Below are 72,089 nucleotides of genomic sequence, written 5' to 3' on the forward strand. Positions count from 1 at the left end.
ATACAGACCAAATACAGGGGGAAGAGTTAAGTCCTACCTCATGGACAGAGCACTATCAAAGAATTTGTGGACATATATTAAAGCCATCAGAGTAATTAATAAATTGGGGGAGGTGAGTGATACATTCAGAGTATGCAACAATCCTGTTATTCCTTAAAATTTCACCTACTAATGTTAATATTTATTAGTGGTTCTCTCCTGCAGCAGTTATTACTATGATATACTAATGGTGATTTTAAAATTTCCTTACTCCTTCTGCATTTATTAACTGTATTGCTTCTGTAAAAAAGAGTTGACCCTCCACATATGTTTATTTATTAATTAATTCATTCATTTATTCATTCACTTATCTATAACAGTATGGACTCGTGGGTATTTTTTTTTCTCTCTGTACTGCATTACTATATATTTTGTTTCCATTGTTCTAGCTTTGGTCAGAAGGAGCTTTTCCAAGTTAGCTTGCATGTCATTTGACATATGCCATCTGTGTGTGTGTGTAAAAGATGGGGGGAGAGAGAGAGCAAGAGAGAGATAGAAGGCATTTTTTTTTTTACTTTATGGCATTATAAAATATTCTAGACTAATGACAGATTGAAATTATAATGGGTTAATATAGCTCAGTGGGCTTCCCAGTTGGCTCAGTGGTAAAGAATCTGCCTGCCAAGGAGGAGATGCAGATTTGATCTCTGGGTCAGAAAGCCCACTACATACCACTCCAGTATTCTTGCATGGGAAATCCCATGGATAAGGGAACCTGGCAGGCTACAGTCCATGAGGTTGCAAAGAACTGGACATGACTTAATGACTGTACTACAGCTGAAATACAGCTCAGACACACAAAAAAAACAGAGTTAGGTGGCCACTGAGTGTCTGGTCTTAGGTGGATCTTGAAGACCAGATACTCACCACTGAAAACCTGAACTTTTCTTTGAACTCTATCAGATGCAAGGACACCACCAGCCCAGCCACATTCAGAACAACACCTGCCAGCTGCACCTTTATTGTCTCAAGTTCTCCCTTTGTAACTATACACTCACTTCAGACCTCAATCAATCCTAAATTAGCAAGCACCCTTACTACTGGCCAGCTCTAACTATAGTTCCTCTAATTAACTGCATCCTTAGAGCTTGCCTTTATAAGCCTCTTTCATTTTGTAGTCCAGCAGAACATAATTCAAATGCTTCTTGAATCTATGTGTCCCAGACATCAGTCCTAACAAATCCCAGATACACATCTTTCTATTTCAATCAGATTTCTGTCTCTGCAATTTTGGTTGATAATCTCATTTTCTTTTTTTGTTTGTTTGTTTGTTTTTCCTGTCCCAACCCTAGAATCAGACATTTCTTTCAGGATCTCTAGCTCCATTTAATAGAGAATTGTATTCAAGAACAAAATTTGTAATGAACATAATTTTAATTTGAAGTAGCTATTTCTTATTAATGTTTACCATATTAGACAGCATGGTACGAGATCATTCATTCTTTTCACAGTTTTTCTTAGTCAAAAACTATCATTCCCATATCTTATCATTACCAGTAATTGCAACCCTCCATATATCAATATTATGCCATAATCTGACCATCATCTTTTTTTGCCCAGGTCACTCTCTCCAGTACCACAACTCCAACTATTCTTCATCACCTTGAATCTATTAATTCTAATACTTTTCACTGCATCCATCTTAAATTTCATGATTACTTATCATAACTACTCCCTTGAGTTATTTGTTCCTCTCTCCATCATACTCTGAACTCTGCCTTCTTAGCACTTCTGTGAAATTGAATGTAGAAAGGAAAAAGATAGCCATCCCAATGACCAGTCTCATTTTGAACACGTGATTACAAACTGCAACGCTCCAGTGAAACATCACACATACTGCTAATCTACTTTATCATTCTTTGAAATGACTATGTACAACTTCTTTTCCCCAATAATTCCTCTCTCATTTTTAATAATTCCTACATCAATTCTACCAGGATCATTCCTCAGAGAACTTTGAAATGGCTATATAACTTCAGAGAGAAATTTCTTGGTAGTGGCTATACCAAGTCTCCAAATTCCTCAAGAATTTTCATTATCCAAGATTAGCATAGACATTGTGATATTTTTTTCTTAGAGAAATAGAAAAAATGCATCTCAGAAACAACTATTAAGAACTGAAAATTAATGATTTTTTTTCTGGTCAATTTGTATGGAAGTCTTTTTGCTTCTCATATAACTCTAGGTGGAAGGAAGGACCACCACAAATAAAAGTTTTGTATTCTTACCATTCAAACAGGTGGAATTTCACAGAAAGATTTAATTTGATTTAGAAAAAATCAATTTGACATTTCTTGAACTAAGATGTAGTGATGGAAAATTTATACCTGGCCCAAAACCCCACTGACGGCAGCCCACCAGGCTCCCCAGTCCCTGGGATTCTCCAGGCAAGAACACTGGAGTGGGTTGCCATTTCCTTCTCCAATGCATGAAAGTGAAAAATGAAAGTAAAGTCACTCAGTTGTGTCCGACTCCTCATGACCCCATGGACTGCAGCCTACCAGGCTCCTCCGTCCATGGGATTATCCAGGCAAGAGTACTGGAGTGGGGTGCCATTGCCTTCTGCGCAATATGGAATGATACTTAGGTCTAAAAATTTTCATTCGCCACATAATGACATCACAGACAGAATAAAACTCTAGCATGGGGGCTAACTAAAGTAAAGCAACAGCCATTACCTGAGAGAGATCCACTGTGTAAAGGTGAATGGTGCTCTCAAAACTCACTAATGATTTGGTGAATAAAAGAAGACTTTAATGAGTTTGAGTCTGTAAAAATACATCAAAATGCTTAAAAACCCTTCAGAAAATACAAGATGACATGGGAAATTATTTTTTCAACATGACAGTATGAATGCTTCCTTTTCAGAACTTTTTTTCACAATATTAATTTCTGTGTAATTCCCTGTTTTCTCAGTTCACTCAGTGGTGTCTGGCCCTTCGTGACCCCATGGACTGTAGCCCACCAGGCTCTTCTATCCACAAAATTTCCCAGGCAAGAATACTGGAGTCGGGTGCCATTTCCTTCTTCAGGATATCTTCCCAACCCAGAGATCAAACCCATGTCTCCTGCAGCTCCTGCATAGGCAAGGCAGATTCTTTACCACTGAGCCACTAAGGAAGCCTGTAGCCAAAATAGAGATGTACAACATAACTTAGTCTTAGCACATTCTAGTGAAAAATAATAATAAAAAAAAAAAGTGTTTGTTTTCCTAATTCTGAACTTAAACTAAGTTTTGGATAGGTGGTAGAGAAAATTGTTCTATCTATTTTAAAAAGTGACAAATTTCCCCCGAATCAGGATGTGTTTTAGGAATGAAATGGCTACCATGGGAGAAGAGTAAGTTCAACATTAAATGGGGCACATAATGGCATTGCTGCAGCAATGGTAACTCTCCAGAGCTAAGCAATGGTGACTCTCCAGGACTAAGCAATGGTGACAACTGATGGAATGTCTAATTTTCCCAGACTTTGTAGCCATTCATAGTCACAGAGCTAACAATAGTTCACCGACTCTAGCTGAACAGCTGAGTATATTAGAATAGGCTCCTGGAGTTAGTAAAATCTACATCACTTAAACTTCAGATCAAATATTTGATCCAATGGTGTTGCCCTGGAGAACTTCATACTATGGAAGTATGTACCTCTGGTATGTTAAGACCAATAGGTGGGAAGACAATATAAGTAGCGTTCTCTGCTTCTAGCTGAGTCACACTGCACCCCACCATGCTCCCAAATTCTCTCAGCTACTAAAACTGCTGGGACCAGATGGGGGGAAGATGGAGGTGGAGAGAAAGGAGAAGAAAGATGAGAGAAAAAAGTTGATTGATTGCCTCCACAATGAGGCCAATCACACACAGATAACTTCAGTGGAATCAGCCTAAGCCTTGTCACCTGAAGACTTCTAACAGCAGAAAGTCTTAACTAAATAGTTAAGCTTTTGAGAGGTTAGGTGACAGCAGCTTTCTATCTACCTCTTAAAAGTTTGCTACTCATGGTGTTGCCCATTGATCAGCAACATGAGTGTCACTGGGAGATTGCTAGAAATTCAGAATCTCTAAGAGGTCCCAGAGGTATTAATATTAAATTAGAATCTGAATCTTAACAAGATCCTTAGTTATTTCATATACACATTAAAGTTGGAGAAGGAATGCTTTAAAATTTGCATTCCAGAACAAGAGAACCTGCATATGATCCTAAGTATTAAAGGCTCTTGATCATCTATGTATTTGGTTGCCTAGTGCCTAAGCGACTTGGAGAAAGAGAATAGACTATGCAGTAACACGGCCCAAAAGCAAACAAGTGTCAACATTTTTCAGAGTAGCACTAGTTTATGTCATGGCAATATACAAACAGAAATTTCAGTGACTTTATACCATAGTAATTGGGGATTTTTGTCTTTTTTATACATGTTGCAACTCAGCATAGGAATAGTGATCTTCTGCTTTATAGGGTGGCCATTTGGAACAGTGGTCACCAAAGTCACTGCGGCAGGAAAAGATGAAAGTGGCTCACTAGCTCTTTATTATCTTAGCCTAAAAATGACAAACATCAGTCCTGTTTATGAGCCACTGGGCAAAACTGGTTAAATAGTGAAGTTCATGAATATTTAGTGACTGCTGCTGCAATCTCCCCATGTGCTCTCATAATTATCATTTTAAAAATTTGGTTCACATTTTCATGTTTCTTCTATAGCAGCTCAGATTCATTAAAGGCCATCTGTTTTGGTTATTCTGCTTATTTTTCCTCTCACTTACTACTGGATTCCTGTTAGAATATGTGTTTTTGTTTGTTTGTTTGTTTGTTTTTATAGGCTAACTGGGGCTCCAGTCCAGCTTCTGGGATACCTTATGTGGTCTCCAGTGAATTATGACAGTGAAAATGCCTCTGCCCTTGTGAAGCGGCATGTCTAAGGCATCAATATATCAGTCTCCAGTTGTCACCCAGCAGAAAGCTCTCAGTTCCACCCAGACCCCCGGACTCAAGAGAAAAATTGAATTCAGCCCATCTTTGCAATTTCTTTTAGTTCTTCATGTACCATAAGGACACAAACACATTAAATTCTACCTCCCATCATCATCTGAGATAATTTGTGATCTCTGTAGACCAAGCTATTTGTAGAATCTTCTATGTACCAATGCTCACTCCTTGGATTCTTGGATGCTATATCCCCAGGCTCCTCTTTCATGAGGACATGAACTCCTGAGCCGGGCTTCCCTGATGTCTCAGATGGTAAAGAATCTGCCCACAATGTGGGAAACCTGGGATTGATACCTTGGTTTGGAAAATCCCCTGGAGAAGGGAATGGCTATATTTTTTCTGGAGAATCCCATGGACAGAGGAGTCCATGGGATCACAAACAGTTGGACTTTGCTGAAGCAACTTAGCATACACACACAAACTCCTGAGCCAGCTCTTCCTACCAGTAACTGGACAGACTGGCCCCATTAGCATTACCTGCCTATTAAGCCTTGCTGCCATTGCTCAGCACCATAAAGATATACAGTAATATGAGGGAACTAGGGTGCACCTAAATTATAATTTACCCAGAATTTTTGCTTTCTCATTTTATAGGAAACAAGGAAACTCAGCTTAAGATATTTTATACTATTTGTACTAAGTCAATTAGGCAATAAAATGCAGAGATTAGAGCCAAGGTTAGTGGCTCCAGCTTCCAAGGTATTTGTATTGAACAGATTCAATTTACTTACATCAGCTTCAGTATCAAGGACAGGTAAATGGGAAACAGTCTATGCTGGAATCACAAAAGCAAGAGGAACACACATGTATCCATGGATATGGTTACTTCAAGGTCATAGATGGGGAAGTGGTGTTTGAGAATCAGGTTTCGACAAGGGGCCTTCTGGCTGGTGTCCTTTGAGCCAATAGAAGAAGACCAAGTTTGCTTCAGAAGTAGTTTTATTTTTCATCATAGAATGGAAAAGAGCACATTGGCAATCAAGAGTACAAGCTCTCCGGGAAAGGGGATGGGCAGGGTCTTGTCAGCCGGGAAGGCGTGGAGTCCTTGTATCTTAAGTGTAGCTATGACACAACGGCTTCATAAGGATCTAGTCAGTGGGGAGGGAGCAGAGTTCTTACAAGTCTGGTACAGCCTCATTGCTCACAGCTCTTATTCCAGATCACAATGTGAGAGGTGCAGCATTTCTGCAGACAGCTCACCACCACATTTTTGTATTGAAGAGTCAGTTGGGTGTGTCCGCTTTGCACTAAGAGCCCTGGTCTGAAGTACCAGGGGGCAAGGTCCCTGCACCCTACAAGCAAGTGAAACTAGATGAGACACAGCAGAAAAGAAAAGGTTAGACTTTATTTTACCACTCAGATTTTATTTTTATTTCCCCGAGTATTGTTAATGGGCTTTGCTGGTTGACAAATCCTTCTTCTGTTGTTTGTCCTGCTCCTCATTCTTGAGAGGTGCTTGGGGTTCGGGTCTGTCTTTTGTAACTACCTCTGCTGACTTGAGGCATCATCATAATCCAGGGAGAGGAGCAGTACTTCTCCCCAGCTGCCTTTAGATGTGTTTGATTGTTCCCAGGCCTTAGCCCTGAGCATTTACCCTGAATAACCACCATTTGTCTAATGTTTTGGACACAAAGGGTTCCAGACAGTTTAAGATGCATGACCCAAATATTAGAACAGAATAATGGTCACATGTCAGGTTTCTCCTGAAAATGAAGGTATTCAGGGTTTTTGTTTGTTTTTTGGTTGTTGTTTTTGTGTTGTTTTTTTTTTTTTTTTTTTTTTGCGGTAGGCAAAAGTATATACCCTGATGCTGAGGCTCACTGCCTTGGCCTAAATTTCCCTGGTCTCACTTTTGTTGTTGTCCAGAACAGAAGCTGTAAGTTAGAGTGGAGTTCACAAGCATAGTCAAGGGGGTCTCTTGCCCCAGGTTGATTCTCCAGGGGTTGGGGCTCTGGGGCCTCTTCACTCAAGTGAGATGTGCCTATGGAGTGATCTCATGTAACTTTAGGCATAGAGGATGGTTAGAACCAACAAGTGAGGTCCATTCCACTTAGCAGTGAGCTGATCTTAAGTGCTACTGGTTTTCCAGGTTTTCAGCTTTACCCATCCTCCTGGCTGGGAGGGGAGGAGTGTCTGATCAGTGGGTGCAAGCAGCACCTGGTTACCATATTCTGTGAGAGGTTTAAAGATTTCTCCTACCTGGAGGGCATACTTAAGTTGTTCCATTTCAAGGGGAGATATGGGGTTGGTTTACCCTTTTCTTGGTTGTGGGGAATGGGTCTACCTTATGGGAATTCAAATGGGCTTAACTTTAACTTACTCCTTGGGGCTAACCACCCATGGAGCAGGGCAATAGAAGCAACCTAATCCAATTTTCTTGAGTGTCCTGGCATAGCTTGGTTAACACTCGTATCAAGGTCTGATTGCATCTCTCTACTTTCTCTGATAACTGGAGTCTCTGCGCTGAGCGGAAGGTCCATTTTATGCCCAGGACACTTGTTACCCCCTTTGTCACTTGTTACCCACTTTTTCACTTGAGACACAAATGCTGGATCATCATTACTTTGCAGGGATCCTGGGAACCAAAACCTGAAGATTATTATTTTTAGTAACACCTTAGCCACTTCAGCTGCTGTTTCTGTTCTAGCAGAGAATGCTTCTGTCCACCTAGAAAATGTGTGTGCGAGGACCAAGGACTACCTGAAATTTCCCAGTAGTCCCAATAGGCAGGGAAACCAATCTTCAAATTTTGGTCAGGATATTGCTATCTGGTTTCAATGGGCCTTATCTGGGGGCCTTTGGGGAGGCTGGTTTGGGGGTTGTTCATTGTGCACATGGTGCAGGTCTCAGCTATCCCATTGATTAAACTTTTCTTGCCAGAAATTGCCATGACCTCAAGTAACCAATTATATAGGGATTCCCACCTGGACTGAGTTCCTTGATGAGCCTCCCAGATGGCTTGACAAGCTGCATTTGGGGAAAGAAGTATTGTCCGTGATCATCAGCTAACCACACATGGCCTCCTAGGCCTCTACTGGAGCCCCATTTTTTTTTTGTCTAATTCTTCCTTTGTACAGGCTAGGGAGTATTAGATAGATCTACCCTTGGAGGTATGAGGGATAGTTGCCAAGTTACTGGTTCTAGGGCTGCCCTTTCAGCATTTGCTTCCACCTCATTATTCCCCTTTATTATCTCAGCGTCCCTCTTTGGTAACCCTACACTGAATCACTGCCACCTTTTTGGAAGTTGTATTGTTCCCAAGAGCTTCAATATGCTTGGAAGCCATGTTCCACCTGTTTATTCTCTGCAGTAAACATACCACTTTCCTTCCAAATAACCCTATGTGCTTGTAGAATGGTGTATGCACATCAGGAATCTGTGCAAATATTTAGTATCTTCCCTGTCCCAAGCTTGAAGGCTCAGGTGAGGGCTATCAGTTCTACCTTTGGGGCAAAAGTCGGTTTTGTGATTTTATGACTTAGATCTGGGAGGTCACTGTGTATCCAGTTGGCTGTGCCTATCTGTCTTATTCATTGGACCCAGGGTAGGGCAAGGCATGAGCAGGGAAACTGGATGAAACTCTCAAGGAGTTGGAGGAACTGCAGTCAAGTCAGGAGAAGGGGATGAGAGAGGACGAGATAGTTGGATGGCATCACCAACTCCATGGACTTGAGTTTGAGCAAGCTCCATGAGTTGGTGATGGACAGGGCAGCCTGGCATGCTACCGTCCATGGGGTCACAAGGAGTCCAACACAACTGGGTGACTGAACTGAACTGAAAAACTGCAGACATGTCTATTCTCTCTTGGCTGGCACAGCACCGGTTCAGCAGATGTGAGTACGACGTGATGTGTGTGCACAGTGCTATAAATGATCTAACCTGTTACGTAACCATGCAGAATCATTGTTTGCAGAACATGGGGCATGACTGAGAGAACATTGGGCAAGAAAGCCTGACCACCACCATCTTGGCTAACTGATATTTCCCTACACTATCTGTGAACAATTCCTCTTCTACATTTGGGAGAGGCTTGTTCCTAGGTTGGGACAAATAACATAGACCGTGTCTATGGTTTCTATATAATCATGCTTCAGAGGCCCCATTTCTGTGGGTGGCAGGATTCCATGTGTGACAGGTTTTTTGTTTTGTTTTGTTTTTAATTTATTTTTTTATTGAAGGATAATTGTTTTACCGAATTTTGTTGTTTTCTATCAAACCTCAACAAGAATCAGCCATAGGTATACCTATGGCTGATTCTTGTTGAGGTTTGACAGAAAACAACAAAATTCGGTATATATATATCTCCTCCCTTTTGAACCTCCCTCCCATCTCCCTCCTCATCTCACCCCTCTAGGTTGATATAGAGCCCTTGTTTGATTTTCCTGAGCCATAGAGCAAAGTCCCACTGGCTATCTATTTTACATATGGTAATGTAAGTTTCCATGGTATGCTTTCCATAAATCTCACCCTCTCCTCCCTCCTCTCTCTCCACTTCCATAACTCCATTCTCCATGTTTCTTTCTCCATTGTTGCCCTATAAATAAATTCTTCAGAACCATTTTTCTATATTTCATATATATGTGTTAGAATGCAATATTTATCTTTCTCTTTCTGACTCACTTTACTGTGTATAATAGGTTCTAGGTTCATCTACCTCACCAGAAGGGAATCAAATGTATTCCTCTTATGGCTGAGTAATATTCCATTGTGTATATTTACCACAACTTCTTTATCCATTTATCTGTCAGTGGGCATCTAGGTTGCTTCCATGTTCTAGCTATTGTAAAGAGTGCTTCCGGGAACAATCGGATATATGTGTCTTTTTCAATTTTGGTTTCCTCAGGGTATATGCCTAGGAGTGGGATTGCTGGGTCATATAGGAAACTCAGCAGTAGCCACAGGACTGGAAAAGATCATTTTCATTCCAATCCCAAAGAAAGGCAATGCCAAAGAATGCTCAAACACAATTGCACTCATCTCACATGCTAGTAAAGTAATGCTCAAAATTCTCCAAGCCAGGCTTCAGCAATACATGAACCATGAATTTCCTGATGTTCAAGCTGGTTTTAGAAAAGGCAGAAGAACCAGAGATCAAATTGCCAACATCCGCTGGATCATTGAAAAAGCAAGAGAGTTCCAGAAAAACATTTATTTCTGCTTTATTGACTATGCCAAAGCCTTTGACTGTGTGGATCACAATAAACTGTGGAAAATTCTGAAAGAAATGGGAATACCAGACCCCCTGACCTACCTCTTGAGAAATCTGTATGCAGGTCAGGAAGCAACAGTTATAGTGGGACATGGAACAACAGACTGGTTCCAAATAGGAAAGGGAGTATGTCAAGGCTGTATATTGTCACCCTGCTTATGTAACTTATATGCAGAGTATATCATGAGAAACGCTGGACTGGAAGAAACACAAGCTGGAATCAAGATTGCCGGGAGAAATATCAATCACCTCAGATATGCAGATGACACCACCCTTATGGCAGAAAGTGAAGAGGAACTCAAAAGCCTCTTGATGAAAGTGAAAGAGGAAAGTGAAAAAGTTGGCTTAAAGCTCAACATTCAGAAAACGAAGATCATGGCATCTGGTCCCATCATTTCATGAGAAATAGATGGGGAAACAGGGGAAACAGTGTCAGACTTTATTTTCTGGGGCTCCAAAATCACTGCAGATGGTGATTGCAGCCATGAAATTAAAAGACGGTTACTCCTTGGAAGAAAATTTATGACCAACCTAGATAGCATATTCAAAAGCAGAGACATTACTTTGCCGACTAAGGTCCTTCTAGTCAAGGTTATGGTTTTGCCAATAGTCATGTATGAATGTGAGAGCTGGACTGTGAAGAAGGCAGAGCACCGAAGAATTGATGCTTTTGAACTGTGGTGTTGGAAAAGACTCTTGAGAGTCCCTTGGTCTGCAAGGAGATCCAACCAGTCCATTCTAAAGGAGATCAGTCCTGGGTGTTCTTTGGAAGGAATGATGCTAAAGCTGAAACTCCAGTACTTTGGCCACCTCATGCGAAGAGTTGACTCATTGGCAAAGACTTTGATGCTGGGAGGGATTGGGGGCAGGAGGAGAAGGGGACTACAGAAGATGAGATGGCTGGATGGCATCACTGACTCGATGGACGTGTGTCTGAGTGAACTCTGGGAGATGGTGATGGACAGGGAGGCCTGGTGTGCTGCGATTCATGGGGTCGCAAAGAGTCAGACACGACTGAGCGACTGAAATGAACTGAACTGAACTGATGGTGGTTTTATTCCTAGTTTTTTAAAGAATCTCCATACTGTCTTCCATAGTGGCTATATCAATTTACCTTCTTACCAAATGTTCAAGAGTTCCCTTTTCTCCACACCCTCTCCAGCATTTGTTTGTAGACTTTTTGATGATAGCCATTCTGACTGATGTGAAGTGATATCTCATTTTGGTTTTACTTTACATTTCTCTAATAATGGGGGATGTTGAGCATCTTTTCATGTGTTTGTTAGCCATCTGTATGTCTTCTTTGGAGAAATGTCTGTTTAGGTCTTTTTCCCACTTTTTGATTGGGTTGTTTGTTTTCCTGGTATTAAGTTGTATGAGCTGCTTATATATTTTGGAAATTAACCCTTTGTCAGTTGTTTCACTTGCTATTATTTTCTCCCATTCTGAGGGCTGTCTTTTCACCTTGTTTATAGCTTCCTTGCTGTGCAAAAGCTTTTAAGTTTAATCAGGTCCCACTTGTTTACTTTTGTTTTTATTTCTGTTAGTCTAGGAGGTGGGTTATAGAGGATCATGCTTTGATTTATGTCATCGAGTGTTCTGCCTATGTTTTCCTCTAAGAGTTTTATAGCTTCTGGTCTTACATTCAGATCTTTAATCCATTTTGAGTTTGTCTTTGTGTATGGTGTTAGGAAGTGTTCTAATTTCATTCTTTTACATGGAGCTTTCCAGTTTTCCCAGCACCATTTATTGAAGAGGCTGTCTTTGCCCCATTGTATATTCTTGCCTCTTTTGTCAAAAATAAGATACCCATAGGTGCATGGGTTTATTTCTGGGCTTTCTATCTTGTTCTGTTGGTCTATATTTCTGTTTTTGTGCCAGTACAATACTGTTTTGATGACTGTAGCTTTGTAGTATAATCTGAAGTCAGGAAGGTTAATTCTTCCAGCTCCATTCTTCTCAAGACTGCTTTGGCTATTCAGGGTCTTTTGTGTTTCCATATGAACTGTGAAATTTTTTGTTCTAGTTCTCTGAAAAATGCAATTGATAATTTGATAGGGATCACATAGAATCTAAAGATTGCATTTGGTAGTATAGTCATTTTCACAATATTTATTCTTCCTACCCAGGAATATGGAATATCTCTCCATGTCTGTTAATGTCATCTTTGATTTCTTTCATCAGTGTCTTATAATTTCTGTTTACAGTTCTCTTGTCTCCTTAGGTAAGTTTATTTCTAGATATTTAACTCTTTTTATTGCAATAGTGATTGGGATTGATTCCTTAATTTCTCTGATTTTCCATTGTTAGTATATAGGAATGCAAGTTTTCTGTGCATTGATTTTCTATCCTGCAACTTTGCTAAATTCACTGATCAGCTCTAGTAATTTTCTGACACTATCTTTAGGGTTTTCTAGGTACAGTGTCATGTCATGTACAAACAATGAGGGCTTTTCTTCTTTTCCAATCTGGATTCCTTTTATTTCTTTTACTTCTCTGATTGCTGTAGCTAGGACTTGCAGAACTATGCTGAATAATAGTTGTAAAAATGAACACCTTTGTCTTGTTCCTGATCTTAGGGGAAATGCTTTCAGTTTCTCATCATTAAGAACAATGTTTGCTGTAGGCTTATCATATATGCCCTTTATTATGTTAAGGTAGGTTCCTCTATGCCCATTTTTTGAAGAGTTTTAATCATAAATGGGTGCTGAATTTTGTCAAAGGCTTTTTCTGCATCCCTTGAGATGATCCTTTGGTTTTTATCCTTAAGTTTGTTAATATGATTTGCATATATAGAAGAATCCTTGCATTCCTGGAATAAACCCAACTTGATCATGGTGTATGAGCTTTTTGATGTGTTGCTGAATTCTGTTTGCTAAAATTTTGTTGAGGATTTTTGCATCTATGTTCGTCAGTGATATTGGCCTGTAGTTTGTGTGTGTGTGGGGGGGGGGGGGGGGGGGGGGGGGGGTTGTCTTTGGTTTTGGTATCAGTGTGCTGGTGGTCTTGTAGAATGAGTTTGGAAGTGTTCCTTCCTCTGTAATTTTTTGAAAGAGTTTTAGAAGGATAGGCATTAGCTCTTCTCTAAATGTTTGATAGAATTCTCCTGTGAAGCCATCTGCTCCTGGGCTTTTGTTTTGGGGGAGATTTCTTTCATCCCAACTTCAGTGTCAGTGCTTGTAATCGGGTTATTCATAATTTCAATTTCTTCCTGGTTCAGTCTTGGAAGACTGAACTTTTCTAAGAATCTGTTCATTTCTTCTGGGTTATACATTTTATTGCAATATAGCTGTTCATAATTGTCTCTTATAATCCTTTCTATTTCTGCATTTTCTGTTGTAACCTCTCCTTTTTAATCTCTAATTTTGTTGATTTGATTCTTCTCTTTTTTTTTCCTTGATGAGTCTGGCTAAAGGTTTGTCACTTTTGTTTATCTTCTCAAAGAACCAGCTTTTAGTTTTATTAATCTTTACTATTGTTTATTTCATTTCTTTTTCATTTATTTCTGCTCGGTTCTTATAATATCTTTCCTTCTACTAATTTTTTTTCCATTCTTCCTTTTCCAATTATTGTATGTGTAAAGTTAGGTTATCTCTTCAATGTTTTTCTTGTTTCTTGAAGTAGGTTTGTATTGCTATAAACTTCACTCTTAGGACTGCTTTTGCTGTATCTGATAGGTTTTGATTAGTTGTATTTTCATTGTCATTTGTTTCTAGAAATTTTTTGATTTCCCTTTTGATTTCTTCAGTAACCTGTTGGTTATTTAGAAACGTGTTATTTTCCATGTGTTTATGTTTCACAGTTTTTTTCTTGTAACTGATATCTAGTCTCATAGCTTGTGGTTGGAGAAGATGCTTGATATAATTTCAGTTTTCTTAAATTTACTGAGGTTTGATTTGTGACCCAATATGTGGTCTATCTTGGAGAATGTTCCATGTGTACTTGAGAAGAAGATGTATTCTTCTGCATTTGGATGGAATGTCCTGAAGATATCAATGAGATCCATCTCATCTAATGTATCATTTAAGACTTGTGTTTCCTTATTAATTTTCTGTTTTGATGATCTGTACATTGGTGTGAGTGGGGTATTAAAGTCTCCTACTATTATTGTTTCCACTGTTTCCCCATCTATTTCCCATGAAGTGATGGGACCAGATGCCATGATCTTCGTTTTCTGAATGTTGAGCTTTAAGCCAACTTTTTCACTCTCCACTTTCACTTTCATCAAGAGGCTGTTTAGTTCCTCTTCACTTTCTGCCATAAGGCTGGTGTCATCTGCATATCTGAGGTGATTGATATTTCTCCCAGCAATCTTGATTCCAGCTTGTGTTTCTTCCAGTCCAGCGTTTCTCATGATGTACCCTGAATATAAGTTAAATAAGCAGGTGACAATATACAGCCTTGACGTACTCCCTTTCCTATTTGGAACCAGTCTGTTGTTCCATGTCCAGTTCTAACTGTTGCTTCCTGACCTGCATACAGATTCCTTAAGAGGTAGGTCAGGTGGTCTGGTATTCCCAACTCTTTCAGAATTTTCCACAGTTTATTGTGATCCACACAGTCAAAGGCTTTGGCATAATTAACAAAACAGTGTCAGACCTTATTTTTTTGGGCTTCAAAATCACTGCAGATGGTGACTGCAGCCATGAAATTAAAAGACGCTTACTCATTGGAAGAAAAATTATGACCAACCTAGATAGTATATTCAAAAGCAGAGACATTACTTTGCCAACTACGGTCCTTCTAGTCAAAGCTCTGGTTTTTCCTGTGGTCATGTATGGATGTGAGAGTTGGACTGTGAAGAAGGCTGAGCACCGAAGAATTGATGCTTTTGAACTGTGGTGTTGGAGAAGACTCTTGAGAGTCCCTTGGACTGAAAGGAGATCCAACCAATCCATTCTGAAGGAGATCAGCCCTGGGATTTCTTTGGAAGGAATGATGCTAAAGCTGAAGCTCCAGTACTTTGGCCACCTCATGCGAAGAGCTGATTCATTGGAAAAGACTCTGATGCTGGGAGGGATTGGGGGCAGGAGGAGAAGGGGATGACAGAGGATGAGATGGCTGGATGGCATTGCTGACTCGATGGACGTGAGTCTGAGTGAACTCCAGGAGTTGGTGATGGACAGGGAGACCTGGCATGCTGCAATTCATGGGGTCACAAAGAGTCAGACATGACTGAGGGACTGAACTTAACTGAACTGACTATTATCATGTTAATCTCAATTTCTCCTTTTATGTGTATTAGTGTTTGTCATATATATTGGGGTGCTCCTATGTTGGGTGCATAGATACTTACAGTTGTTGTCTTTCTCTTAGATTGTCTTCCTCTTCCTCCCTAAATCATTATATAGTGTCCTTCCTTATCTCTTATAATCTTTATTTTAAGGTCTGTTTTGTTTGATATGAGGATTGCTACTCCAACATTTTTTTGCTTCCCATTTACATGGAATATATTTTCCCATCCTCTCACTTTCAGTCTATATGCTTCTTGTAGACAGCATATATATGGGTGTACTTTTTGTATCCATTTGGCTAGTCTGTGTCTTCTGGTTGAAGCACTTAATCCATTTACATTTAAAGTAATTATTGATATATATGTTCCTATTGCCATTTTCTTAATTGTTTGGGGTTGATTTTATATATCTTTTTTCTTCTCTTGTGTTGTTTGACTATGTAAATCAGTTTAACATTTGTTGCAAAGCCAGTTTGGTGGTACTGTAGTCTCTTAGCTTTTGCTTGTCTGAAAAGCTTATTTCTCCATCAATTTTGAATGAGATCCTTGCTGAATACAAGGTACAAGATTACCTTGCTGAGTAATCTTGGTTGTAGATTTTTCCCTTTCATTGCTTTAAATATATCCTGCCATTCCCTTCTGGCCTGCAGAATTTCTGCTGAAAGATCAGCTGTGAAGTGTATGGGGCTTCACTTGTATGTTACTTGTTGCTTTTCCCTCGCTGCTTTTAATATTCTTTCTTTGTGTTTAGTCTTTGTTAGTTTGATTAGTATGTGTCTTGGTGTGTTCCTCCTTGGACTTATTTTGTATGGGACTCTTTGTGCCTCTCAGACTTGATTGACTACTTCTTTTTCCATGTTGGGGAAATTTTCAACTATAATGTCTTCAAATATTTTCTCATACCCTTTCTTTTTCTCTTTTTCTTCTAGGACCCCTATTATTCAAATGTTGGTGTATTTGATATTGTCCCAGTGGTCTCTGAAACTATTCTCAGTTCTTTTCATTCTTTTTACTTTATTCTGCTCTTCAGAAGTTATTTCCACCATTTTATCTTCCAGCTCACTGATTCATTCTTCTGTTTCAGATATTCTGCTATTGATTCCTTCTATAGTATTTTGAATTTCAGTAGTTGTGGTGTTTGTCTCTGCATGTTTATTCTTTAATTCTTCTAGGTCTTTGTTAATTTATTCTTGCATTTTCTCCATTTTGCTTTCATGGTTTTTAATCATCTTTACTATCATTATTCTGAATTCTTTTTCAGGTAGTTTGCCTATTTCCTCTTCATTTATTTGGACTTCTGTGTTTCTAGTGTGTTCCTTCATTTGTGTAGTATTTCTCTGCCTTTCATTATTACTATCATTTTAACTTATTGTGTTTGACATCTCATTTTCCCAGGCTTCAAATTTGAATACTTAATCCCACTTCTGGGCATACACACCGAGGAAACCAGAATTGAAAGAGACACATGTACCCCAATGTTCATCGCAGCACTGTTTATAATAGCCAGGACATGGAAACAACCTAGATGTCCATCAGCAGATGAATGGATAAGAAAGCTGTGGTACATATACACAATGGAGTATTACTCAGCCGTTAAAAAGAATTCATTTGAATCAGTTCTGATGAGATGGATGAAACTGGAGCCGATTATACAGAGTGAAGTAAGCCAGAAAGAAAAACACCAATACAGTATACTAACACATATATATGGAATTTAGGAAGATGGCAATGACGACCCTGTATGCAAGACAGGGAAAGAGACACAGATGTGTATAACGGACTTTTGGACTCAGAGGGAGAGGGAGAGGGTGGGATGATTTGGGAGAATGACATTCTAACATGTATACTATCATGTGAATTGAATCGCCAGTCTATGTCTGACGCAGGATGCAGCATGCTTGGGGCTGGTGCATGGGGATGACCCAGAGAGATGTTATGGGGAGGGAGGTGGGAGGGGGGTTCATGTTTGGGAATGCATGTAAGAATTAAAGATTTTAAAATTTAAAAATAAAAACTAAAAAAAAAAAATTTGAATACTTTCTTCCTTTTGGTTTCTGCCCTCTAAAGTTGGTCCAGTGGTTTGTGAAAGCTTTATATAGGGTGAGATTTGTGCTGAGTTTTTGTTTTCCCGCTGATGGGCAAGGATCAGGAGGTGGCAATCATGTCTGCTGATCATTGGGTTTGTATTTTTGTTTTGTTGTTGTTGTCTTGATGAGGTATCCTGCACAGGATGCTATTGGTGGTTGGGTGATGCCAGGTCCTGCATTACAGTAGTTTCCTTTGTGTGAGTTCCCACTATTTGATAACCCCTAGGATTAGTTCTCTGGTAGTCTAGAGTCTTAGAGTCAGTGCTCCCACTCTAAAGGCTCAAGGCTTGACCTCTGGTCAGGAATAAAGATTCCACAAGTGGTTGGTTATGGCATTAAGTGAGATTAAAACAAATATCCAAAAGTGAGAAATCAAAGCTAAACCCCAGACAAATAGCAGTTACTAAATCAGGCAGATAATAATTAAGATAATGGAATATACACATATACTTAAACACCCGTGAGCAAAATCAAAACAGTCCAACGAAAATCATGTACAATACATTGACCTGGCAAAGAAAGGAAATTAGAAATTATATTAACCAGTTAAGAACAAAACTAAAGTACAAACTGGAAAACAAAACTAAAGCAAGGTGCCAAATGGGGAATAAAGCAATGAAAACAATACTAACAAATATGTTGAGAGGAAAGGAAAGAAAGAATAGATATGCAAAGTTAAGTAGAGGTAGATGAAGAAGATTTATATATATATTAAAGATTAATCGCAAGGAGAAAAGAATAGTAGGAAAGGCAAACAAAGGAATAAATGTAGAAAAAATATAATCAGTTTAAAAAAATTAAAAGTTAAAATTATAAAAAAGAAAAGATTAAAAAAAAAAAAAAGAAAGGGGCAGGGAGGGAGAAAGATAAAAAGGAAGAAAAACCAGAAAACTCCACAGAATTGCAAAAGTCCAACATAGATACAGAGGTTTATAACAACAATAAAATGTGTGACTGAATATACGTATACACATATACCCCCATAAGCAAAATCAAAACAGTCCAACAAAAATAAAGTACAATATGTTGACCTGGTGAACAAAGGGAGCCAAAAATTATGTCTACCAGAACAAAACTAACTACAGCATAAACTGGAAAAGAAAACTAAAGCAAGGTGCCAATTGTGGTATAAAGCAATGAAAATAGAACTAACAAATATGTTGAGACTAAGGTAAAGAAAGAAAAGAAAGAAAGAATAGATATGCAAAGTTAAGTAGAGGTAGATAAAGAAGATTTATATATATTAAAGATTAACTGCAAGGGGGAAAGAACAGTAGGAAAAGCAAACAAAGGAATAAATGTAGAAAAAGTAATAATAGGTTTAAAAAATTAAAATTAAAAAAAGAGGAAAAAGAAAAAAAAAAAAAACTCCCCAGAACTGCAAAAGCCCAATATAGAAGTAAAGGTTTATAGTAACAATAAAAAAGTGACTGAGAAAAGAAAGAAAAAGCCCAAAAGTTTAGTTAGATTTCATAGTGCCAATAAAATTGACAACTACAACAGATGGTGGGGAGGGAAAAAAAGAGAGAATCTATGGAACAAAAACATAAGAATAATAATTTTTTTCCTTGGGTCACTGCTGTCAGAGTCCTTTCCCTCACTGGGAGTCACAGTCTACTTCATCTTCCTAGTGAAAGTGAAAGTCTCTCAGTTGTTTCTGACTCCTTGTGACCCCATGGACTGTATGTAGAGTCCATGGAATTCTCCAGGCTGGAATACTGGAATGGGTAGCATTTCCCTTCTCCAGGGGATCTCCCCAATCCAGGGATCGAACCCAGGTCTCCTGCATTGCAGGCAGATTCTCTACCAGCTGAGCCACAATGGAAGCCCAGGATGGCCTCTAACACTGTGCTGATCTCTGGATCTGCTGTGAGGGCAGCTCAGATTCTAATCTGATCCTACTCTTCTGTGTTCTTGCCTCCAATGTCCACTGCCATCAGAACTAGTGCATTTTCTCTCGTGGGAGCTCTCAATGACCTTTTATATATTCCACAGACATAGATTCTGCCTAGTTGATCATGTGGATTTAATCTGAAGCTTGTACAGCAGGTGGGAGGGTTTGGGGGTCTTCATTAGTCACACTGCCCCTGGGTTTCAATTGTGGTTTTATTTCCACCTCTGGATATGGGTCGTCCACTGGGGTATGCTCCTGAGGCTGCCCTGGAGGACTTGGGTTTGCCCCGGTGAGGGCCAGGTGTAGAGGTGGTACAGCTGCTTGAGTCACAGGGGTTCTGGCAGCACCAGGTACTCAGAGGAGTTGGCACCTAGGGCAGCAAGAAATATAGTGATCTAGAAGGGTATGGCAACCAGTATTGGCCAATATATTCCAGTGTTCTTCCCTGGAGAACCCCCTCCCAGACAGAAGTCTGGCAGTCCACCGTCCACATGGTCACAAAGAGTCGGACACTACCAAAGCGACTCTGCACGCATAGGTGCAAGACTCTTGCCTGTGGCAACTCTGCCCCAGAGACAGTTGAGTGTGACGGTAGCTGCTTGCCTTGCAGGGAGCCTGGTAGCACCAAATGTGCAGGGACACGGACTGCTTCCACCACAGGAGTTATACCCCTATCAGAGACTTTTTTTGAGCCTCTTGTAGCTGGTGATCAGAAGGCCCTGTTGGCCAGTCTTTCTCTGAAGCTCCGCCCATTCAGACTCTTGGAGAGCTTCCTTGCCTGGGGTCCTTCTCTGTTGTTTGGCACATCAGAAACACAAAGGGGCCCCCTGCCTGGGGTCCTACTCTGTAGATTGGCAAGTCAGGCACTTAGAGGGGCACCCTGGGTGGGGTCCTACTCTGTAGTTCAGTGCGTCAGGAGTTTGATGAGCCAGCCTCTCTATTGTTCAGCTGCCAACAGTGGCTTGTGTAGGGAGAGAGGCTATAGTGATGGCTACACCCCCTACCCATGACTCAGCAGTATCGCCTTGCTTCCAGGGCTGCCCTGCTTTCCTCCACAGACATTTCCCACCACAATCTCCTCCCTCACATCCCCTCCATCCATTTCTCTGCAGTCAACAGCAGCCCTCACCCTGCAATTGCTCCACAATCCCTAAACTCCAGCTCCCAGCCACTGCACCATCTAGGATATGTATGGCTGTGGCAAGGACTGTCTGATTCTCATTCCATTTAGGCTGCAACAGATCAGCTGTTTCCCTTGCAGATTTAACTGTTTCTCCTCTGACTCAGATGCCCTGATGTGGGGATCGGATCCCTGCTCCCATTTCCCAACCCACCGAGGGCAGGTCCAGTCCTACTAACACTCCCATTTTCCCCCCTAGTTCCTTCATCCTACTGAGTTTTGCGTGGATCTATATATTCTTTTCTGCTGGTCACCTACTCCTGTCCACTCTCAGCTGGTGTTCTGCATGCACTCCTAAGTCTGAGGGTGTATTTCTGATGTATTTGTGGAGAGAGATGTATTCCATGTACATCTACTCCTCCACCATCTTGTTCCTCTCATATGTGACAGGTTTTTATGGTAACCACTGGGTTGTCTAAAAGTACAACCTGAATTTTAATTGACTTCCTGGGGGATAGCAATTACGTTCCCTGAGAACTTACTAAAGCCTGGACCATATCCTGACTGGCTGAATTTTCAGACTGGGTTCTTATAACTGCAAGGAGACCATCTCTTAGTGATTTGATCTAATTGTTTAGAGAAATAAGCATCCACCTGAGAAGAGGTCTCAGCACTTGAGCTAATATCCTAGGCGCAATTCCTCTTCTCTCAGGAATGTAAAGATCAAAGAGTTTAGCTAAATCTTGGAGGGCCAGGGCAAGGGCTTCAAGTAATTGCTTTTTCAGTTCTTAAAAGGCCCCTTTGCATTCTCTGTGTCTGTGTGCTCAGTCTAACTCTCGCCACTCCATGGACTGTAGCCCACCAAGCTCCTCTGTCCATGGAATTTTACAGACAAGAATAGTGGAGTGGGTTGCCATTTCCTGCTCCAGGAGATCTTCCTGAGCCAGGTATTAAATCTGCTGTCTCTTTTGGCAGGTGGATTCTTTACCACTATGCCTCCTCAAAGGCTCACAGTCCTTTCCTTTGGACTTTTCATATAGAGGTCTGTCTAATGGTTCAGAGTGAGGGATCTAGAGCCAGCAAAACAAGCCATCCTCAGGAAACCCCCAAGCTGTCTTCTAGTTTTAGGAGGGGATAGTCTGCAAATGGCTCTTTTTTTTTTTTTTTCTTCCTGGGATAGTCTTCTCTGACTTTTGTGAGAATATAGCCCGGATAAGTCACCTTATTTTGTGATATTTGAGCCTTTTTCTAGACATCCTATATCCTTTTATAAATTAGGTGAAATCACGGTGGTTACAGTATTTTAGTCAGAGGTCTCCTTAGTTATGGTTGGTGATCAGACTGTTGTCTGTGTACTGGAGGAAGATTCTCTTCTTCAGATGTGAATTTTTTAGATCTTTTGCTAGCCCCAAAGATGGTGGTGGAATTTTTGAAAACTTGGGCCAGGACTGTACAGCAGTATTGTTGCTTTTGTTGCATATTTGGGTTCTGCCACTTAAGAGCAAGACTTTCCTATGACTCTGGGCTAATATAGTAAAGAGGCTTTATTTATTTAAAATTTTTGGCCACACTGTGCAGCATGTAGGATCTTAGTTCCCCAACCAGGGATCAAACCTGTGCCCCACTGCAGGAGAAGCACAGTCTTATCCACAGCACCTCCAGAGAAGCCCCAAGAAGACATCTTTTAAATTTAATACAGAATACTAGATTGTGTGGCCAGCAGAATGTAGGGATTAGGGACACCTATATCCTAGGTGGCTTCATGAACTGCTATGAGACCCTGTACTATCCAGTATTCCCCATTGGGTTTCTTTCTAGAGAGAATGGGGATATTACAGACTGATTGGTGTGACCTAACAAGGTCCTTTTCAATGGTTGTTGTTCAGTCCCTAAGTTGTATCCAACTCTTTGAGACCTGATGAGATCCCATGGACTGCAGCATGCCAGGCTCCTTTGAAAGTGAAAGTGAAAGTCGCTCAGTCATGTCCGACTCTTTGCGACCCCATGGACTATACAGTCTATGGAATTCTCCAGGCCAGAATACTTGAGTGGGTAGCCTTTCCCTTCTCCAGCAGATCTTCCTAACACAGGAATTGAACCAGGGTCTCCTGCATTTACCAACTGAGCTATCAGGGAAGCCAAGGCTCCTCTGTCCTTCTCTATCTCCAGGAGTTTGCTCAAACATATGTCCGTTGAGTCAGTGATGCTGTCTAGCCATCTCATCCCCTCCTGCTCTCTTCACCTCCTGGCTTCAATATTTCCCAGCACCAGGGTCTTCTCTAATGAGTTAGCTCTTTGCACTAGGTGGCCGAAGTATTGGAGCTTCCGCTTCAGCATCAGTTCTTCCAATTAATATTCAGGGTTGATTTCTTTTACGATTGACTGGTTTGATCTTGCTGTCCAAGGGACTCTCAGGAGTCTTCTCCAGGATCACAGTTCAAAAGCATCAATTCTTTAGTGCTTAACCTTCTTTATGGTCCAACTCTCAAAATTAGGCCCTGAATAATGGGGTAGTGCCCAGCAAGGCTGCCCAATAAGGCCTCTGGATAGAGAGGGTACTATATTCTATCGAACCATGAATGTCTGGGTTTTATTTAGATGAATTATCAAGGGACTGGCTCCTACAGCTCTTCCTCCCCATCCCATCCTTGGGCTCAGACCTCAGGATTTACTCTAGGGAGATTAACTTACTCTATCTGAAGAGGCTTGTCTTCTAGCATGAACATTATGATCTTGTGCCCTTTGTCTAAGAGGACATCGCTCTATAGATTTTCTCCCTTTAGGGGGACAATAGCCACCAATTTATATATCTCTTTCTAGCATATTAAAGATCTTTGGGGGACATACAGGAAGTGATGGGTGAATGCATGTTCATCCAATGTGTATTCTAATGGCTTTGTGAATGTCCGTTCTTGAACTTGCCCTCATAGTCCATAATTTTATAATTCTTGTGATCTGATGTTCAGAGTTTAGTAAGTGGCACCAACAGCATCAGGGTCAACTAAGAATTTAACACGCTTTTCCCCTATGTCCAATGTCAGCTGGGGTTCATTGTGGGTCAATTTGAATGCCAGCTTAGGACACCTCTGGCCCTATCATTCCTCATCTGTTTGGACCATATTCCTTCAAGGGTTGAGGCCAGGCACTGTCATCGTAGTTGCCCTTCAGGGGTGACAATAGTATTCTCTTTTCTAGTGTCCCTCTTTTCTACATTTGGCACACTGATTGGGTTCTATTTCCCTAGCTTGCTATCCCATAGTGGGGAATGAGGGTCCCACCAGAATAGAGAGTCTCATGGACACATTGTCCATATTTTCATGCTAATCAGTTGATGTTGGGAGGCAATAGCCAATAGGTTGGCGTGCCTCAAGGCCCAGTCATCCTCTGATTTTTCCTCCTCTATATTTGGGTTATTAAAAATCCAGTAGGCAACCTCCACCAGATTCAAGAGGTAGGAGTATCTGGATCTATTTATAGTTACCAAAGTTTACACCTAATATCGGGGATATTGGGAAATAAAATTCTCACCACAATTGCACCCTTCCAATTACTTGGGGTCATGGATAAGATAGACTTGGAGACATTCAAGGCACTGAAGCACCCAAGGAATGCTGCAGAGTTTTCCATTCAGTTCAGTTCAGTCACTCAGTCATGTTAGACTCTGCGACAACATGATTGCAGCATGCCAGGCCTCACTGTCCATCATCAACTCCCGGAGTTCACCCAAACTCATGACCATTGAGTCGATCATGCCATCCAGCCATCTCAACTTCTGTCGTCCCCTTCTCCTCCTGCCCCCAATTCCTCCCGGCATCAGAGTCTTTGCCAGTGAATCAACTCTGCGCATGAGATGGCCACAGTATTGGAGTCTCAGCTTCAGCATCAGTCCTTCCAATGAACACCCAGGACTGATCTCCTTTAGGATGGACTTGTTGGATCTCCTTGCAGTCCGAGGGATTATCAAGAGCCTTCTCCAACACCACAGTTCAAAAGCATTAATTCTTCAGCACTCAGCTTTCTTCACAGTCCAACTTTAACATCCATACATGACCACTGGAAAAACCATAGCCTTGATTAGACGGACCCTTGTTGGCAAAGTAATATCTCTGCTTTTGAATATGCTATCTAGGTTAGTCATAACATTCCTTCCAAGGAGTAAGCATCTTTTAATTTCAAGGCTGCAATCACCATCTGCAGTGATTTTGGAGCCCCCAAAAATAAAGTCTGACATTGTTTCCAGTGTTCCCCATCTATTTGCCATGAAGCAATGGGACCAGATGCCATGATCTTCGTTTTCTGAATGTTGAGCTTAAAGCCAGCTTTTTCACTCTCCTCTTTCACTTTCATCAAGAGGCTTTTGAGTTCCTCTTCACTTTCTGCCTTAAGGGTGGTGTCATCTGCATATCTGAGGTTACTGATATTTCTTCCTGTAATCTTGAGTCCAGCTTGTGCTTCTTCCAGCCCAGGGTTTCTCATGATGTACTGCATATAAGTTAAATAAACAAGCTGAAAATATACAGCCTTGACATTCTTCATTTCCTTTTTGGAACCAGTCTGTTGTTCCATGTCCAGTTCTAACAGTTGCTTCCTGACCTGCATACAGATTTCTCAAGAGCCAGGTCAGGGGGTCTGGTATTCCCATTTCTTTCAGAATTTTCCACAGTTTGTTGTGATCCACACTGTCAAAAGCTTTGGCATAGTCAATAAAGCAGAAATAGATGTTTTTTCTGGAAATCTATTGTTTTTCCGATGATCGATCAGATGTTGGCAATTTGACCTCTGGTTCCTCTGCCTTTTCTAAAACCAGCCTTAACATCTGGAAGTTCAAGGTTCACATATTGCTGAAGCCTGGCTTGGAGAATTTTGAGCATTACTTTTCTAGCATCTGAGATGAGTGCAATTGTGCGGTAGTTTAGTCTGAGCATTCTTTGGCATTGGCTTCATTTGGGATTGGAATGAAAAATGACATTTTCCAGTCCTGTGGCCACTGCTGAGCTTTCCAAATTTGCTGGCATATTGAGTGCAGCACTTTCACAGCATCATCTTTCAGGATTTGAAATAGCTCAACTGGAATTCCATCACCTCCACTAGCTTTGTCCATAGTGATGCTTTCTAAGGCCCACTTGACTTCACATTAAAGGATGTCTGGTTCTAGGTGAGAGATCACACCATCGTGATTATCTGGGTCATGAAGATCTTTTTTGTACATTTCTTCTGTGTATTCTTGCCACCTCTTAATATCTTCTGCTTTTGTTAGGTCCATAATATTTCTGTCCTTTATTGAACCCATTTTTGCATGAAATGTTCCCTTGGTAGCTCTAATTTTCTTGAAGAGATCTCTAGTCTTTCCCATTCTATTGTTTTCCTCTATTTCTTTGCATTGATCACTGAGGAAGGCTTTCTTATCTCTCCTTGCTATTCTTTGGAACTCTGCATTCACATGCTTATATCTTTAATTTTCTCCTTTACTTTTTGCTTCTCTTCTTTTCACTGCTATTTTTTTTTTTTAGTTTTTATTTTTTAAATTTTAAAATCTTTAATTCTTACATGCATTCCCAAACATGAACCCCCCTCCCACCTCCCTCCCATAACATCTCTCTGGGTCATCCCCATGCACCAGCCCCAAGCATGCTGCATCCTGCGTCAGACATAGACTGGCGATTCAATTCTTACATGATAGTATACATGTTAGAATGCCATTCTCCCAAATCATCCCACCCTCTTCCTCTCCCTCTGAGTCCAAAAGTCCGTTATACACATCTGTGTCTTTTTTCCTGCCTTGCATACAGGGTCGTCATTGCCATCTTCCTAAATTCCATATATATGTGTTAGTATACTGTATTGGTGTTTTCTTTCTGGCTTACTTCACTCTGTATAATTGGCTTCAGTTTCATCCATCTCATCAGAACTGATTCAAATGCATTCTTTTTAATGGCTGAGTAATACTCCATTGTGTATATGTACCACAGCTTTCTTATCCATTCATCTGCTGAGGGACGTCTAGGTTGTTTCCATGTCCTGGCTATTATAAACAGTGCTGCGATGAACATTGGGGTACATGTGTCTGTTTCAATTCTGGTTTCCTTGGTGTGTATGCCCAGAAGTGGGATTGCTGGGTCATAAGGTAGTTCTATTTGCAATTTTTTTTTTATTTTCTTTTATTTTTAGTTTTTATTTTTTAAATTTTAAAATCTTTAATTCTTACATGCATTCCCAAACATGAACCCCCCTCCCACCTCCTCCCCATAACATCTTTCTGGTCATCCCCATGCACCAGCCCCAAGCATGCTGCATCCTGCGTCAGACATAGACTGGCGATTCAATTCACATGATAGTATACATGTTAGAATGTCATTCTCCCAAATCATCCCACCCTCTCCCTCTCCTCTGAGTCCAAAAGTCCGTTATACATCTGTGTCTCTTTCCCTGTCTTGCATACAGGGTCATCATTGCCATCTTCCTAAATTCCATATATATGTGTTAGTATACTGTATTGGTGTTTTTCTGGCTTACTTCACTCTGTATAATCGGCTCCAGTTTCATCCATCTCATCAGAACTGATTCAAATGAATTCTTTTAACGGCTGAGTAATACTCCATTGTGTATATGTACCAAAGCTTTCTTATCCATTCATCTGCTGATGGACATCTAGGTTGTTTCCATGTCCTGGCTATTATAAACAGTGCTGCGATGAACATTGGGGTACATGTGTCTCTTTCAATTCTGGTTTCTCGGTGTGTATGCCCAGAAGTGGGATTGCTGGGTCATAAGGTAGTTCTATTGCAATTTTTAAGGAATCTCCACTGATCTCCATAGTGGCTGTACTAGTTTGCATTCCCACCAACAGTGTAGGAGGTTCCTTTCTCCACCCTCTCTAGCATTCATTGCTTGCAGATTTTGGATCGCAGCCATTCTGACTGGTATGAAGTGGTACCTCATTGTGGTTTTGATTTGCATTTCTCTAATAATGAGTGATGTTGAGCATCTTTTCATGTGTTTGTTAGCCATCCATATGTCTTCTTTGGAGAAATGTCTATTTAGTTCTTTGGCCCATTTTTGATTGGGTCGTTTATTTTCTGGAATTGAGCTGCATAAGTTGCTTGTATATTTTTGAGATTAGTTGTTTGTCAGTTGCTTCATTTTCTCCCATTCAGACATATAGATCAATGGAACAAAATAGAAAGCCCAGAGATAAATCCACACACATATGGACACCTTATCTTTGACAAAGGAGGCAAGAATATACAATGGAGTAAAGACAATCTCTTTAACAAGTGGTGCTGGGAAAACTGGTCAACCACTTGTAAAAGAATGAAACTAGATCACTTTCAAAAATAAACTCAAAATGGATTAAAGATCTAAATGTAAGATCAGAAACTATAAAACTCCTAGAGGAGAACATAGGCAAAACACTCTCAGACATAAATCACAGCAGGATCCTCTATGATCCACCTCCCAGAATTCTGGAAATAAAAGCAAAAATAAACAAATGGGATCTAATTAAAATTAAAAGCTTCTGCACAACAAAGGAAAATATAAGCAAGGTGAAAAGACAGCCTTCTGAATTCACTGCTATTTTTAAGGCCTCCTCAGACAACCATTTTGCTTTTTGCTTTTCTTTCCCATGGGGATGGTCTTGTTCCCTGTCTCCTGTACAATGCCAGGGACCTCTGTCCATAGTTCATCAGGCACTTGGTCTATCAGATCTAGTCCCTTAAATGTATTTCTCACTTCCACTGTAAAATCATAAGGGATTTGATTTAGCTCATACCTGGATGGTCTAGTGGTTTTCCTTACTTTCTTCAATTCAAGTCTGAATTTGGCAATAAGGAGTTCATGATCTGAGCCACAGTCAGCTCCTGGTCTTGTTTTTGCTGACTGTGTAGAGCTTCTCCATCTTTGTTGCAAAGAATATAATCAATATGATTTTGGTGTTGACCATCTGGTGATGTCCATGTGTAAAGACTTCTCTTGTGTTTTTGGAAGAGGGTGTTTGCTATCACCAGTGCATTCTCTTGGCAAAGCTCTATTAGCTTTTGCCCTGCTTCATTCCGCATTCCAAGGCCAAATTTGCCTGTTATTCCAGGTGTTTCTTGACTTCCTATTTTTGCATTCCAGTCTCCTATAATGAAAAGGACATCTTTTTGTGGTGTTAGTTCTAAAAGTTCTTGTAGGTCTTCATAGAACCGTTCAACTTCAGCTTCTTCAGTGTTACTGATTGGGGCATAGGCTAGGATCACTGTGATATTGAATTGTTTGCCTTGGAAATGAACAGAGATCAATCTGTCGTTTTTGAGATTGCATCCAAGTACTGCATTTCAGACTCTTTTGTTGACCATGATGGCTACTCCATTTCTTCTAAGGGATTCCTGCCCCCAGTAGTAGATATAATGGTCATCTGAGTTAAATTCACTCATTCCAGTCCATTTTAATTCACTGATTCCTAGAATGTCAACATTCCCTCTTGCCATGTCCTATTAGACCACCTCTAATTTGCCTTGATTCATGGACTTGACATTCCATATTCCTATGCAATATTGCTCTTTATAGCATCAGATCTTGCTTCTATCACCAGTCACATCCACAACTGGGTATTGTTTTTGCTTTGGCTCCATCCCTTCATTCTTTCTGGAGTTATTTCTCCACTGATCTCCAGTAGCATATTGGGCACCTACCAACCTGGGGGGTTCCTCTTTCAGTATCCTATCATTTTGCCTTTTCATACTGTCCATGGGGTTCTCAAGGCAAGAATACTGAAGTGGTTTGCCATTCCCTTCCCCAGTGGACCACATTCTGTCAGTCCAAACTTTACACTTAATGTCAGGGGCACTTTGGGAAATAAAATTCTCACCAGGATTCCACTCCCTTCCAATTACTGGATATCATTGTTAAGATAGATTTGGAAACACTCAAGGTACTGAGTCACTCAAGGAATTCCAGAGAGTTTTCCATTGGCTCCTGATTGATATCTTATTTCAACTGCAGGGTTCCTTTCTGCTGCCAGGATCCTGTTGTTGTTATTTAGTCACCAACTTGTGTCTGACTTTTTCAATCCCATGAACTATGGCCATAAGGATCCTCTGTCCATGGAATTGAAACAGTCAATTCCTAGGTAGGTTGATAAGAAGTCCAGGTTCTCCAAGGAGGAGAAGGGGGTCTGGGGTTCTCAAGGGGGCAAAAAGGACACATTTATTTTTTTCTATATTGCTTTGCCTAGTATAAGAATGTATGTTACTCAAGAACACGTTTCTCCTTAACAAGAACCTTCTGAGCAATCTTGTTATCTTAAGAGGTTTGTTGTGGGAGTGGATCTGGTAAGACCTTTTTATTGTTAGTTCTAATCTTATTTATTTAAAATGTATGTTAAGGGAGTGGGTCTGGTAAAAGTATATAAGGCCTTGATAAGACTAGAAAGTGGGGCCACTCTCTGTTCCCTTCTGATGTCCATGTCAGAAGTTTTCTCTGTCCCTTTTTCACTTTAGTAAAACTCTGCTACACAAAAGCTCTTGAATGATCAAGCCTGGTCCCTGGTCCCTGGTCCCAAAGCTAAATCTTCCTTGGAGATCACAAATCCAACATTATTCTCTGTAAGCTACCAGGATTTCCCAGGCAAGAATATTAGAGTGGACTGCATTTCCTTCCCCAGGGGATTTTCCTGTTCCAGGTATCAACCCAAGCCTCCTGCATGGCAGGCAGATTCTTACCATCTGAGCCACCAGGGAAGCCCCTGAATCTCTTTAGGATCATATTTTTCTATCAGGTCAGCCTCTGTCTTCTCCATTGTCTCTGTAATCCCATTTGGGCTTGTTATTTGGAACTGCTTGAATCCCCAGCCCCCCCCCCCCCCGCCCCCAAAAATAGCAGAGACAACGATCTACATTGTCTTTGTTCTTTGTCTGGCTTGGTGATGCAGAACCATCACCAAACTGTTAATGGATTCCTCGAAAGACCAAAATAGAAGGCATCCAGATGGCATGGACTCTGATATAATTGGGATTCCCTTTGAATTGTTATAGTTCATGTTTGAGACCATCTCTCCTCAGTCAGAGTTTTGCACAGGAGCTTAGATGGGGTTGCCTCCAGGCTAGAGGAGCTTGGCCATCTTAATTCCTGAACAGCATGGGCCATTAGGGGGTGGTACAGCTGTCTTAAAGAAGCTTATTCCTTGGAAGGAAAGTTATGATCAACCTAGATAGCATATTAAAAGGCAGAGACATTACTTTGCCAACAAAGATCCATCTAGTCAAGGCAATAGTTTTTCCAGTGGTCATGTATGGATGTAAAAGTTGGACTGTGAAGAAAGCTGAATGCTGAAGAATTGATGCTTTTGAACTGTGGTGTTGGAGAAGACTCTTGAGAGTCCCTTGGGCTGCAAGGAGATACAACCAGTCCATTCTAAAGGAGATCAGTCATGGGTGTTCTTTGGAAGGACTGATGCTAAAGCTGAAACTCTAATACTTTGGCCACCTCATGCGAAGAGTTGACTCATTGGAAAAGACTCTGATGCTGGGAGGGATTGGGGGCAGGAGGAGAAGGGGACAACAGAGGATGAGATGGCTGGATTGCATCACCGACTCGATGGACATGAGTTTGGATGAACTCCAGGAGTTGGTGATGGACAGGGAGGCCTGGCATGCTACAATTCATGTTGTCACAAAGAGTCGGACATGACAGAGACTGAACTGAACTGAACAGTTGTCTGAGGCTGGGGTTTCCTCTTCCTCTTTTTGGCTGAAAGGGAGGAGTTTTCAGACTTCTGCTGCTAAAACCATGAGGAATTCCCATGGGGTCCTCACTAGATCATTGGGGCAGCTGGTACTCTCTGTCGATAGAGGAAGAGAGACTGAAACCTCCATTGAGGTCCCCCTCAAAAGCAGAGGAAGGACGAGTTGGGTGGTGATATTTCCTATTCTTACTTGCAGTTCACAGGGTTTCCTAATAATGGGATTCCTGGTCTTGAGAATGGCTCACAGGCCTTCTTGATCCACTTCAGAGAAACTAGAGCCAATCTGAAGAAGTTAAGTAAGCAATCATGTACTTATCTTGGGATCCTTTTGCACTCAGACATCTCCTGAGCTTTTTGTCTGAGCTTAGATGTAGTATTATCATCCTACTTTGTCAGGCAGTCCTCATTTATTGGACCCTATACTGGTCTTGCCTCTTGGCTCACAAGGCTAGCCACCCTCCTTTAGCAAAAGTGACTGTGGAGAATACTACTGTTGACCCCTGTGGGGTCAGCAGGGAGAATAAAAAGCCCTGGCGCAGCCCCTATGAAAACAGCACTACTAGCCAGACAGAGAACAAGCCTGCTATGGCTCCTTCTCATCCACAGGTCCCCATTGTTCTGTGGCAGCTGGTACCACAGGAGGGTGAGCCAGAGGCAGTGGGCAGACATGACATATGAGTTTTAGTTTCTGATTCCCAATAATATTGTAGTATAATCCCCTCAAGGGGGTTCAGTACATATTACCGTGGGGGTTATGCTGTGTGTGAACCAAATCCCACAGTATTCAGTTCCTGGACAGAGTTGCTCTGAATTCTGTTGAAGGCTGCTCTCATTCTCTCCATCAATTCAGTTCAGTTTAATTCAGTCTTTCAGTCATGGCTGACTCTTTGCAACCCCATGAACTGCAGCATGCCAGGCCTCCCTGTCCATCACCAACTCCCGGAGTCCACCCAAACAGAGTGAGCTCAAAGATTACAGTCAGTCATTTTCATCAAACCTCCCAAAGCCTCCACAAATCTCCCACTGGAGCTAGGCAATTTTAAAGCCTAGTGAAGAAGTGCATGTTCTGTATCATCTGGGTCACTGAAATTTGTTACATACCCTCTCAAGTTGGGCCCAGCAAGGGCCCCCCTTCCTGGTGTCATTCAAGCCAACAGAACAAGACTACATTCAGTTCAGAAGCAAAGGAAAGTTTAATTTTTGACCAAAGAATGAAGAGGGACAATCTTGCACTCTAGAGTACATACTCTCGTAACAAGCCATTGGTGGAACTGCTTTATATGGTTTTTATCAACAGGAAAGCAGGTGGAGTTCTTGAAGGTCAGGCACAACTGTGCTGCTCAGAGCTCCAGATCAGTGCAGGGCACAGCAACTGCACACAGCCTAGAATTGAGGGATTGTGTCCTGTGTCTCTGCAAATGGCCTGCCATCCTGAAATGTTGGGTGCAGCCATTTTGTACTAGAAACTTTGGTCTGAAGTGTCAGATGTAAGGCCTCTACATAGAATACCCAATGAACAAATAAAACTAGGCTAAGCACAAAGGAATTTTTTTTAAGGTTACATTTTATTACCCAGATTCCACTTTTATGGTCTGGGAATTGTTAATAGGATTTTTTCAGTGACATTGTCATACAGTTAACCTGAGACATGCTCTGGTTTCACCTTTGACTTGGCCTGTTTCCTGTCCCTAACCTTAAGGAGTGAGATGGATGAACATCTAATTTTCCCCTACTGCATTGTTGGAAGGGCTAATTGAAAAGGTCAAGTGTCTCTGCAGGCAGGTAGACCAAGAGCCCAGATACATAATCACAACATGAAACCTGCCTGGATTTCTTATACATAATTAATAAAGACCTCTATGTCTACCTAAGTCTTGGTTATCTTAAAGTCTCATTCTGACAAGAAGAGCAGGATTTCAGCCAGGTTTTGAGAAGAAGGTAAGGGAAATTCTGGTACGGTCAATACTCCAATCAATCCAGAAATACTGTCCAGGCTAATAACTATTACAGATAGACAAGCAAATCCAGTCATACTCTGTGTATAGACACACAGGTTAGCAAGGATACACAAGCAATCTGAGACTAACAATGCCCCACAGAGTTAGTCATTATGGTTACAATGATGGCCTAGATACTTAGAATGTTTCAGAAGACTGACTGGCTCAACTAATCTTAATGTACACGTAATACAGTGTAGAGTCATTGATCACCCCAGATCTGACTAATTAAGATCAGTGACACAAAACAGATTAAACAATTACAACACCATCTTGGACCTGCTGACCCTTATGCCCCTACTGCCTTCCTCAGTAGCATCCAGGAAACCATTTGCTATACCATATTGGTTTCCCTTTAAGTAGAGCCAAGGGAAGGCTGGGATTGCTCACAGACTCTAGTTCAGGGTCAAATTCTCCCTACATTTCAGTTTGATATGGTTTTTCTAGGAATGCATTTTCTCAACAAATACAAATGTATTTTACAGAAACTATTCTAAATCTTGACAAGAAGAGGTGATAAGGAAGTTTTAACTACTTTTGAGATTTTTGTACACTATTTAGGGTTGTATAGACCTCTGAGTCTGACACAGAAGCATGTACTGGACCAAATCTTAGATATTCTCTGATCTGTTTTTATATCAAGTATATGATGCTCTCTCAAAAATGTCACTGTTATATTCATTGTGTTATATCTGAAAATTTTTAAATATAGAAAATGAACAAAATAAGGTAATATTTTAGTAGTAACTTGCACATGCTCATTTGCATATATTATACTTTGTTAAAAAAAAATCAAGCTAACCTGAAGGATAAGAGAGCAAGTAAGAATCAGTAAGAAGTCTTGGAAGTAGCATAAACCAACCAAAAGGCCTTTTCAAGAGATAAATTCCTCTGCATAAAGCAATGAGGCCAACCTTTGAGCATTTCATTCATTAACTTGTTCATTCACAATCAACCTATATTAAATGACTACTTCTAAATTTCTGTTTGCTCTCCCCATGATAAGTTAAACCTTGAGCAGGTAATAGGAATACTATAGTAAGATGACTTGTTTTCAGAAGAAATAAGAAATGGGGTGAGTCAGAAAAGACACAGCAGTGCTACAGAGCTAAATGAATACTAGCTTGAAGGGTATAACTGCTGTTTTGAGTTATAATTGGTGTCAAAGATAACTTTCATTTGATCATCTACGTGACAGTGGAGAATTATGAAAGACATTGATAATAAATGATATAGGGAAAATAAAAGTAAAAAGTTATTTTGTCAGTGTTTAGTTGAGGAGGGTATTATAATAATGAAAGAGCAAAATCCTAAACATTGAGGAGTATAAAGAACTCTTAATAGTGATTTTGGATAAAAATATATTCCTAAAGTTACATCTCTGGAGAACTGTTATAAACAGGCAGCTAAATAAATCAACCCATGTTTAACAAATATCTTTCAAAATACAGATTTTATTTTTAACTTGGCAAAGCAGTTTTGCAGCTGTCAATGAATAACTCAGGAAAGCCTTACCAACAAAAGAGCCATTACAAGGATAAGAAAAATTCCAGAAGAATAATAGAAGGCTTACTTAGGGAAAAAATAATAATTTTCACTACATTTAAATACATATTTAGATTTCTCAGCTGTCTGCATAAATGAGATGACTCGTTTGATGATTCCTATAAAGAGTTTACATAGACTCTGAGTATTAAATAAATAAATAAAATATGAACACTTTTGCTGCTATTCTCAATGAGAAAAGGAAGCCAAGAAAGCCAGTTGACAATCCCCCAATCTTTTAAATTTATGAGAAGTGACATTTTTAAGACTGTGCTCCCACCTGATTATAATACTTTGTTAAATTGCTTGATCTTTAGGAAGATTAATTTTCTTCTTATTCTATGAAAGACTCCATAGCATACTTATTAATGTTACAGACTCTGCAGCCAAGTTATCTGGGTTCAAATTCTAGTGCTACCACTTACTAGTTTTATGACCTAGTGTTTTTGCCTCAGTTTCTCATATATAATACTGTAGGAGACAGGAAGAATAAAAGAAAAGCAGGTCCCAGGAAGGGCCACAAAAGAAATTTATAATTATTGATAAATTGGATGCTATAAGGCATGAGACTCTTGGAACAAGTCCAGAGGGAACAGTTCATAGTCTTGAAAACAAGATATGATACTGGGGTTGGAAAACTGACCCCAGACTGCTTCTCAACTGGTGTCTCAGAGTCACATGTTTTACGTATCTGGTGGAAAATCTATAGATAAGAACATACGTCTTAGTTACTGATTTGTTATTGATTACTGTTTCTTAGTTCAGTTCAGTTCAGTTCAGTTCAGTTGCTCAGTCATCTCCGACTCTTTGCCACCCCATGAATTGCAGCACGCCAGGCCTCCCTGTCCACCACCAACTCCCAGAATTCACCCAAACTCATGTGCATTGAGTCGGTGATGCCATCCAGGCATCTCATCTTCTGTCATCCCCTTCTCCTCCTGCCCTCAACTCCTCCCAGCATCAAAGTCTTTTCCAATGAGTCAACTCTTCGCATGAGGTGGCTTAAGTATTGGAGTTTCAGCCTCAGCATCAGTCCTTCCAATGAACACCCAGGACTGATCTCCTTTAGAATGGACTGATTGGATCTCTTTGCAGTCCAAGGGACTTAGTTACTCAATGGTTAATGATCATTTTGTTCTTTGGCCCTGAAAGCCACATGAGTTATAGCTTAACTCCCCGCATATTCTTTCCTTCATGGCTGAAAGTATTAATAAAGCTGGCTTGGATTCAGTTTCAGCACCTTCACCTTGGAGCAGTGCTGGTCCCCTGATCCTCGCTTTTCACTGAATTCTTGTGTCTTGTTTCTCATTCTCTCGCCATGTTGTGCTTTTGGTAACCCTGCTTGTCAAGCCAGTCTCGACATAATACAAAGTGAGCATGCTAATTATACTAGCCATGTCCTGTGGTTTTTAGAAGGGAAAAAGTCAAAATACTTAGCACAGTGCCTGATAGTATTAGACCTTACTATATATGACCAATTTTACATGGCTCAGCTCTAGAGATAGTGTTAACGATTCTTAATATAATAACTAAAGAAATAGACATTCAAACATAAAGGAGACAAAGAGAAGGGGAGCAGATGATGCAAAGGGAGAAAATGCAGAAAAAAGAAGGGAAAATGAAGGTAGACTTTATGGTGAATTTGGATGGAATAAGGGAAAGAGAAAAAGATATTGTCCTTTCTAGAAAAGAAAAAAGTGATGACATCATGGACATATAATACTTACCCCATTTCCCAATCTTTTTCATTAGAATTTATATAGGCAGATCATCGCTACCTAGCACTTTGGATATAAAGCTCCAACTAAGCCAAAATTCAGCTTAGTTATTGAACTAAATGCATGGTACAGTTAATTGTGTAGCTGCACAATAACGCGTAAATTAGCCTTCCTCCAGCGTGGCTCAGATGGTAAAGCGTCTGCCTGAAATACAGGAGACCCAGGTTTGATGCCTGGGTCAGGAAGATCTCCTGGAGAAGGAAATGGCAACCCACTCCAGTATTCTTGCCTGGAGAATCCCACGGACAGAGGAGCATGGTAGGCTACAGTCCATGGGGTTGCAAAGAGTCGAACACGACTGAGTGACTTCACTTCACTTACCAGCAGTCACATGGACTGTTTAGTGGTGACTAGACATAAGATCTACCAACAATCAATATAATGCAAATCTATTATTTCTGAGCTGTGTCACACATTTTGAAAGATGGCTCATTTATTTTCTTCTTTCATCCTACTCAAGCATGGCATGGAAGTCTACAGAGCTAAAAACCAGATCATGAGCTTCTAGAGCAAGGAGTCATCAGTGACAGCTGGGGTGCCCAAAGAAAAATCATAAAGTAGAGATACTATTGGAAGTTGGGAGCAGAAATTAAAAATAATTTTGCTATTTCATTTTTAAGTTCTGCAGTGTGATAAATCTGCTTACAATATTTGTGTTTTTACTGAGACTCATCAATGATGTGTGTGTGTTGATCGCTTAGTCATGTCCAACTCTTTGTAACCCCACAGACTGTAGCCCACATGGGATTCTCCAGGCAAGAATACTAAAGTGGCTTACCATTCCCTTCTCCAGAGGATCTTCCCAACCCAGGGATCAAACCCTGGTCTCCTGCATTGCAGGCAGATTCTTTACCATTTGAGCTACAGGGAAGTCCTTATCAATGATGACAAAGAATAATCAGGTTTTATTTTCATGAATCTTCAAATTCATAATTCGTTAATTCTTTTGACAAACTTTGAGCATCAATCAGTAATTCAAGGTAATTCAAAATTAAGTCCTTAGTGACTTTTCAGTGTGTTAAGCGAATGTTGTCTATCTATTACCTGAGTTACTACAGCTTCTTTTTCCCACAAGAAGGAAAACCATTCAGCCATTTATCCTTCTGAGCATTAGTACAAGCCTTACTTTCAGGTTAACTTTATCTTCTGGTTCATTGTAAAAATGAAAACACTTAAATATTTATTAAAAATATATGCAAAATTCCAAATATTACCAAAAGATTGAAATTTTTTAACAATGGAGTAATTATCTTGGAACAACTCCTGGGATTCCCAGGCAAGGCCCCTGAAATATGAAGATCAGGCTGATTTAAACCAGTAAACAATTGAAAAAGAGAAAATCAACAAAGTATTTCAAAGGATAATACTTTGAGATTTAAGGCATAAAAAGTGGCTCTTGGAAAAACTTATGACACTCATATTTTGTAGCATTGATCCTTTTTATGATGCTGCAATCATCAAAGTTGAATCTAATAAATTAATATCACACAACTGTTTTGTCTAAATGTAAAAAGCAATGGTTAAGCAAGTCTATGTTTTAAGAATATTAGTTGTGATTTTAGCCCAGATTTTACTAATTTTTTTAGAATAAGTTACATATTTTATTTTTCAGAAAACCTCAATCACACCCCACCTCCTCCAAAATTATTTTTGCTTTAGGAGATTCACATTTGTCTATTATTTTTTGTTGTTTCCTTGTATAACAAAGACCCTGTGTTGGAGGGGGACACTAAGAATTTTGTTTATAGTACTGACTTTACCTTCCTGATAATTTGTTACATTTAATTGTGAATGTAAGAGGATTTCTGAGGGACTCAGAAATTCAGCCAACTAGAGGTTACTTGGTATTCACCTTTCCAGAGAATACAGTAATTATTTAAAGTAGGGAAACACAAAGCCCATGTATCTCAGAACAAAGAACTCTTTTGTATTAAAGCTGTATTAAAGAAATGTTTCTAAAACATAGTATTCTGCCCTAATTCTCCAAATGTGAATAACCAGGAGCAAATAAAAGTTGTGTCAATACTTTCATTATCTGATATACCAATGATAAGGTGGATTTTGGAGTTAGTGAAGATATGGTAATTCCTGAGGTTTAACATTAGACTTTTTAAATAGCAACTATTCAAGCATACTCGTGGAAATCATTGCATAAATAGGTGCTTAAATCCATGTTATTTATGCTCAAGTGTTAGTCCAAGACTGCTGAGGCTTTCTGGGTAAATGTCTGCGGCTAATTGGAAATATTTTAATAATAATCATTTCTATACCCTTTCCATTTATGTTTTAGCATTCTGTTTGCAATTGGAAACCTTGTCTTTTAATCTCTGAAGTGATAAACTGATTATTTTTATAAATGATCTGCTATTTTTTACCTTATTCAGCACATCAACTCATTTTTTTCTGAGTAGAATCGCCTCATTTCAGTGTACTATGTTTGGACAGCCTGTGCAGGACCCTGCTATGGCCATAAGCCCATCTTTCCGTCTAATGCTATTTGTCTAATAAGAATAAAATGGCCTCAGGTGCTAACAGCATCTAGATAGTTTAACAGCATCTAAAAGTCACAGTCAACTCCACCACTCCTTTAGAGAATGTTTTTGTTGTGTTTAGGCTTGGCTTAAGTATCTTAATAATTTATCATAACTCTCAAAGTGGTTGAAACAAATAGACAATCAGCCTGAGTGAGTTGTAAGGCAAGATGATTAACAAGAAATAAATTGTATCTATTCTTTCTGTCCAGTATAAGAAATAGTTTTAAAACAAACTGAGGACAGTCTGATATACTCTTCTTTACAAAAATAGAAGTAGGGACAGGATAAAAACAGAACACAGAGACAGGGGCAGAAAGACCAAAAAAATGAAAAGACAATTCTGATAGGTACACCTGTCATCAAAACAATTGTAGGTAAAATGTGAATGGATGCTTAAATTGTATTCTTGTATCAGCTAGGATCTTTGGCAGGGAACTGAAACCAGTGCTTGCCAAGAGTATTCAAAAGATGAGTATGAGGTAGAACATACAATTAAAGGAAATTAAAAAAAAAAAAAAGAATTCATATAATTCAGGAACAGCAGCTATAGAAACCTGGAATCAAGAACCAGTGAGACATTTCTCTGGGGCACCACCAACAGGACCAATTAGCTCCAATCATATCTTTTCTTTGTGATTCTCAGTTTAGGAATAAAATTCTAGAAAGACAGAATCCAGCTAGTGCCGGGGTCTAGCCCCAGTGGATCCAGGGTGATTCGAAGGTGGGGACGGAGTCGGCATCTTTGGAAAAATACATATTTAATTACAGATATAGAGGGAGATTAGAAACAGATAGTGTAGTAGGAGAATTAGTGGAGAAAAGAGGCTGAATATCTGGTTTACATGGAATCCCCAATCACCATCTACCTAGGCCACAGGCGTCTTTGCATTTTCCCAAAGGAGAGGAGGCACTGAGGCCTCCCCGGTCCGACCTCAGAAGCCCAGGCAGAATTACCAGGCTTGGTGAGTACCCACATTTCAGATGGTAATTCAGCCAGGAAAGCGGAGAGCAAGAAAGAAACGACATGGGGGAATCAGTCTTTCCAGAAACTGATCCAATTTCTTTATTTTTCAGGTTTGTTTATATACCTTTTTGTTATACATAGGGATGAATACAGAGTCACGCGGAGGTCAGCAGACCTGACCCTTGTCACAACCAGGTGCTTCATATAAAATTATACAAAGGTCTTATGAGTTTCATCATCTTTTAGCCATGAGGTCTGCTGACATTTTATGGCCCTTTCTGATACTGGTCAGTTAACCAGAAAACTTATTTTTCCAGGGGTGATTTTTTTTTCTTAAATCAGGTGCCACCCTCCAAATAAAGTTGCATTCCTATAGGGTGAGGGTGTAGTGAGTTACAATCAAGAAAGGAATTTACTTAACCTAAGGTTTAACATGATTAATCTTAAAGGTTAATACTTATTTTTCTTATATGCTAGTTATAGTCATTATAAGGGCAGGAATATGGAGATTTAGCAGCAAATATTGGCTCAACAAATGTAAACCCTTCACCAATGTTCCCCTTAAGATCTATTTTGTTTTAAGATAGAGATAAAGTTACATTTTTGCATAGCAAGGACACAGTGATTTATAGTGATTTATAACAAAGTACAGTGATCTATAACAAAAGAGAAGATTCATTAACTCAAAAAGTCTAGTATTGCTAACATCAAAAACTACTATATTTCCTTTTCTATATTCCGAATACATTGATTAATATATTCCCAGGTGCCTAAGGATATGGAGGCCTGATGGCAATCATTGACTCATCAATGAAAAAAGCCCTATGCTAATACTCCAAACTCTCTGTGCTGTTTATGGCTCAGAGGCTGTCACACAAGCTAGTCTGTCAGCAGAGAGGTTTGACCTGAGACATCCTCGTCACACCCAGGGCAGGGAATTAGCAGTAATTATTGGCAGGACAAATGAAAAAACCCTTCACCAATATAATTCCTAATCAACCTACTAATACTATACTAATGATCTTCTAACTTCTCAAAAGAATCTGTATTTAGAAAGTTTTAAAACATCCTGTGCCTCTCACAGTTGGGAGGCTGTAAACAATCACATGTGGCCGGACGAGCCTGATCAGGCAGGCCAGAGAACCTCCAGAGTTCGTAAGTTGAAACACTCTTGTCACGCCCAGGAATTTTTATTAACTGGAGCTGCAAGTTAACTCCTTCTATGAGAGAAATGGTTATGGGGGAGAGCTCCCGTAAAGTACTCTGGTTTTGGGGTAGATGCTCGGGAACAGGGGGTTTCCTGAGGCTTGATCACACCTTTGCGTATGCCAAGCTTCCTTCCTCATGGCCTTTGCCATGGGCGGTGTTCCTCATGCTGGCTCCCAACAAACTAGCTTAACTTGGATCATGGGCCATTTGCCTGGAGAAGGCGAGGCCCTTTTATGAAATCTCATTGCATCATATTCAATGGGATAAGTCCCCCAAAGCAAAGTCATCATACCCATCTGTAGAAGGAGGGATGCATGTTGAAAATGCAAACCAACAAACATCCACAATATAATTCTGTGCAAGTTAGACAGGTAGAAAAAAAATTAAACCCTGGATAACTTAAGAAACCTTGTCTGAACTGGAGTCAAAAAATTGTCTTTGGCAAAAATGGGGGTGGAGAGGCTTAGCTTAAACAATTTCACTAATCCCTTAGTAAGAAAGAAGACTGCTGACCTGAAACTAATAGAAAGCCAGATATTTATCCAGCAAAGATGAGTTTATTCAAGATCAGCAGAGACTGAAATTCAGGATCTGCAACCTTGTACAGCCCCCAAAGCGAAGGGAAAGTGAATACTTCCGTCAAAAGGTAAAGGACATTGGGAGGGATATAGTAAAAAAGAAAAAAGTTTTTGGCTTTTCATTGGTGGTATCCTTGCCAGAAAAGAAGAGGAATTTTTCTTGTTGGGCTCTGCATTATCCCTCTTGTCTCCCAAATATTTTAAATTGAAGCTTCTCTGTATTAATTTTAAATTTTTTTCCCTTCTGATCAAAATCTTTCTCTGAGAGTAACACTGATCAAGGGTCAGGTTTTCCAGTTTCAGTGGCTTTTTGTACCTCAGTATCAGAAATATCTCTCCTGGATATAACATCTTACCTTGAAGAGAAAGTGTACAGATTGCAAATTATGAGAGTCATATTCAAGTAACAAGGAGGGTTAGGAAGGAGAACTTTAAGATACTTTTTAATCTAATACCCACATACTATCAAGACCATGACACTGAAGATCATCTAAAGGGTTGTACCAATATCAAATGTTCAATGACAAAATTCCAACTGGTCTGGTCCAGATATATTAGAAAATCTGTTTCATTGTATGTCATCTGGTTAAATTCTAGGAAATCAACTTTTGTGTCCAAATGATGTGCAGTTTCAGTCAGAGTTTGGTGTCTTCTTTGACTATGTCACATGAACCCAACAATCTATCCTTAGAGTTTGGCAATACAAATGTTGGTTAGTGGTTAGTAGTACTTGATAGTGGTCTTTCCATTGAGGTTGAAGAGAATTTCTCTAGAGATGTCTTTTCTAATAGACAAAATATTCAAGCTGCAAAAGTATGATTCTTAAGGCCTTTGTCTCCCAAGAGTGCATTGTGAAAAGATTGCTGTTCCATAGCATGGTTATGGGACTTTACAATATTGGAGTATCTCTCCTTTTCTCAGCTGTGGGTCAAAAGGATCAAGAGCCAAGTCACTGGGAATCCTGAGACTATCTCAAAAGATGGGAGATTATGAGTTCCAAAAGGGAGTAGATCTGAGATTTAGAAAGACCAATGGCATTGCTTTTAACCACGGTGTTTGGAGGGCCTCTACAAATTTTGCCATCTGAGTCTTAATAATGCTGCTAAGTGCATTTGACTAAACCAGAGGGCATACTGAAAACATTGTAAAACCAGTCAAACAGCACACAGCCTTGTTGAAACATTTGGCAAAGTAAAATGGGTTCCTCAATCACTATGAGGTTTGAGACGAGTTCTCCATATATAGGGTAATCTTTTCCAAAAGGACCTTAGTCACAGAAGAGGCTTCTGTCCAGTGTGAAAGCATACAGACCATGACTAAAACATATTTATATCCATTACATGAAGGAAGTTGTATGAAATCCATTTGCCAGAACTCCAATGGTCCATTCAGCAGTTTAAGATGTCTGAAAGCAGTACAAACAGGCTTCCCTGGACTGTAATTTGAATGAGTGGAACAAGTGAGGTGGACACTTTTTGCAGACTTGTTAATGCTTCTCTACCAATATTGGTTCATGAAGGCTATCATTTGTCAGAAGGCTGATGATTTAGTACACATACAATAGTGACAAATGAGAGTTTTAGAAGGATTGGTTTGTTATTTGGTCCAAACCACAGTTTTCTTATTTTATCAAACCAACAAGTGTTGGTTTTCCAATCCTGATTTTCCTTTTCTGAGACCAATTACTTGGCCTTTCTTGTCAGTCTTTCTAAATTATTATTTGTGGAAATATCCCATTGGACTATACTAGTGGTTTAGCTGCTATTGCTCCCTTTAAAAGCAGCATTTTTTTTTACTTTAACAGAAACATCAGAAGAGTAATTTCCCTTAGCTTCCGAAGAGTCAAGTTTAGCATGCCTTAGAATCTCAAAAGCTAAAGTAGGATGCAAAATTATTGTATTTAGTAATTCCCAAGTATAGAGCCATTTATAATTTTACTTACTCTGGAAGGAAGACATGTTGCTTCCACAACACTTCAAAACTGTGTGCTCTCTAAAAGCATGTCTACTATCAGTATAAATGTTGGCAGCTTTGTCCCTCGCTAATGTACAATCTGTTTAAGACCATAGAGCTCTACTTGTTGGGCTGAAGTAGCCATAAGTAAAGATGCTGCCTCAATACCAAAAAGAGTTACAATAGCATATACAGTACAACATTTGCCATGTCATCTTTTAAATAAGAACCATCAATGAACCATGAGAAGTCAACTTTATCCAGTGGAATTTTGTATGGATCATCCAGAGGAGTCAGACGTGGTCCATCAGTGTTAAGTAGTAGTAAGGGACTTCATCAGGGCTTCCTTGGTGGCTCAGATGGTAAAGATTGTGCCTGCAATACAGGAGACCTAAGTTCAATATCTGGGTCAGGAAGACCCCTGGAGAAGGGAATGGCTACCCACCCTAGTATTCTTGCCTGGAGAATTCCATGGACAGAGGAGCCTGGCAGACTACAGTCCACAGGGTTGCAAAGAGTTAGACACGACTGGGTGACTAACACCTTCACTTCACTTCACAAGGGACTTCATCACTGATGAAGGAGAGAAGAGTAACTGGGACAAGTGATTACAACATAAAAGAGGTATGTGAGTGGCAATTTTTTTTTAAAGGACTTCATAGGAGGTGAGGTGGGATGGCTGAGAAATGTTGAGTTTAATGAGAATTTAGGAGAGCTGCTACTATATGGGATACAAAAATAGTTACAGGGGATCCCAGAATAATTTCTCACTGGTAACAACCAAAAGGGCAGTTTTAGGTATGGGAAAACTAGGACACCATGGGTAGTGCTTGTTCCAATCATAGATGCCCTAAATATTAAACCTGGATTTGAGGAAACTGCAATTTCTCCTTGGCAGACTTATGTTCCTTTAAGGTCAAAAGCTTTCGCAAGGGGATACTAACTTCTTGAGAGATTTGAAAAGGAGCAAAAAGAAGCAAATCTTCGCTATTTTGCCACAGAGTAGAGCCTCTAGGGGACTTTGTGTCAGGCAGATCTCCTTCAAGATTGTGAGAAATAAGAAGGGCTAACAGTGTAACCCCACAGCTTTACATTTAGGCAAGTTAGGGTTTCTCCCCAAGTAGAAGTAGATGTTTTTCTGGAACTCTCTTGCTTTATTGATATCCAACAGATGTTAGATATTTGATCTCTGATTTCTCTGCCTTTTAAAAATCTAGCTTAAACATATGGAAGTTCATGGTGCACGTGCTATTAAAGCCTGGCATAGATAATTTTAAGCATTACTTTCCTAGTGTGTAAGATGAGTGCAATTATGTGGTAGTTTGAGCATTCTTTGGCATTGCCTTTCTTTGGGATTGGAATGAAAAATGACCTTTTCTGGTCCTGTGGCCACTGCTGAGTTTTCCAAATTTGCTGGCATATTGAGTTCAACACTTTCACAGCATCATCTTTTAGGATTTGAAACAGCTCAACTGGAATTCCATCACCTCCACTAACTTCATCCATAGTGGTGCTTCCTAAGGTCCACATGACTTCACATTCCAAGATGTCTGGCTTTAGATGAGTGATCACACCATCATGGTTATCTGGGTCATGAAGATCTTTTTTGTATAGTTCTTCTGTGTATTCTTGTCACCTCTTCATAATATCCTCTGCTTCTGTTAGGTCCCTACCATTTCTATCCTTTACTGAACCCATCTTTGCATGAAATGTTCCCTTGGTATCTCTAATTTTGTTGAAGAGATCTCTAGTCTTTCCCATTCTATTGTTTTCCTCTATTTCTTTGCACTGATCACTGAAGAAGGCGTTTTTAATCTCTCCTTGCTATTCTTTGGAACTCTGCATTCAGTTGGATATATCTTTCCTTTTCTCCTTTGCCTTTTACTTTTCTTCTTTTCATAGCTGTTTGTAAGGTCTCCGCAGACAACCACTTTGCCTTTTTGTATCTTTTTGGGGGATGGTCTTGATCATTGCCTCCTATACAATGTCATGAGCCTCTGTCCATAGTTCTTCAGGCACTCTGTCTATCAGATGTAATCTCTTGAATCTATTTGTCTTCCTCGGTGTGTATGCCCAGAAGTGGGATTGCTGGGTCATAAGGTAGTTCTATTTGCAATTTTTAAGGAATCTCCACACCGTTCTCCATAGTGGCTGTACTAGTTTGCATTCCCACCAGGGAGGTGGGAGGGCGGTTCATGTTTGGGAATGCATGTAAGAATTAAAAGATTTTAAAATTTAAAAAATAAAAATCTAAAATTAAAAAAAATAAAAATAAAAATAAAAATAAAAAGCATGAATCTATTTGTCACTTCTGCTGTATAATCAAAAGGGATTTGATTTAGGTCATATCTGAATACTAAAGAATGCCCTGCATAAATCAATTCTACTAAAGACTTTATTTCCAGTAGGAGTCAACTTTAGTGATGTATTAGGGTTCAGTTCAGTTCAGTTCTATTCAGTCACTCAGTCGTGTCCAACTCTTTGCGACCCCATGAATTGCAGCATGCCAGGCCCCCCTGTGCATCACCAGCTCCCGGATTCACGTCCATAGATAGAGTCGGTGATGCCATCCAGCCATCTCATCCTCTGTCATCCCCTTCTCCTCTTGCCCCCAATCCCTCCCAGCATCAGAATCTTTTCCAATGAGTCAACTCTTCACATGAGTCAAACTTGCACCAGTATTGGAGTTTCAGCTTTACCATCAGTCCTTACAAAGAACACCCGGACTGATCTCCTTTAGAATGGACTGGTTGGGTATCCTTGTAGTCCAAGGAACTCTCAAGAGTCTTCTGCAACACCACAGTTCAAAAGCATCAGTTCTTCAGTGCTCAGCTTTCCTCACAGTCCAACTTTCACATCCATACCTGACCACTGGAAAAACCATATCCATGACTAGATGGACCTTTTTTGGCAAAGTAATGTCTCTGCTTTTCAATATGCTATCTAGGTGGGTCATAACTTTCCTCCCAAGGAGTAAGTGTCTTTTAATTTCATGGCTGCAATCACCATCTGCAGTGATTTTGGAGCCCCCCAAAAATAAAGTCTGACACTGTTTCCACTGTTTCCCCATCTATTTCCCATGAAATGATGGGACCAGATGCCATGATCTTCATTTTCTGAATGTTGAGCTTTAAGCCAACTTTTTCACTCTCCTCTTTCACTTTCATCAAGAGGCTTTTTAGTTCCTCTTCACTTTCTGCCATAAAGGTGGTGTCATCTGCATATCTGAGGTGATGGATATTTCTCCCGGCAGTTTTGATTCCAGCTTTTGCTTCTTCCAGCCCAGCGTTTCTCATGATGTACTCTGCGTATAAGTTAAATAAGCAGGGTGACAATATACAGCCTTGACGTACTCCTTTTCCTGTTTGGAACCAGTCTGTTCCATGTCCAGTTCTAACTGTTGCTTCCTGACCTGCATACAGGTTTCTCAAGAGGCAGGTCAGGTGGTCTGGTATTCCCATCTCTTTCAGAATTTTCCACAGATTATTGAGGTCAACACAGTCAAAGGCTTTGGAATAATCAATAAAGCAGAAATAGATGTTTTTCTAGAATTCTCTTCTTTTTCCCATGATCCAGTGGATGTTGGCAATTTGATCTCCGGTTCTTCTGCCTTTTCTAAAACCAGCTTGAATATCTGGACGTTCACAGTTCATGTATTGCTGAAGCCTGGCTTGGAAAATTTTGAGCATTACTTTACTAGCATGTGAGATGTGTGCAAATGTGTGATAGTAGTAGTAGGGTTAGGAACTATAAAGTGTTGAGGGATAATAATGTAGTTTGCTGCACAGAGGTCCTGGGCAAATCTTCATTTCTGCCCTAATGCTTTCTCACTTATGAAATGGGAGTGTTCCAACTACAGGGATAATATGGCCTCAAGCCTGTAATATCTACTACAGGCTTTATGCCTTGAACAGCTTCTATATTTATAGGGCATTAATCTAGGCAAGAGGTTTTGAGGGGTCTGTTTGAATCTTGATGGGAGATGCTCTGTAACTTTTGCCAAAATCATTTGGAGATTTTGACATAAGGAAGGTAGTAGATGATTCAGTACGGAAATGATCAGCAGTTCCCAGAATCTGCTCTAGTACTCTAGAGCAGAGATGGAGCAAATAAAAGATGTCTAAACAAATATTTAGCTCACCTGTTTGGTTACTTTGACTACTACTGTCAAATTCTAGAATGCTTTCCCCCTTTTGGGAGAAAAAGACTCTGTCATGATAATCCTTTAAGAAGTCTTGGATTAATAAATGGAGAGGGGTAGAGGTACTCGGAGAAGGCAATGGCACCCCACTTCACTACTCTTGCCTGGAAAATCCCATGGATGGAGGAGCCTGGTAGGCTGCAGTCCATGGGGTCGCTAAGAGTCGGGCACGACTGAGCGACTTCACTTTCACTTTTCACTTTCATGCATTGGAGAAGGAAATGGCAACCCACTCCAATATTCTTGCCTGGAGAATCCCAGGGACAGAGGAGCCTAGTGAGCTGCCGTCTATGGGGTTGCACAGAGTCGGACACGACTGAAGTGACTTAGCAGCAGCAGCAGAGGTACTAAGGAAAAAAGTGTTTGTACCTCTTAAAGGGCCTAAAGAAAAGGGACTAGGTCCAGAGAAAGGAAACTCTTGAGGGTCACTCGAGAGACCCACATTATAAACATTTTTGATATTCTAAGACAGAGGCTGGCTACTTTATAGTAGTGGGATTAAACATCAAGAGTGTGGCTCCACAGTTAGGACTGGAAGAAATTCATTCCCAATGTAGCGAAACGTTTCTCCAAGATGTAAGAGGAAAGATTGGGAAGACCTCCCATAGATCCTCAGAACTCTGAGAACTGGAAGGGTATTGGAAAGGCTGGTTAGAGGTCTGAAGGTAAAGTTTAACCATCTGAAGGTACTGTTAAATTTAACAGTCTCTTGTCAACTGTCCTGTCATCTTTTTTTTTTTTTTACACTAATAACAGAAACTAGGAGAGTTTTGTTTTGGGGGTCTTCACTTGCTGGACTTGAAGATTATGAATTAGGGTGGTCTTTCATTTAGGTGACTCATCTAAAGTGTGAATTGTTTTACCAGATTAACTAAATCTAAAGTAGACAGTTTCTCATTTCATCCTGGTCCTTTTTACTAGATGGGAAAGGTCCCAGTTCAACAACACATTAGTAAACATAGAGTTAAGAGCTACCTGAGTGGGATCAATATTTGAAGGAAGACCAGAATTCCCTTTAATAACATTCCAAAGTGGATTGTAATAATCATGAAAAAGTTCATCAGATTTTTGTTTGCAAGCTTGCATTTGGTTCCAATCAATAGGCTTTGGAAAAGCCCTAGGAATTGCTCCATAAAGTTACCTAGTGATTGCCCAAGCCTGATCATATAAGTTAATGGACTGGTCTCTAATTTGTAATTCTAGAGAATTTTTTAGGATTTTCCCAATTTGGCGGTTTTATATAAACTGGCTGATGAGAGTCAGAGAAATCAGGCTGATAAACTTGAATGACTTAAATTAAATCCCTCAGCAAATCTGTGAGGAATTACCTTGAGGAAAATCTTTGACTATGGCTTGCAATTCATCCTTAGTCCAGGAAATATAAGAAATTAAGTGTTTCGCTTCTGGATTCTCTGATGCTTACTTTTAAAGGGACAGATTTTGACAGATTCAGCAGAAAAGGGAGCAGAAGGAGTATCAGAGAAAAGGGGAAGTTTGGAGGGAGAATTAGTTTGGAGGATCTTAAGGTACAGTGGTATTTTGGCCACCTCATGCGAAGAGTTGACTCATTGGAAAAGACTCTGATGCTGGGAGGGATTGGGGCAGGAGGAAAAGGGGACGACAGAGGATGAAATGGCTGGATGCCATCACCGACTCAATGGATGTGAGTTTGAGTGAATTCCAGGAGATGGTGATGGACAGGGAGGCCTGGTGTGCTGCGATTCATGGGGTCACAAAGAGTCGGACATGACTGAGTGACTAAACTGAACTGAACTGAACTGAAGGTATAGGGAGGTATATATACACGGAAAGGAGGAAGAAGAGGTGAAGGCAGAGCATGAGACAAAGAAGTCAAGAAGATGAGACTGAAGATTTGCAAGCCATTTTCTCTTTCTTTCTTTGTCTCAGTCTTAAAATCTTATTGCAGAGAAGCAATTTTAGACTCCCGATATTGGAAAATCTCAAAATACAATAAAAATAAGCACTCCACTCAATTCTGGAAGTTTTTGAGCTTTTGTACTCCAATTCAGTTTGAAGAAAATTAAGTTTTTCTTGATTTCAAAAGGATTTCAAAAGTTCCTCATAATGGCTATTGATATTCTAAATTGACTTTTTCCAGTTTAGTCCATTTAAATTAGAAATGAGTGTGAAGAAAGACAAAGGTTTTAAACATAAAACTAGCCACCGTCCTTGGGCAGGCACCCTAAAATACTTAGATAGGGACCCTGTTTCCTAGGGAGTTTTCCTCTAGAGTAAAGAACAATCTTCAAACAACTTGCAAGCCAATCCCAGCCAGTCCTAAAAAGACTGCTTAAGTCTGGAAGAGCCAGGCTGAAGGCCTTTTTTTTTTTTTTTCTTTCAGCCAGTCTCCAGAAAATAGACTTTCCAAAGGAATAGGCTAAAGCCCGAAAAACTGGCACAATTTTATTTGAAGCAACGCTTTCCTGAAGAAATTGAGCTGAAGCATTTTCAGCCAGCTTTGGTTGAAACAATCTGATCTCAAGATCAGACTGAAGTGCCAAACAAGCACGTACATACAGAGCAAGGCCTTAACTAGAAAAACAAAACCTTTAAACCTTTATTCAGATCCTGAATAAACCCTGTAGAGCTTCAAACTCAAAGAGGGCATGAACTCAGATCCAAGAGAAAGATGTACCTTCAAACTCTTCAGTGAGAAAAGCAGTGAGTGAAATTGGGCTGAGTTATGAATCTTGTACCTGTCTGCTCATCAGCTCCAGAGCCATCAGGGGTCTTCTCTGGTCCCCATATAGGCCACAAAAATGCTGACCTGAAACAAATAGACTGTCAGATATTTCTCTGGCTAAGATGGGTTTATTTGGAATCAGCAGAGAGTTGCAATTTGTGGTCTGCAATCATGGTGAGCCATAGGCAAATTCTCATAGGCAAGGGAAGGAGAAGACTTTAATGGAGGATAAAAGGAGGTTGGGAGGGCTGTAGCGAACAATGAGTATGAGTTTTCAAAGGTGGAGTCCCTGCCTTTGAAGAAAAGGAGTCTTTCTTCTTGTTATCGGATTGCTGTCATCGCAGGATATAGGAGCTCCCCCTTCTTGTCACCCAACTCTATTTAACTGAGGTTTCTGCTTGTTAATTTTACAAGAACAAAGTAGAAGTTGATTTTCAAACAGTTCTTATTAATTTTATAAAGTCAGATGGTAAAATATCTTCTCCAGGTATGCTTATAGTACTAAACTTGGTATATACCACAAGGCCAGGATACTGGAGTGGGTAGCTGTTCCCTTCTCCAAAGGAGCTTCCAAACCCAGGGGTCGAACCCAGGTCTCCCACATTGCAGGTAGATTCTTTACCAGCTGAGCCACCAGGGAAGCCCAAGAACACTGGAATGGGTAGCCTATTTCTTCTCCAGGGGATCTTCCCAACCCAGGAATGAACCGGGGTCTCCTGCATTGCAGGCGGATTCTTTACCAACTGAGCTCCCAGGGAAGTCATACCACCAGTTATATGCTGGCAAATTAGATAACTAAGATCACTTATAACATCTTTCTGTGGCTCAACTTCTGTCTGCCTGACTGGGCTCCCTGTGGTTTGTTCAATTGTGATCATGGCGGCACTGTAACGAAAGAAAAATGTAAGAGCTCTCCCATTGTTTATGTGTGTGTGCTCAGTCCTGTGACTCTTTGCCACTCCCTAGACTATAGCCCACCAGTCTTCTCCATCCTTGGAATTTTGCAGGCAAGAATATGGAAAGGGTTGCCCTCTCCTACTCAAGGGGATCTTCTTGATCCAAGGATCAAACCCATGTCTCTTGTGTTTCCTGCACTGGCAAGCAGATTCTTTACCATTGAGCCACCTGGGAAACCCCATACTCAAGATCTTGGTAGAACTAGGGGGCCAGCACTTAGGTTTTCTGCCTCCAAGTCCAATTGTTCCACTGAAAGAAAGAGGCCTCTATTACTCAGTTGAAGGAAAGTTACATGAGCATAGAATAAACTCCAAGGAAGGAATTCCATTGGCAATTTCCACTGGCAAAAAGGAGAAGCAGTTGGAGGATGTGCATGACAATCTGAATAGGAAACCCAAAGTAGAGTCCAGCACAGCTGCTCTGCTTTTTTGCTGTTATAGAGTCTAGTAACAATATTCAGTTAACAATAGTTTAAATGTACAATTTGTAATACCATCAAAGAAGACATCATATCTTAGAAAGTATTGTTGGAAGGATGGATTGACAGTATTAAATTGTTTTCCAAGTGTAAGGCCAAATTTAGCTTTCTTTCAAAACATGCTATTTTCCCTCTTGTATTTACAATTTCAAGATTTTTGGATATACTAAGAAATACTATAGTTATTAGCATTCCCAGAGGATTTCCCTGGTAACTCAGATAGCAAAGTGTCTGCCTACAATGCAGGGGACCCGGGTTTGATCCCTGGGTCGGGAAGATCCTCTGGATAAGGAAATGGCAACCCACTCCAGTACTCTTGCCTAGAAAATCCCATGGACTGAGCATGGTAAGCTACAGTCCATGGGGTCGAAAAGAGTCAGACACGACTGAGCAACTTCACTTTCGCTTTCACTACCATTCCCAGAGACCAACAGTTTACTCCTAGCAGAATGCTCTTAGTGCTGAATCAGTTTCCATCCTCTCACTAACAAGAAAACACTGGGCAGGAGCAAAATGGGGCATAAGAAAATATCATATTGTTCCCAGTTGAAGCTGTTTTGTGAGCTGTGCATGCATGCTCAGTCATGTCCAACTCTTTGCGATCCCATGAACTGTAGCCCACCTGGCTTTAAATGGTAGAATTCAAAAGGGAATTTCATGAAAACTAGTGCTATGAACATTGGGGTCCATGTATCTTCAATTAGAGTTTTCATCTTTTCCAGATATACGTCCAGGAGTGGGATTGCAGGATGATATGGTAGCTCTTTACTTAGATATTTGAGGAAACTCCATACTGTTTTCCATAGTGGCTGTAACAGTATTCATTCCTACCAACAGAGTAGGAGGTTTCCCTTTTCCCCACACCCTCTCCAGCATTTAAAGTTCGTAGATTTTTTTGTGATAGCCATCTGACAGATGTGAGGTGTAGTTTTGATTTGTATTTATCTAATAATTAGTGATGTTTAGCAACTTTTCATGTTCCTGTTAATAATTGATGCCTTCTTTAGAGAAACATTTCTTTATATCTTCTGCCCATTTTTTGACTGGATTTTTTATTTTCTTGTTATTGAGTTGTATGAGTTGTTTGTATATTCTGGATATTAACCCCTTGTCAATCCATCATTTACAAACATTTTCTCCCATTCCATAAGCTGTTTTTTTTTTTTTTTGGTTGTTGATTTGTTTGTTTTTATAGCTTCCTTTGCAGTACTAAAGCTTTTAAGTTTGATTCAGTCTCATTTGCTTATTTATGCTTACATTTATTTTGACTTGGGAGTCTGATCTAAGATATTACTATGATTTATGTCCAAGGAACTTTTGCCTATATCCTTTTCTAGGAGTGTTATGGATCCTGTCATATTTAGGTCTTTAAACCGTTTTAACTTTGTCTGTATGATGTGAGGTAGGGTCCTAATTTAACTGATTTACATCTAGCTGTCCGGGTTTCCCAGAAATCCTTGCTGGAGAGACTTTTCTCCATTGAATATTTTTGCCTCCTTTGTCGTAGATTAGTTGATCATAGGTGTGTGGGTTTATTTCTGGACACTCTATTCTGTGCTATTGATCCATATGATTTTCTGTGTGTGTATGTCAGTATCATGTTGCTTTGATTGCTGTAGCCTTTAGTATTGTCTGAGGTTTGAAAATGGTAATGCTTATAGCTTTGTTATTTTTTCCTCAGGATTGCTTTGGCAATTCTGAGTCTTTCATGGTTCCATATAAAGTTTAGTATTATTTGTTCTAGTTCCGTGGAAAATATCGTGGGTATTTTGATAGAGATTATATTAAATCTATAGATTGCTTTAGGATAAGAATAGCCATTCTCACAACATTAATCCTTCCATCCAATAGCACGTGATATCATTCTATTTCTTTGAACCATCTTTAATTTCATTTGTCACTGTTTTAATGTTTTCAAAAAAAGGACCTCCTTGGCTAAATGTTGTTGTTGTTCAGTTGCTAAGTTTTGACTCCTTACAACCCCATGAACTGTAGCGGGACAGGATTCCCTGTCCTTCATTATCTCCTGGAGATTTCTCAAATTAATGTACATGAGATGATACTGCCCACTTCTCTTCTTACCCTCAATCTTTCCAAGCACCAGTCTTTTCCATTCAGTCAGCTCTTCAAAATAGATGGCCAAAGTACTGGAGCTTCAGCTTCAGCATCAGTCCTTGTAGTGAATATTCAGGGTTGATTTCCTTTAGGATGGACTGGTTAATCTCCTTGCAGCCCAAGGGACTCTCAAGAGTCTTCTTCAGCACCACAGTTCAAAAGCATCAGTTCTTTGGTGCTCAGCTTTCTTTATGGTCCAACTCTCACATCCATACATGACCACTGGAAAAATTATAGCTTTTCCATATGGACCTTTGTCAGCAAAATGATGTCTCTGCTTTTTAATATGCTGTCTATGTATGTCATAACTTTTCTTCCAAAGAGCAAGTGGCTTTTAATTTCCTGGCTGCAGTCACTTTCCACAGTGATTTTGGAGCCAAAGAAAATAAAATCTGTCACTGTTTCTACTGTTTCCCCATCTATTTGCCATAAAGTGATGGGACCAGATGCCATGATCTTAAGTTTTTTGAATGTTGAGTTTTTGAGCCAGCTTTTTCACTGTCCCCTTAACTCTTATCAAGAGGCTCTTTAGTTCCTCTTCACTTTCTGCCATAAGGGTGGTGTCATCTGCATATCTGAGGTTATTGATATTTCTCCAGGCAATCTTGATTCCAGCTTGTGAATTACCCAGCCCAGCATTTCAAATGATGTACTCTGCATATGAATTAAATAAGCAGGGTGACAATATACTGCCTTGATGTACTCCTTTCCTAATTTAAACCAGTCCATTGTTCCATGTCCAGTTCTAACTTTTGCTTCTTGTTTTGCATATAGGATTCTCAGAAGACAGGTAAAGTGGTCTGGTATCCCCATCTCTAAGAATTTTCCACATTTTTTGTGACCCACATGGTCAAAGGTTTTAGTGTAGTCAATGAAACTAAAGTAGATGTTTTCCTGGAGTTCCCTTGCTTTCTCCATGATCTGGCAGATGTTGGCAATTTGATTTCTGGTTCCTCTGCCTTTTCTAAATCCAGCTTGTATATCTGACATTCTGGTACTGTAATTGCAATATAATTGCAATTATATTGGAGTTTGAACATTCTTTGGCATTGCCTTCCTTTGGGATTGGAAGGAAAACTGACCTTTTCCAGTCCTGTGGCCACTCCTGAGTGTTCCAAATTTGCTGACATATTGAGTGTAGCACTTTCACAGCATCATCTTTTAGGAATTTTGTTGAAATAACACAGCTGAAATTCTATCATCTCCACACTAGCTTTGTTCATTGTAATGCTTCCTAAGGCCCAACTGACTTTGGACTCCAGGATGTCTGGCACTAGGTGAGTGACCAGGCCATTGTGGTTATCCGGGTCATTAAGACCCTTTTTTGTACAATTCTTCTGTATATTCTTGTCACCTCTTCTTAATATATTCTACTTCTATTAGGCCCTTTCCATATCTATCCTTTGTTGTGCCCATTTTGCATGAAATGATCCCTCAGGTCTCCAGTTTTTTGCAAAGGTCTCTAGTCTTTCCCATTCTATTGTTTTCCTCTATTTCTTTGCATTGTTCAATTAAGAAAACTTTCTTATCTCTCCTTGTCTGGAACTCTGCATTCAGTTGGGTGTATCTTTCCCTTTTGCCTTTTGCTTTTCTTCACTACTCAGCTATTTGTAAGGCCTTCTCAAACAAATATTTTGGATTCTTGCTTTTTATTTTCTTGGGGATGCTTTTGGTCTCCATCTGCTGCACAATGTTGCAAACTGCCATCCATAGTTCTTCAGGCACTCTACCAGATCTAATCTCTTGAATCTATTTGTCACCTCCATTGTATAATCATAAGGGATTAGATTTAGGTCATACCTGAATGGTTCAGTGATTTCCCCTACTTTCTTCAATTTAAGTTTGAATTTTGCAATAAAGAGCTCATGATCTGAGCCACAGTCAGCTCCAGGTCTTGTTTTTACTGACTATATGAAACTTCTCTATCTTTAGCTGCAGAGAATATAATCAATCTGATTTCAGTATTGACCATCTGGTGATGTCCATGTGTAGAGTCATCTCTTGTGTTGTTGAAAGAGGATGTTTGCTATGTGTGTTCTATTGGCAAAGCTTTCTTAGCTTTTGCCCTGCTTCATTTTTTACTCCAAGGCCAACCTTGACCATTTTTCTGTATATTTCTTGACTTCCTACTTTTGCATTCCAGTCCCCTGTGACAAAAAGAACATCTTTTTTTTGGTGTTAGGTCTAGAAAATCTTGTAGGTCTTCATTGAACTATTTAACTTCAGCTTGTTTGCCATTAGTGGTTGGGGTGTAAACTTGGTTTACTGTCATGTTGAATGGTTTCCCTTGGAAAGGAACTGAGATCATTCTGTCATTTTTGAGATTACACACAAGTACTATATTTCAAACTCTTGACTGTGAGGGCTACTCCACTTCTTCTAAGGAATTCTTGCCCACAGTAGTAGATATAATGGTCTTCCAAGTTAAGTTCACCCTTTTCTGTCCATTTTACTTCACTGATTCCTAAAATGTCAATGTCTACAGCACTAGACTTTATTTCAGTACCAGACACATCCATAAATGAGCAAAGTTTCAGCTTTAACCCTACTTCTCCATTCTTTCTGGAGCTGTAACTCTCCTCTGCTGCAGTAGCATATTGGACACCTACTAATCTGGGGGGATCATCTTCTCCTGTCATATATTTTTGACTTTTCATTATGTTGATGGGTTTCTCATGGCAAAAATACTGAAGTGGTTTGCCATTCCTTTCTCCAATGGACCACATTTTGTCAGGCCCTGACTAGCAGGGACATGCCCTTCAGCAGCTCCATGTAGCTAGACAACATGCCTGGCACATGTGTTGTCATACTATTGGTCCTCATTGAGCCTGTAAACCTTTACCCTGGAATGTGAAGTCAAGTGGGCCTTAGGAAGCATCACTACAAACAAAGCTGTAGAAGTACTCCAATCAATATGCCAGCAAATTTGGAAAACTCAGCCGTGGCCACAGGACTGGAAAAGGTCAGTTTTCATTCCAATTCCAAACAAAGGCAATGCCAAAGAATGCTCAAACTACCACACAATTGCACTCATCTGACATGCTAGTAAAATAATGCTAGTAAAATTCTCCAAGCCAGGCTTCAGCAACAGGTGAACAGTGGACTTCCAGATGTTCAAGCTGGTTCTAGAAAAGGCAGAGGAACCAGAGACCAAATTGACAACATCCCCTGGATCATGGGAAAAGCAAAAGAGTTCCAGAAAAACATCCATTTCTGCTTTATTGACTATGCCAAAGCCTTTGACTGTGTGGATCACAATTAACTGTGGAAAATTGTGAAAGAGATGGGAATACCAGACCGCCTGACCTGCCTCTTGAGAAACCTGTATGCAGGTCAGGAAACAACAGTTAGAGCTGGACATGGAATGACAGACTGCTTCCAAATAGGAAAAGGAGTACGTCAAGGCTGCATATTGTCACCCCACTTATTTAACTTCTATGCAGCGTACATCATGAGAAATCCTGGGCTGGAAGAAGCACAAGCTGGAATTAAGATTGCTGGGAAAAATAACAATAACCTCAGATATGCAGATGACTCCACCCTTTTGACATAAAGTGAAGAAGAACTAAAGAGCCTCTTGATGAAGGTGAAAGAGGAGAGTGAAAAAGTTGGCTTAAAGCTCAACATTCAGAAAATGAAGATCATAGCATCTGGGTCCCATCACTTCATGGCAAATAGATGGGGAAACAGCGGAAACAGTGTTAGACTTTATTTTGGGGGGCTCCAAAGTCACTGTAGATGGTGATTGCAGCCATGAAATAAAAAGATGTTTCTTCCTTGGAAGGAAAGTTATGACCAACCTAGACAGCATATTCAAAAGCAGAGACAATACTTTGCCAACAAAGGTCTGCCTTGTCAAGGCTATGGTTTTTCCAGTGGTCATGTATGGATGTGACAGTTGGACTATAAAGAAAACTGAGCACTGAAGAATTGATGCTTTTGAACTGTGGTGTTGGAGAAGACTCTTGAGAGTCCCTTGGACTGCAAGGAGATCTAACCAGTCCATCCTAAAGGAGATCAGTTCTGGATGTTCTTTGGAAGGACTGATGTTGAAGCTGAAACTCCAATACTTTGTCCACCTGATGCAAAGAGCTGACTCATTTGAAAAGACCCTGATGCTGGGAAAGATTGAAGGCAGGAAGAGAAGGGGATGACAGAGAATGAGATGGTTGAATGGCATCACCAACTCAGTGGACATGAGTTTGGGTGAACTCCAGGAGTTAGTGATGGACAGGGAGGCCTGGCGTGCTGCAGTTCATGGGGCCACAAAGAGTTGGACATAACTGAATGACTGAACGGAACTGAACTGAAAATTTCACCTGCCCTCTGGTGTCCATCAAAGTACTGCCCAGGAGCTGAGGCAGAGACCCTGCTGGAGTTGCCAGGAAGGGTGTCTAGGAAAGGTTGGAGCCATGGTTCGAGGATGCTCAGGAGCAGAGGTCTCCCTGGCCTCACAGCTGTGGCTGCTGTCCTTGGACCTTTCATCTGCCCTGATGGCCCACTGCCAGCTGAGCTATGGCCCCAGCCTTTCCTCTCCTCCAGTTCCTCGATGTTATTGTTCAGGCCTGGTAGCCAGGCTGCCCTGAGGGGAGTGCATAGTACTTTGCAGACTCCCTCCCCACCATGTTAGGAGATCAGGTGCCGGTCACTATCTTGCTCCTGCCTCTGCCATGATCTCAGCAAAGCTGCTTCCCAGACATTACACATAGGAAGACTTTAGCATAGTCAATGAAGCAGAAGTAAATGTTTTACTGGAATTTTCTTCCTTTTTCTATGATACAGCAGATATTGGCAGTTTTATCTCTGGTTCCTCTTCCTTTTCTAAATTCAGCTTGTATATCTGGAAGTTCTAGGTTTATGTACTGTTGACGCCTACCTTGAAGGATATTAAGCATTGCCTTGCTAGCATGTTAAATGAACACAATTGCGCTGCAGTTTGAACATTCTTTGGCATTGCCCTTCTTTGGAATTTGAATGAAAACTGACTTTTTCCAGTCCTGTGGTCACTGCTGAGTTTTCCAAATTTGCTGGCATACTTAGGGCAATGCTTTACCAGCATCATATTTTAGGATTTTTTGTATTCCTAGTTATTTTAATTTTTGACACAATTTTAAATAGGATTTCAAAACTTTTTCTGATATTCTAGTGTAAAGAAATGCAACTGATTTCTGCATATTAATCTTGCATACTGCTACCTTGCTGAATCTATGTATTAGTTCTAATGGTTTTTGTGTGGTGACCACGGTTCTCTATATAAAGTATCATATCATTAGCAAAGAGTGACAGTTTTACGTCTTCCCTTCCAACTTGCATACCTTTTATTTCATTTCTTTGTCTAATTACTGTGGCTAGAACTCCCAATACTATGTTGACTGGAAGTGGTGAGAGTGGGCACCATTGTCTTCTTCCTGACTTGTAGGGAGACTTTTACCATTGAGAATTATGTTGGTTGTGGACTTGTCTTAAAAGGGTTTAATTCTGTTACCTCTCTTCCTACCTTGGGCTTCCCTGGTGGCTCAGATGTTAAAGAATCTGCCTGTAATGCAGGAGACATGGGTTCAATTCCTGGGTCAGGAAGATCCCCTGGAGAAGGGAATGGCAACCCACTCTAGTATTCTTGCCCGGAGAATCTCATGGACAGAAGAGCCTGGTGGGCTTCAATCCATGGGGTTGCAAAGAGTCAGACATGACTGAGCAACTAACACCACTTCATACTTCAACATATATGACTCATAGCAGTTTCAGCAGGAGAGAATAGAGATGAGGAGAGGCATGAACTATAGACTTTAGTTAATAATACTGTTTAAATATTGGCTCCTCAATTGTAACAAAAGCAACACAGTAATTTAAATAGAAAACTGTGCCAGGGAAGGGAAAAGTGGTCATATGTATCAGATACCTACCTCGGTGAGAGTTTTTAATCATGAATGAATGTTCAGTTCAGTTCAGTTCAGTCATTCAGTTGCGTCCAACTTTTTGCAACCCCATGAATCACAGCACGCCAGGTCTCCCTGTCCATCACCAACTCCCAGAGTTCACTCAAACTCACATCCATCGAGTTGGTGATTCCATCCAGTCATCTCATCCTCTGTCGTCTGCTTTTCCTCCTGCCCTCAATCCCTCCGAGCATCAGAGTCTTTTCCAATGAGTCAACTATTCACATGAGGTGGCCAAAGTACTGGAGTTTCAGCTTTACCATCAGTCCTTCCAAAGAACACCCAGGACTGATGTCCTTTAAAATGGACTGGTTGGATCTCCTTGAGTCCAAGGGACTCTCAAGAGTCTTCTCCAACACCACAGTTCAAAAGCATCAATTATTTGGTGCTCAGCTTTCTTCACAGTCCAACTCTCACATCCATACATGACTACTAGAGAAACCATAGCCTTGACTAGACAGACCTTTGTTGGCAAAGCAATGTCTCTGCTTTTCAATATGTTATCTAGGTTGGTCATAACTTTTCTTCCAGGGAGTAAGCATCTTTTAATTTCATGGCTGCAGTCACCATCTTCAGTGATTTTGGAGCCCAAGAAAATAAAGTCTGACACTGTTTCCACTGTTTCCCCATCTATTTCCCATGAAGTGATGGGACCAGATGCCATAATCTTCGTTTTCTGAATGTTGAGCTTTAAGCCAACTTTTTCTCTCTCCCTTTTTACTTTCATCAAGAGGCTTTTTACTTCCTCTTCACTTTCTGCCATAAGGGTGGTGTTAAATTTTATTGAATACTTTCCCTGCATCTATTGAGACCATCTGGAGAAGGCAATGGCACCCCACTCCAGGACTCTTGCCTGGGAAATCCCATGGATGGAGGAGCCTGGTAGGCTCCAGTCCATGGGGTCGCACAGAGTAGGACACGACTGAGCGACTTCACTTTCAGTTTTCACTTTCATGCATTGGAGAAGGAAATGGTAACACCCTCCAGTGTTCTTGCCTGGAGAGTCCCAGGGATGGGGGAGCCTGGTGGGCCGTCATCTACGGGGTCACACAGTCAGACATGACTGAAGTGGCTTAGCAGCAGCAGCATTGAAACCATCATGTTGTTTTTGTCATTCTTTTTGTTAATCTGCCATACTGATTACTTGTATATGTTGAAGCATTTTTTCAACACTGGAATGAAATTAAATTGATTATGGTGTATGATTCTCTTTATATATTATTGGATTAAATTAGCACATATTTTGTTGAAGATTTTTGCATCCACATTCATGATAGATGTTGGGTTGAAAAATTCTTTCTCAGTTGTTGTTGTTGTTCAGTCACTCAGTCTTGTCTGACTCTTTGTGACTCCATGGACTGCAGCGTTCCAAGTTTCCCTGTCCTTCAGTATCTCCTGGAGTTTGCTCAGATTCATGTCCATTGAGTTGGTGATGGCATCCAACCATCTCATCCTGTGTTGCCTCCTGCTCCTCCTGCCCTCAATCTTTCTTAGTATCAGGGTCTTTTCTAATAAGCTGGCTACTTGCATTGGGTGGCCAAAGTTTTGGAGTTTCAGCTTCAGCATCAGTCCTTCCAATGAATATTCATGGTTGATTTCATTTAGGATTGATCTTCTTGCTGTCCAAGGGACTCTCAAGAGTCTTCTCCAGCTCTAGTTCCAAAGCATTGATTCTTGATTGCTCAGACTTCTTTATGGTCCAACTCTCACATCCATACATGCCTACTGGAAAAACCATAGATTTGACTATATGGACCTTTGTCGGCAAAGTGATATCTCTGATTTTAATATGCTGTCTAATTTTGTCATAACTTTTCTTCCAAGGAGCAAGTAGCTTTTAATTTCATGGCTGCAGCCACTGTCTGCAGTGATTTTGGAGCCCGAGAAAATAGTCTCTCACTATTTCTACTTTTTCCCCATCTAAGAAGAAGGCTGAGTGCCAAAGAATTGATGCTTTTGAACTGCGGTGTTGGAGAAGACTCTTGAGAGTCCCTTGGACTGCAAGGAGATCCAACCAGTCCATTCTGAAGGAGATCAACCCTGGGATTTCTTTGGAAGGAATGATGCTAAAGCTGAAACTCCACTACTTTGGCCACCTCATGCAAAGAGTTGACTTATTGGATAAAACATTGATGCTGAGAGGGATTGGGGGCAGGAGGAGAAGGGGACCACCAAGGATGAGATGGCTGGATGGCATCATTGACTCGATGGACGTGAGTCTGAGTGAACTCCGGGAGTTGGTGATGGACAGGGAGGCCTGACGTGCTGCAATTCATGGGGTCTCAAGAGTCGGACACAACTGAGTGACTGAACTGAACTGAACTGATTTGCTATAAAATGATTGGACTGGATGTCATGATCTCAGTTTTTAGAATGCTGAGTTTTAAGCCAGCATTTTCACTCTCCTGTTTCGTCTCCATCAAGAGTCTCTTTAGGTCCTCTTTGCTTCCTACCATTAAGGTGGTGTCATCTGCATATCTAACGATACTGATATTTCTCCAGGTATCTTGATTCTAGCTTGTAATTCATCCAGCCTGACATTTTGCAGGATGCACTCTGCACATAAGTTAAATGAGCACAGTGACGAGATGCAGCCTTGATGTACTCCTGTCCCAGTTTTGAACCAGTCTGTTGTTTCATGTCCCTTTCTATCTGTTTTTTCTTAACTTGCATACAGGTTTCTCAGGAAACAGGTAAGGTAGTCCAGTATTCCCATCTCTTTAAAATTTTTCCACTTCTTGGTATGATACACACAGTCAAAGTCTTCAGCATAGCCTTTCAATGAAGCAGTAGATGTTTTTCTGGAATTCCCTTGCTTTCTCCATGATCTGGCAGATGTTGGCAGTTTGATCTCAGGTTCCTCTGCCTTTTCTAAATCCGGCTTGTACATCTGGGATTTTTCAGTTCACATACTGTTTAAGCCCAGCTTGAAGGATTTTGAACACTATCTTGCTAGCATGTGTCAGCTGTCATTTCTCCCTTTTCATTTCTTATTTTATTTGGATTATCTCTCTTTTCTTCTTGGTATTCCTGACTAGGCTTTTGTTGATATTTTTTTTTTATCTTTTCAAACAACACTCTCTTGGTTTTGTTGATTTTTTTAATCATCTTATTGATCTATTTTACTTATATCCTCTCTAAACTTTATTGTTTCCTTCCTTTTGCTGACTTTGGGTTTTGATTCTTCTTCTTCTATTTCTTTTAGGTGATAGGTTAAGTTCTTCATTTGAGATTGTTTTTGTTTCTTGAGGAAGTCCTGTATCACTGTAAACTTTCCTCTTGGAACTCCTTTTGCTGCATTCCATAGATTTTTGTAAGGTTTTTGTTTTTATTGTCATTTTATTGAGGTATTTTTAAATTTCTTTGGTCTTATCACTGACCCATTGAGGTTTTTTTGGTAGTTTGTTTAGTCTTGATGTATTATTTTCCCTTTTTTCTTTCTCCAGTTGATTTCTAGTTTCATACAGTTATTGTCAGGAAAAAATGCTGCATGATATTTCTATCCTCTTGAATTTGTTGAGGCTTATTTTTGGCCTTGTGTATTATCAGTCTTAGAGAATATTTCATGTGCACTTGACAAGAATGTGTATTCTGTGGGTATTTTTTTTTTTTTAAGTAAAGTCTTAAAAGTATCAGTTAAGTCTAATTGTTCCATTGTATCATTTAGGACCTCTTGTTGCCTTGTTAACTTTCTGTCTAGAAGATCTGTCCGTTGATGTCAATGGGGTGTTAAATCTTACTATTATTATATTCCTGTTAATTTCTCCCTATATGTCTGTTAGTATTTGTTTTGTATATTTAGGTGCTCTTGTATTTGGTGCATACATGTTAATGACTGTATTGTCCTCTTCTTGAATTAATCTCTTTATTTTTATACAATGTCTGTTATTATCTTTATTGGTTTTAATTTAAATTTTGATTTTGTCTGATATGAGCTTTGCTACCCCCCACTTTCTTGTCATTTTCATTTGCATGAAATATCTTTTTCCATTTTCTTAATTTCTATCTGTGTCTTTCACCCTGAAGTCTCTTCTAGGCAACATATTGTACAATTGTGTTTTTCTTTCTAATCCAATCCACCACTCTGTGTTTTCTGATTAGACCATTTAGTTCATTGACATTTAAAGTGATTATTGCTAGACATGTATCTATTGCCATTTCAACCTTCTTTTCTAGTTAATTTCATAGCTTTTTTGTGTGTTGTTTTTTAACTTTCACAATTTAATGTTTGTCTTTTGTTTATGCTTGGGTTCATTTCTTTTCTCTTCTTTTCTTTTCTTTTTTTTTTTTTTTGAGTCTATTACTTTTTAATTTGTAGTTACCTTGGTTTTCCATTGTGTGGACCCATAACTTTATCTGCTTGCTGCGGTTTTCTTTTTTAATTTTTACAGAAGTATAGTTGATTTACAATGTGATATTAGTTTCTACTGTAAACAAAGTGAATCAGTTATACGTATACATATATCTACTCTTTTTTTTAAAATTTTATTTTTACTTTACAATACTGTATTGGTTTTGCCATACATTGACATGAATCCGCCATGGGTGTATACGAGCTCCCAATCCTGAATCCCCCTCCCACCTTCCACCCTATATCATCTCTCTGGATCATCCCCGTGCACCAGCCCCAAGCATGCTGTATCTTGTATTGAACATAGACTGGTGCTTCATTTCTTACATGATAGTATACATGTTTCAATGCCATTCTCCCAAATCATCCCCCCCTCTCCCTCTCCCTCACAGTCCAAAAGTCCATTCTATACATCTGTGTTTCTTTTGCTGTCTCACATACAGGATCATCATGACCATCTTTCTAAATTCCATATATATGGGTCAGTATACTGTGTTGGTGTTTTTCTTTCTGGCTTGCTTCACTGTGTATAATAGGCTCCAGTTTCATCCATCTCATTAGAACTGATTCAAATGTATTCTTTTTAATGGCTGAGTAATACTCCATTGTGTATACGTACCACAGCTTTCTTATCCATTCATCTGCTGATGGACATCTAGGTTGTTTCCATGTCCTGCCTATTATAAACAGTGCTGCAATGAACACTGGGGTACATGTCTCTCTTTCAATTCTGGTTTCCTTGGTGCGTATGCCCAGCAGTGGGATTGCTGGGTCATAAGGCAGTTCTATTTGCAATTTTTAAGGAATCTCCACACTGTTTCCCATAGTGCTGTACTAGTTTGCATTCCCACCAACAGTGTAAGAGGGTTCCCTTTTCTCCACACCCTCTCCAGCATTTCTTGCTTGTAGACTTTTGGATTGCAGCCATTCTGACTGGTGTGAAATGGTACCTCATTGTGGTCTTGATTTGCATTTGTCTGATAATGAGTGATGTTGAGCATCACTCATTTCATGTGTTTGTTAGCCATCCATATGTCTTCTTTGGAGAAATGTCTATTTATTTCTTTGGCCCATTTTTTGATTGGGTAGTTTATTTTTCTGGAGTTGAGCTGCAGGAGTTGCTTGTATATTTTTGAGATTAGTTGTTTGTCAGTTGCTTCATTTGCTATTGTTTTCTCCCATTCAGAAGGCGGTCTTTTCACCTTACCTAGAGTTTCCTTTGTTGTGCAGAAGCTTTCAATTTTAATTAGATCCCATTTGTTTATTTTCGCTTTTATTTCCAGTATTCTGGGAGGTGGATCATAGATGATCCTGCTGTGATTTATGTCGGAGAGTGTTTTGCCTATGTTCTCCTCTAGGAGTTTTATAGTTTCTGATCTTACATTTAGATCTTTAATCCATTTTGAGTTTATTTTTGTGTATGGTGTTAGAAAGTGAAAATTGGAGAAGGAAATGGCAAGCCACTACAATGTTCTTGTCTGGAGAATCTCAGGGACATGGGAGCCTGGTGGGCTGCCGTCTATGGGGTCGCACAGAGTTGAACACAACTGAAGCAACTTAGCAGCAGCAGCAGCCACCATGAAAACAATGAAAATATTCTTAGTTGTTCTTTGTTGGTGAGATTTACTGAGGGTCGAGTGCTTTATATATTTTCAATGAAAAATTATTCTGAAACTGTTCTAAGTTAATGAGATTAATGAGTAATTCAAAATATATATCAGTGAAATCAATGGTATATGTATTTTATTGGATAAATCTGGAGTTTTTCTTTCTAGCTATATTTCCATAATTATAAATCACAGAGCCACACAATTTGATGTACTTCTTAATTAAAACTGCAATGACTCATCAAACAAAAAATTATAAGAATAGACTTTAGAAGCATAATAAATATCACTACATACTTAAAGATCTTTAGAATAAAATAGAGTATCATTTACCTTTCATAGCTTAAAACATTAGAGATATAAAAAGATTTGCTACTTTTGACAAATGCTAAAGATTTCTGAAATTAACATATAGACATATAATTACATTTATATTGTTCATGTGTACAAGAAAAAGATTCAAAGCCTACTTTGTTTATTCATAGCAAATTCAATTGTTGAAACAATTAATAATAGTTTCTTATAGCCATCTGTGGTTTTAGTAGGCATATTGGATTTCTCAAAATATTCTCCAAAATCATCAACCAGGAGTAGGATGTAGTAAGAGCTTTATGACAACACAAAAATATATTCTACCACTGAATTATACCCATGTTTATGTAAAAACAAGTATTTCTAATGTCAGAGACTCAAAATGCCCAGTGTACATGTTCATTAAGACAAAAGCATTATCATATTACTGAAGTGATGCAAAAACACCTTTTATGCTAGCCATATCTCTTCTCTTTCAGGAATGTATACATTAAGCAATATTCTATGTCCCAGGCAGTGCTTTACAATCTCACTCTTCTTCCAGACATAACTATGAGTCAGCCACAAGATCCTATTTGCAAGTTCTTGAATGTAACCTATATTTGTTTGCCTCTGGCTTTCTTCTATACTCAGTCTAGAACTTTTTCTAAATATTCTCTTTTCTTGCATCCCTATCTGGCCTTTATAAATGCTGCTCATTCTTCAAAATATAGCTAAAATTGTATTTCCCCCTGAAGTCCTCAGTCACTACAAGCAGGAATTAATCATACCTTCCTTGGGGCTCCATAGCATTATGTTTATACTTAACTTTTGACACCTGTCACTTCATGCATTTTGTTATGGTAATTTTGGAACACATTTTTCTTCCCCACTAAATTGTAAAATCATTTAGGTCAAGTACAACACCTTCATAAACACTGGCTGAATTTAATTTAATTCTTAATGTTCTGCAAGAAATACACAGAAAAAAAATACGTACTTTACTCTTATTAAAATATATTCCTCCCCAACAATTACTCCCAGCAGTAAATGAATTTTGAGGTACTGTTTATGAACATGGGTGCCTAATAAATTTTTTTTTATGAACTCTCCCTTAATGTGAGATTACCTAAAAGAGACACAAAAACTCTGAAACAAATTATTTTCCTTTTTTTCCTGGAGTCCAGATACAAAATCACAGTGGATAGTTTTCTTTATTACCCCTGAATTAAGTAAATTAAAGTTTTTATAACTCTGTCTAGACTGGTGGTTATGAGCTTTCCGGCAAATAGGGGTATCATTTCACTATCAAAAATATTAACAATCTCTACATCATTTTGTGTGCTGCTATATCCTCAGTACTTGGAACAATGTCTAGCTCATTGGTATTCTATTCACTCCTCTGTCCCTTATTCCAACATTTCTTAGAGCCCAGTTAAATTTCCAGTTACAGACACTACCACTTAATCACTTTGCCCCGCTGCAAACCCTTCCCCCCCCAGACACACACATACACACATTCTCTCCCTTCTGTTCCCTCCATCTCTCTCCCTCTCTGTCTCTTTCTGCATGTTTGCATTTTCCTTCCCATCAGGTTCTAATGCTTCTTCATGAAATTTCTTCTTTGCTTATATCCTCGACTCACTCCATCTTACCAATTGGGCTAAATCTCAACCATGGCTAAACCCAGCTATCCTCATATTCTACTCCTGCCTCTGAGCAGATGAAAATGGCTACAGAAAAACATTCCTCTGTGCTGAGATTTCACGTTTTTGTTGCTATTGTCCAGTCACTAAGTCGTGTCGGACTCTTTGCAACCCCATGGACTGCAACATGCCAGGCTTCTCTATCCTTCACTATCTCCCAGAGTTTGCACAAACTCATGTCCATTGAGTCAATGATGCCATTCAAACATCTCATCCTCTGTTGCCCCCTTCTCCTCCTGCCCTCAATCTTCCCAGCATCAGGGTCTTTTCCAGTGAGTCAGCTCTTTACATCAGGTGCCCAAAGTATTGGAGCTTCAGCTTTGGCACCAATCCGTCCAGTGAATATTCAGGGTTGATTGCATTTAGGATTGACTGGTTGGATCTGCCTGCTATCCAAGGGACTTTCAAGAGTCGTTTCCATCACCACAGTTAGAAACCATCAGTTCCTTGGTGCTCAGCTTCCTTATGGTCCAACTGTCACGTCCATACATGACTACGGGAAAAATTTGTTATGATGAATCACTAGTGAAGCCACATGAGCAACACTGAGCCATCCAGCCCTTATTCTCAACGGAGGATCTGGCTTCATATTTCACTGAGATTTTTCACTTGCTATTCCTCCAAATTTACCAAATAACCTTCATCTTACCTTCTGCATGCACCTCTGTTACACTGGAAGACCTCTCTGTACTCCTACACAGGAGATGACCTATATGTACTCCTACACAGGCCTGTAACAGGAGAAAAAATAGGCTCAGAAAAGTTTCAAAGCATGCCCCTATGAAGGGGTTAGCATTTGAACTTAGGCATCCTGATGCTTATAAATTCCCAAAGTAGATGTTTATTTGCTTGGATGAAAAAATGACATATAGCATTAGAAGAAAAATTAGACAAGCATGGGGTCTAGTTATGATGCTAACTTTTACTAGTTGCCTGACTTTTCTCATATTATCAAGGTTCTCAAGGCCTGTGCTTTCTCATCTGCAAAATTGGAGCTAATAAAACTTATGTTACACATAACTGATCGTATGTTATTGAAGTTTTAGTAGGTACCCCACAAATGTGTTTTCCTCTTCCAATGATATAGAGGCTGAGACTTAGTATCATACTGCTTTATATTTTCCAGAGTAAAACATGGCAGAAATTCTATAACTACATGGGAGAAAAAAAAGAGAGAGAAATATTGACTAAAATATGCATATTTATGTTCATTTCATTGTACTTTGAAATTTTACATTAGGAATTACTATTTTAACCCAAATATAAAATATAAGCATGGGCTTCCTTGGTGGCTCAGATGGTAAAGAATCCACCTGCAATGCAGGAAATATAGGTTCAACCCCTGCGCTGAGAAGATCCCTTGGAGAAGGGGATGGCAACCCACTCCAGTATTCTTGCCTGAGCAGAGGAGCCTAGGGAGCTACAGCCTGGCAGAGTTGGACCAACTGAGCAACTAACACTTGAATACATGAGCATAAACTGTAAAACAGTTAATTTTATAGCACATGTTATGTAAAGAATAGTGGACCAAGGGTCCTATTATAAGGAACCTGTAATTTCTTCCTTATACTTGCTTGTCATTGCTCCAAATGCCATCACCAGTTTACGATAATATGTGCCTACTATTTATTTCACTGTTCTGACTTAACTATATATAGTTCAGTCATATATTTGGCAAAACAACCTATCTTCTCAGTTATTAATTATTATAAATGTCTCCTTCAAATCATGGCAAAAATAAAAGATAGGCAGCAAGCTCCCCCAACCCCCACACAGTGACACATGAAAAGTTGGCCACTTAGAAATATTGTCAATAAGGAGATTTTGAAGCCATCTTTCAAATTCTGATGCCTAGCGTTACCATATTGTGACAGGTGACTTTAAAGGAGAGAATAAATCTTCCAACCTACTGTTCTTTCTGCAAGTTGCAGATTTATTTCCCTCTCAAATTACAGCCTTCACTCTTGTTTAATTTTCTTTGTCCTAATAATTCATCACAGTAGGCTTCATCTCAATGTGACAGCAAAAAAAAAAAAAAAAAGGAATCTTTGCTGGTGCTCAACCAATTCACATTTGAGAGAAGAATTTATTCAGAATAAATGTTAATAAAATGCAAGCCCAGATTGCTAGATAATGTTAAGATACAGCTATATATAGATAATCAAAGAAGTCTGCTTCAGATATAAACCTCTAATATCCATGATTGGAATTTAATATTTCAGCTTCAAATAATTTACCATGACTAAAATGGCTATGATTAAAGCTGACCTCAGTGTCCCTCTTACTTTACTAAGAGCACAAATAAATATATAATTGTAAATATCAAATAGTCATCATTCTATTCTATTGATAGAAGTTGAAAGTTAATGATAAAATGACAGTGAATGATACTACCTTTTTAAAAACTTAGCACATCCACTTTGAACTCTAGTATCTACTAGTACATAAATGAGGGAGAGAAGACTAAGATCTGCAAAAGCAAATCCAAGATATTAATTTGAATTTGACTTTCATTGATATGTCTTCTTCCTCTAGCCCAAATATATAAACTTTGTGTGCACAAATGAAAATAAAGCTGCAGTCAAGGAGGGAAGTGTATGACAGAGACCTCACCTTTCACTTCCTTTGACATCTGTCTGACCTTCTAAGATTGTACCTTTTTAGATAACTGTTAAATACAGACATATCCCCATAATAATCTTGGCTAAATCAGGGTAGAGAAATCCTGAATGCTGTACACATATTTTAATTGGTGATTATTAGACATAACATATAAGCTTCGGTTTCCACCTGTCTAATGAAAGAGTAGCTTCCCTGGTGGCTCAGATGATAAGGAATCTGCCAGCAATGTAGGAGACACAGGTTTGATCCTTGGGTCAGGAAGATATCCTATAGAAGGGAATGGCTACCCACTCCAGTATTCTCCAGTACGTGGAGAATTCCATGGACAGAGGAGCCTGATGGCCTACAGTCAGGGGGTTGCAGAGTCGGACACGACTGAACAACTAATGCTTTCAATGAAAGAGTAGAAAACTCAAATAATTGTAGGGGCTAGACAGAAAATGCAAATTTAGGATTCAGAACAGTGGACACTGTTAGGGATCACAGAGTGCATGACCTTTGAGAAAATATTCAAATTTAAAAATATATGAAACACTATTCCAATAGATAAGTCCCCTTTAGTTACCAGTTTTTAACCCCCAGGCAGCATTATTCTAGTTTTATTTTCTACCATGAAAGCATAGAATGAACATCACATTCAGGAGTATTTATAATGGGCAAAGAGCATGAAAGGTCAACTATAGCCATTGGGATTGTCTGCTGGTCATTTCTTAAGGTTGGATAAGCTTTAAATTGAATTTATAAAGGCAGTGTTCCAAATGAAAATACAGATCAGTAAAGACATAAAAGATATTCCTCACCTTAAATAGAATGACAGTATTCACCTCTGAATGATAGCTGTAGCAGTCATATTTTTTGATTATCACTGAGTTCCACAGATTATTTCTGTGGCCTCAAGAGTTCCTGGAGTTCATAGTTTCCTTAAAATGTGTGCTTCTGGAATCCTTATAAATCCTCCAGAACTACTAAATAAATCCTAGCTTTGTTCATTTTGGATAAACACAAATACCACACGTGGGACATTCAAATATTAAAACTTGCTTACATTGGGCACAGTAGTTTAGGCAAGCTTACTTTAACATTTATAAAAGCAAGTAAAATTCATGACTTTTATAATTTTAAAGTGATATTTCAACATAATATCAACTAATATGCTTGCAAATTCTTTTCGAGGCTATTGAACTCTCCCTAACTTGCTGGCTGATTTGTGTGAATTTCCTTATTGTGCTCATTTGTAAATTATCCAAAAGCTGGAAAGAGGCTGTAGATCTTGGTA

The sequence above is a fragment of the Ovis aries genome, chromosome 1 (assembly GCF_016772045.2).
Source record: "Ovis aries strain OAR_USU_Benz2616 breed Rambouillet chromosome 1, ARS-UI_Ramb_v3.0, whole genome shotgun sequence".
NCBI classification, from domain to species: Eukaryota; Metazoa; Chordata; class Mammalia; order Artiodactyla; family Bovidae; genus Ovis; species Ovis aries.